Consider the following 65,120-nt stretch of genomic DNA (forward strand, 5'->3'; position numbering starts at 1 on the left):
CGGAAGGAAGGAAGGAAGGAAGGAAGGAAGGAAGGAAGGAAGGAAGGAAGTGGCGGAAGGAAGGAAGTGGCGGAAGGAAGGAAGGAAGTGGCGGAAGGAAGGAAGTGGCGGAAGGAAGTGGCGGAAGGAAGTGGCGGAAGGAAGTGGCGGAAGGAAGTGGTGGAAGGAAGTGGCGGAAGTGGCGGAAGTGGCGGAAGGAAGGAAGGAAGGAAGGAAGGAAGGAAGTGGCAGAAGGAAGGAAGTGGCGGAAGGAAGTGGCGGAAGGAAGTGGCGGAAGGAAGTGGCGGAAGGAAGGAAGTGGCGGAAGGAAGGAAGGAAGTGGCGGAAGGAAGGAAGGAGGTGGCGGAAGGAAGGAAGGAAGTGGCGGAAGGAAGGAAGTGGCGGAAGGAAGGAAGTGGCGGAAGGAAGGAAGGAAGGAAGGAAGGAAGGAAGGAAGGAAGGAAGGAAGGAAGGAAGGAAGGAAGGAAGGAAGGAAGGAAGGAAGGAAGTGGCGGAAGGAAGTGGCGGAAGGAAGGAAGGAAGGAAGGAAGGAAGGAAGGAAGGAAGGAAGGAAGGAATGAAGGAAGGAAGGAAGGAAGGAAGGAAGGAAGTGGCCGAAGGAAGGAAGGAAGGATGTGGCGGAAGGAAGGAAGGAAGGAAGGAAGGAAGGAAGGAAGGAAGGAAGGAAGGAAGGAAGGAAGGAAGGAAGTGGCGAAAGGAAGTGGCGGAAGGAAGTGGCGGAAGGAAGGAAGGAAGGAAGTGGCGGAAGGAAGGAAGGAAGGAAGGAAGGAAGGAAGGAAGGAAGGAAGGAAGGAAGGAAGGAAGTGGCGGAACAAAGGAAGGAAGGAAGTGGCGGAAGGAAGGAAGTGGCGGAAGGAAGTGGCGGAAGGAAGTGGCGGAAGGAAGTGGCGGAAGGAAGGAAGGAAGTGGCGGAAGGAAGGAAGGAATGAAGGAAGGAAGGAAGGAAGTGGTGGAAGGAAGGAAGTGGCGGAAGGAAGGAAGTGGCGGAAGGAAGGAAGTGGCGGAAGGAAGTGGCGGAAGGAAGTGGCGGAAGGAAGTGGCGGAAGGAAGGAAGGAAGGAAGGAAGGAAGGAATGAAGGAAGGAAGGAAGGAAGGAAGGAAGGAAGGAAGGAAGGAAGGAAGGAAGGAAGGAAGGAAGGAAGTGGCGGAAGGAAGGAAGTGGCGGAAGGAAGGAAGTGGCGGAAGGAAGGAAGTGGCGGAAGGAAGTGGCGGAAGGAAGTGGCGGAAGGAAGTGGCGGAAGGAAGTGGCGGAAGGAAGTGGCGGAAGGAAGGAAGTGGCGGAAGGAAGGAAGGAAGGAAGGAAGGAAGGAAGGAAGGAAGGAAGGAAGGAAGGAAGGAAGGAAGGAAGGAAGTGGCGGAAGGAAGGAAGTGGCGGAAGTGGCGGAAGTGGCGGAAGTGGCGGAAGTGGCGGAAGGAAGGAAGGAAGGAAGGAAGGAAGGAAGGAAGTGGCGGAAGGAAGGAAGTGGCGGAAGGAAGGAAGTGGCGGAAGGAAGGAAGTGGCGGAAGGAAGGAAGTGGCGGAAGGAAGGAAGTGGCGGAAGGAAGGAAGTGGCGGAAGGAAGGAAGGAAGGAAGGAAGGAAGGAAGGAAGGAAGGAAGGAAGTGGTGGAAGGAAGTGGCGGAAGGAAGTGGCGGAAGGAAGGAAGTGGCGGAAGGAAGTGGCGGAAGGAAGTGGCGGAAGGAAGTGGCGGAAGGAAGTGGCGGAAGGAAGGAAGGAAGGAAGGAAGGAAGGAAGGAAGTAAGTGGCGGAAGGAAGGAAGTGGCGGAAGGAAGGAAGGAAGTGGCGGAAGGAAGGAAGGAAGTGGCGGAAGGAAGGAAGTGGCGGAAGGAAGGAAGGAAGTGGCGGAAGGAAGTGGCGGAAGGAAGTGGCGGAAGGAAGGAAGTGGCGGAAGGAAGGAAGTGGCGGAAGGAAGTGGCGGAAGGAAGGATGGAAGTGGCGGAAGGAAGGAAGTGGCGGAAGGAAGGAAGGAAGGAAGGAAGGAAGGAAGGAAGGAAGTGGCGGAAGGAAGGAAGGAAGTGGCGGAAGGAAGTGGCGGAAGGAAGTGGCGGAAGGAAGGAAGTGGCGGAAGGAAGGAAGGAAGGAAGGAAGGAAGGAAGGAAGGAAGGAAGGAAGGAAGGAAGTGGCGGAAGGAAGGAAGTGGCGGAAGGAAGGAAGGAAGTGGCGGAAGGAAGTGGCGGAAGGAAGTGGCGGAAGGAAGTGGCGGAAGGAAGTGGCGGAAGTGGCGGAAGTGGCGGAAGTGGCGGAAGGAAGGAAGGAAGGAAGTGGCAGAAGGAAGGAAGTGGCGGAAGGAAGTGGCGGAAGGAAGTGGCGGAAGGAAGTGGCGGAAGGAAGGAAGTGGCGGAAGGAAGGAAGGAAGTGGCGGAAGGAAGGAAGGAAGGAAGGAAGGAAGGAAGGAAGGAAGGAAGGAAGTGGCGGAAGGAAGTGGCGGAAGGAAGTGGCGGAAGGAAGGAAGGAAGGAAGGAAGGAAGGAAGGAAGGAAGGAAGTGGCCGAAGGAAGGAAGGAAGTATGTGGCGGAAGGAAGGAAGGAAGGAAGGAAGGAAGGAAGGAAGGAAGGAAGGAAGGAAGGAAGGAAGGAAGGAAGGAAGGAAGGAAGGAAGGAAGGAAGTGGTGAAAGGAAGTGGCGGAAGGAAGTGGCGGAAGGAAGGAAGGAAGGAAGTGGCGGAAGGAAGTGGCGGAAGGAAGTGGCGGAAGGAAGGAAGGAAGGAAGGAAGGAAGGAAGGAAGGAAGGAAGGAAGGAAGGAAGGAAGGAAGGAAGTGGCGGAAGGAAGGAAGGAAGGAAGTGGCGGAAGGAAGGAAGTGGCGGAAGGAAGTGGCGGAAGGAAGTGGCGGAAGGAAGTGGCGGAAGGAAGGAAGGAAGGAAGGAAGTGGCGGAAGGAAGGAAGGAATGAAGGAAGGAAGGAAGGAAGTGGTGGAAGGAAGGAAGTGGCGGAAGGAAGGAAGTGGCGGAAGGAAGGAAGTGGCGGAAGGAAGTGGCGGAAGGAAGTGGCGGAAGGAAGTGGCGGAAGGAAGGAAGGAAGGAAGGAAGGAAGGAAGGAAGGAAGGAAGGAAGGAAGGAAGGAAGTGGCGGAAGGAAGGAAGGAAGGAAGGAAGGAAGGAAGGAAGGAAGGAAGGAAGGAAGTGGCGGAAGGAAGGAAGTGGCGGAAGGAAGGAAGTGGCGGAAGTGGCGGAAGTGGCGGAAGTGGCGGAAGTGGCGGAAGGAAGGAAGGAAGGAAGGAAGGAAGGAAGGAAGGAAGGAAGGAAGTGGCGGAAGGAAGGAAGTGGCGGAAGGAAGGAAGTGGCGGAAGGAAGTGGCGGAAGGAAGGAAGGAAGGAAGGAAGGAAGGAAGGAAGGAAGTGGCGGAAGGAAGGAAGTGGCGGAAGGAAGGAAGTGGCGGAAGGAAGGAAGGAAGGAAGGAAGGAAGGAAGGAAGGAAGGAAGGAAGGAAGGAAGGAAGGAAGGAAGTGGTGGAAGGAAGTGGCGGAAGGAAGTGGCGGAAGGAAGGAAGTGGCGGAAGGAAGTGGCGGAAGGAAGTGGTGGAAGGAAGGAAGGAAGGAAGGAAGGAAGGAAGGAAGGAAGGAAGGAAGGATGGAAGGAAGGAAGGAAGGAAGGAAGGAAGGAAGGAAGGAAGGAAGGAAGGAAGGAAGGAAGGAAGGAAGGAAGGAAGGAAGGAAGGAAGGAAGGAAGGAAGGAAGTGGCGGAAGGAAGGAAGGAAGTGGCGGAAGGAAGGAAGTGGCGGAAGGAAGGAAGGAAGTGGCGGAAGGAAGTGGCGGAAGGAAGTGGCGGAAGGAAGGAAGTGGCGGAAGGAAGGAAGTGGCGGAAGGAAGTGGCGGAAGGAAGGATGGAAGTGGCGGAAGGAAGGAAGTGGCGGAAGGAAGGAAGGAAGGAAGGAAGGAAGGAAGGAAGGAAGTGGCGGAAGGAAGGAAGGAAGTGGCGGAAGGAAGTGGCGGAAGGAAGTGGCGGAAGGAAGTGGCGGAAGGAAGTGGCGGAAGGAAGGAAGGAAGGAAGGAAGGAAGGAAGGAAGGAAGGAAGGAAGGAAGGAAGGAAGGAAGGAAGGAAGGAAGTGGCGGAAGGAAGTGGCGGAAGGAATGAAGTGGCGGAAGGAAGGAAGGAAGGAAGGAAGGAAGGAAGGAAGGAAGGAAGGAAGGAAGGAAGGAAGGAAGTGGCGGAAGGAAGGAAGTGGCGGAAGGAAGGAAGGAAGGAAGGAAGGAAGGAAGGAAGGAAGGAAGGAAGGAAGGAAGGAAGGAAGGAAGGAAGGAAGGAAGTGGCGGAAGGAAGTGGCGGAAGGAAGGAAGTGGCGGAAGGAAGGAAGTGGCGGAAGGAAGTGGCGGAAGGAAGTGGCGGAAGGAAGTGGCGGAAGGAAGTGGCGGAAGGAAGGAAGGAAGGAAGGAAGGAAGGAAGGAAGGAAGGAAGGAAGGAAGTGGCGGAAGGAAGTGGCGGAAGGAAGTGGCGGAAGGAAGTGGCGGAAGGAAGTGGCGGAAGGAAGTGGCGGAAGGAATTGGCGGAAGGAAGTGGCGGAAGGAAGTGGCGGAAGGAAGTGGCGGAAGGAAGGAAGGAAGGAAGGAAGGAAGGAAGGAAGGAAGTAAGTGGCGGAAGGAAGGAAGGAAGTGGCGGAAGGAAGGAAGTGGCGGAAGGAAGTGGCGGAAGGAAGGAAGGAAGGAAGGAAGGAAGGAAGGAAGGAAGGAAGGAAGGAAGGAAGGAAGGAAGGAAGTGGCGGAAGGAAGGAAGTGGCGGAAGGAAGGAAGGAAGGAAGGAAGGAAGGAAGGAAGGAAGGAAGTGGCGGAAGGAAGTGGCGGAAGGAAGGAAGTGGCGGAAGGAAGGAAGTGGCGGAAGGAAGTGGCGGAAGGAAGTGGCGGAAGGAAGTGGCGGAAGGAAGTGGCGGAAGGAAGGAAGGAAGGAAGGAAGGAAGGAAGGAAGGAAGGAAGGAAGGAAGGAAGTGGCGGAAGGAAGTGGCGGAAGGAAGTGGCGGAAGGAAGTGGCGGAAGGAAGGAAGGAAGTGGCGGAAGGAAGTGGCGGAAGGAAGTGGCGGAAGGAAGTGGCGGAAGGAAGTGGCGGAAGGAAGGAAGGAAGTGGCGGAAGGAAGGAAGGAAGGAAGGAAGGAAGGAAGGAAGGAAGGAAGGAAGGAAGGAAGGAAGGAAGGAAGGAAGTGGCGGAAGGAAGGAAGGAAGTGGCGGAAGGAAGGAAGTGGCGGAAGGAAGGAAGGAAGTGGCGGAAGGAAGTGGCGGAAGGAAGTGGCGGAAGGAAGGAAGTGGCGGAAGGAAGGAAGTGGCGGAAGGAAGTGGCGGAAGGAAGGATGGAAGTGGCGGAAGGAAGGAAGTGGCGGGCGGAAGGAAGGAAGGAAGGAAGGAAGGAAGGAAGGAAGTGGCGGAAGGAAGGAAGGAAGTGGCGGAAGGAAGTGGCGGAAGGAAGTGGCGGAAGGAAGTGGCGGAAGGAAGTGGCGGAAGGAAGGAAGGAAGGAAGGAAGGAAGGAAGGAAGGAAGGAAGGAAGGAAGTGGCGGAAGGAAGTGGCGGAAGGAAGGAAGTGGCGGAAGGAAGGAAGGAAGGAAGGAAGGAAGGAAGGAAGGAAGGAAGGAAGGAAGTGGCGGAAGGAAGGAAGTGGCGGAAGGAAGGAAGGAAGGAAGGAAGGAAGGAAGGAAGGAAGGAAGTGGCGGAAGGAAGTGGCGGAAGGAAGGAAGTGGCGGAAGGAAGGAAGTGGCGGAAGGAAGTGGCGGAAGGAAGTGGCGGAAGGAAGTGGCGGAAGGAAGTGGCGGAAGGAAGGAAGGAAGGAAGGAAGGAAGGAAGGAAGGAAGGAAGTGGCGGAAGGAAGTGGCGGAAGGAAGTGGCGGAAGGAAGTGGCGGAAGGAAGTGGCGGAAGGAAGTGGCGGAAGGAATTGGCGGAAGGAAGTGGCGGAAGGAAGTGGCGGAAGGAAGTGGCGGAAGGAAGGAAGGAAGGAAGGAAGGAAGGAAGGAAGGAAGGAAGTAAGTGGCGGAAGGAAGGAAGGAAGTGGCGGAAGGAAGGAAGTGGCGGAAGGAAGTGGCGGAAGGAAGGAAGGAAGGAAGGAAGGAAGGAAGGAAGGAAGTGGCGGAAGGAAGGAAGTGGCGGAAGGAAGGAAGTGGCGGAAGGAAGGAAGGAAGGAAGGAAGGAAGGAAGGAAGGAAGTGGCGGAAGGAAGGAAGGAAGTGGCGGAAGGAAGGAAGGAAGTGGCGGAAGGAAGTGGCGGAAGGAAGTGGCGGAAGGAAGTGGCGGAAGGAAGTGGCGGAAGGAAGGAAGGAAGGAAGGAAGGAAGGAAGGAAGGAAGGAAGTGGCGGAAGGAAGTGGCGGAAGGAAGTGGCGGAAGGAAGTGGCGGAAGGAAGGAAGGAAGTGGCGGAAGGAAGTGGCGGAAGGAAGTGGCGGAAGGAAGTGGCGGAAGGAAGTGGCGGAAGGAAGGAAGGAAGTGGCGGAAGGAAGGAAGGAAGGAAGGAAGGAAGGAAGGAAGGAAGGAAGGAAGGAAGGAAGGAAGGAAGGAAGGAAGTGGCGGAAGGAAGGAAGGAAGTGGCGGAAGGAAGGAAGTGGCGGAAGGAAGTGGCGGAAGGAAGTGGCGGAAGGAAGGAAGGAAGGAAGGAAGGAAGGAAGGAAGGAAGGAAGGAAGGAAGGAAGGAAGGAAGGAAGTGGCGGAAGGAAGTGGCGGAAGGAAGGAAGGAAGTGGCGGAAGGAAGGAAGGAAGTGGCGGAAGGAAGGAAGGAAGTGGCGGAAGGAAGTGGCGGAAGGAAGTGGCGGAAGGAAGTGGCGGAAGGAAGTGGCGGAAGGAAGGAAGGAAGGAAGGAAGGAAGGAAGGAAGGAAGGAAGGAAGGAAGGAAGGAAGGAAGGAAGGAAGGAAGGAAGGAAGGAAGGAAGGAAGGAGCAAAGCATCAGTCAGCAGGTTCTGTATGTATAGCAGCGACAGGCTGTTGAAAAGCAGAGGACTTAGGACTTAAACAAAGCCATCTGTCTGCAGTTGTAGTTAGAATTTCTGAGCTGTGAGGATTGCCTTCAAATTAACCCCTTTTGCAATCTCTGTATGAACTGTTCAGATTTGTTTTATTCCCTTTGTTCCCTTTGTATTCTTTTTCTGGGGCTGAGATTTCTCCATCTGCTTTTGCTTTTCTAGATTCTGTTCTTTGTGCTCTCTCTCTCTTTCAACATATATCAAATATGTTCTTTCCCCACACACATCCTTGATTTTCTTATTTTATAAGCAGAACATGCTGAGCTTGATGGTTTGCTGACTTAAAGCCGCTTTTCCTTTCAAACAGGAAATGTGAACATAAATTGGTTTGCAATTTATTTACCGTATTTATTCTGTGGTACTGTCTTGAAACTGGAAAACTAAGGTGACATGTGGAACTGAGCATGTCTCCTCTCTTACAGATATTTCTATGAACTCCCCAGGGTGTTTATTAGAAGTTGCCTCATTCATATTGCCCTGGGACCTTTTATCTGTAAATTGCATGTCTGCATGTCCTTTGCATTGTGTCGTAAATTATTTCCCTACTCCCATGTTTCAGAAAGAAGTGATCTATTTTCAAATTATGGGATCCATATCCTACTTAGCCTGTCAGGTAAACAAAGAGTTACAGTGATGGTAACTTTTCCTGCCCACCTTCTATGATTGCAAATCAGCTGGCTCCCAATTGAAGCAGTACAGCAAAGGTGAAAAAAGAGAAGCTCGGGATGTGCAGTGGGGAGAGCAGCTATTCTGTTTAAGAAATGGGGTTCATTTATGGGGTTGCTGCTAGCTTTGTCAAAAGGCATTTGTCATGGCATCATGCTGCAGGCTTTTCCCTCCAGCCAGATTTCTGTGTACAGCATTCCAGTACCAGGTGCTGAACAGGTCGCAGGGCAGGTAAGAGCCACCAGCTAAGCTTTGCAGTAGGAACACAGTTAAAAAATTATCTCTGTCTACTCCTGTGTCCACTGACCCCCATTCTTCATAAATTGTAGCTGATAACATGAAAGATCTTATCTCAATTTGCAATATTTTTATCTCTTTAAAACTATGGGACTAAATACACGAAAATATGTTACAATAGCTCTTCTTTTTTAACACTAATGCCATCCATGGTCTTTCTCTAGGAAAGTCTGCATGTTTGCTACTGCCCATCTTACCAAGAAGGTTTGGTGGAAATTTGATATATTCAGCTGTGTTTTCCTGTTTTTCTTTAATGCATCTTAAATTTGCTATCTAGAAGAAAATGCACATCTCTGTAAGAGAATTAAAAATGCAGAAAGGCATTTAAGTATATGATTTAAGCTTATAGTGTGACTTCTGTCCTGCCTTGTAAAATTTGTGAGAAATGAAGTCTGATTAATCGTTCCTGAGTCTATGGGTTGTTTTTCTTTCTGTTAATCTACTTTTAATTTTTGAAATAATAATTCAGCTCTTGCAAGATCTTATTTTATCCATTCAAATAAAGTTATCTTTCAACCTCTGAAAACAAATCCTTAGATGTGTAATTTGGGGTAAAACACTATTTGAGCTCCTGGTAAGAAATGTAAATCCACTGAGCAGCAGGTTATTACAATCCTGGTAGTTTCTGAAAATCCTGAATGGTCAGTGCACAGGTGATTTCAAAGGATTGTGGTGGAATCACTGAAGCAATAACTTGTATGTGTATGCTCAAGGATTCTTTATTTCAACAAAAATTGTGTGAGCAAAGAAATTGCGAGCATAAAATCATATCTTCCATTAAAAATTTAGAAGTGTAAAATTATACAGCAGGGATGGTAACATCCAATTTCATAAAAACTATTGAAGGATTTCAAGGTGTGGTTTTCTGTCTCAGTGTGTAGCTGTTTAATCTGTATATGTCAAAACTGTATAAAAATGCAACAAAACTAATTGTTTAGCAAAAGAGCCTTTTGTCACCATGTTTAGCAGCAACTATTGGGCACAGAAGTTCAGCTGGCTATGAAACTGTGCCAGCCAAAAATGCAGACCAGTGAAAACCATGTCCAAAATAGTAATTAGACTGTATTTATAGTGAATTTCTTTTCCTTTCACAGTGAAGGAGAATCTGGGGTTCAAGCTCACTTCTGGAATACATTCTGGGCACCACAAGATACGGTTACTTTTCTTGAAAAATTAACCCCAGTGGAACAAAAAGAAATCTGTAGTAAACAAACAGTTCCCTTGTTCAGTTCTGGGGAGGAAGATTTTGGTCTTGTTACAATGGAGCTTTTTGGTATCAATGTACCTGTCATTTAATACCTATTCTGTCTATTTTTCTTTCTCCACTTTGTGTCTTTGGCTTGTGTAGCTCATAATTATTACATTTCAGTTTCCAATTCCACAGAATATGATGTGATGATAAGATCAGGAAATTATGCTTCAATCCCAAGTGATGCCACTTTGAGGGGGAGTGGAAACCTGTGATAGAAAAATGGCATTTTTTCATAGGGCTTATGAACTAAACTAGGTTATGGAATCTTCATGTCTTGTGTTTCAAATGAAGGCTGGATGGAAATACCTTACAGCTTTTATTCTGATGTTCCAACTAGAATGGCTAAAATTTAATAGCTCCCTCTATTGCAGTGAGCTGTGGCTCTGATTTTTGCCATTTCTAAAAAAATCCCCAAAAACAAAACAAACAAGCAAACAAAAAAACACCCAACAAAACCTCTAAGAAATTGTACATAATTTGGCTTGTGACTAGACAATTTTGGTTTTATATTGTTAGTGATCAATTAGGCAGATATTGTAGCAATTGCAGCTGAATCAGTTCCTGCTTATGATGGTGAGGCTTTGTACTCCCTTGGCCAGAGCTGGAGAAGGTGATGCAGTCTGATAGGAAAAGGGCAACAGAATTGTAAACGTAAGAGCAAAAAAGGAATAGAGGAGTCAAGAAATATGAGTACGTGATTTTTTTCTACCTTGTCAGAAATCTTACCCAAGAACCTATCTTTCAGTCTAACAGTTTCTCCATACTCATCTACACTCTACTTTGTAGCAGTATCCTTTGACCTGTATTCCAAGCCAGGTAACAACAGGACTCTAACTCTGATGAATCCCAAAAAGTCTTTTTATCAATGGAGACTGTAAGTTCCTCCTAATTACATGGTAGTTATCGCTCTGCATGGTGTCACTCCAGAGAGCTGTGCATCATACCACTTGTCAGCATATGATTTCCTTCTTCCACTGCAGAACAAGATCATTACGAGGTAAGATACAGAGCAAAAATGCTTTACTGAGCTGTACAGAAGCTCTCTGAAACTGTACTAGATGGATAAAATTTGAATTTGAGATTTGAAATACAACTTAATTAAAATCTTGGATAGCGTAATGAAAAGATCTCCTAATAAAGTTGAAAGGCACTGATAAGGGTTTCCAAGTCCAACTCCCTTCTCCTCAGAGGACTACCTAAAACCAAACCATCTGATTAAGAGCATTGTCCAGACGTTCCTTAAACTTTAACAAGCTTGGTGCCATCACCCCTTCTTCCCTGGGGAACCCATTACAAATTTCTGTGGGGTTTATTCTACACTATGTCTAATTCTAAAGGGTTCCTTTCCATAAAATTACATTTACAACTCAAAAACATACAGAATTTATTTTAGAGTATTATATTCTATTACTTTCAGAAAATGTATGTTTTATGGCAGTCCAGTCACAGCTGAATTCCTCCTCATAATAGGGGGCTGGAAGGCTACATCCTCAGAGTCACTGTAGTGTATTTGCATAAGTGGGTTCAGATGATATTTAAATTTGAGAGGCTACGCTTCTACTTTTCAGAGTTAAATTTCATGTATGAGCACAAGGAATCTGTCTTCCTCAACCAAATGAATAAACAAATTGTAGGATCTGAGGATGGATGGTTTCAAGAGGAGAACTTTACTTAAATTCTTGGAACTTTCAGGAAGAGGTTAGCTGGGCATGAAGATTCAGCTAGGAATCTGAAATGCACTTGTTTAGGAGTGGTTTAACTCAATTGAGTAGTCCTCTTCAGCTCTATTAATGTACTAAAATTAACTGCTCTCTATGCTACAAGACATAACAGATTGCCATTGTTGGCATGGAATGGACAGAAGGTTTTTGTAAGGAGTTACTCTCAAACTTCAAAGGGGAATCCTGTTCCTGATGTAGGCCTGCATTTGTTCTGCTACTTATTATGGATTATTGCTGCTACTGTTACTCCATTGTGTATTATTAACACTGGCTTAGCTTTTTAGGAGCCACAAATGTAGAGCTGGCCATGAGCATGAAAATACCTGGAAGACAGCAAGACCAACACAGGTGTCTGATATAAGACATTCAGAGAACATTGATGCAGTAAGCTGTAAGATAAAATTCAAGAATGTGCATATCAATAGATGTCTGTCTATTAAAAAACCAAAACAGAATTTGGTGACTGAAATGATGTTATAAGCCTGAAGGTACTTCAGAAAAATTTAGTTTTTTCATTGCTTTTACTGCCACCCTAAAAAATGCATTGTTTTGCATATGTCTATTAGTTTTGCTCTTGGATCAAAAGCAGCCTAGTGACATATTTATTACACATGCAGTAGAACTAATAATAACAGGATGTCCATCCGTGACAGCCAGTAACTATGATAGTCATTATTCCCCAATGTTGAGGTCCAGGGTCACACATGGTGGCTGAACTGATTCTCTCCAGTTTCTGTAAACTGCAGTAATAAATCTGTTCAGTGACAAATCCTAAAGCATGCTCAAGCTGAGATGGGGAGGTGTGCTGTGAGAGTAAGTATCTCATGTGGACAACTCTTCTCATAGCTTGCCTTGCTTTCCTGATGATACTGTGACAGAAGGTACAGATAGAAGATAAACCAGGCTGTCGACTGGGTTGATGAAGATGCTGAAATATTTCCATATGGCAATGTGGAGGTACTTAAATTTTTATTTTATAAATGTTTTGTCAGCTATTATGATAGAAAGGATTTAATAATGTCTGCAGGAGAGGCAAAGCAGAGATTCATTCACTAGTGCCTCACTTCAAACGCATGAAAGGAATAGCCTGCTAAAGCAGAAGAAAAGTACTTTCAATTTAAGGTTAAAAAATTTTATTTTAATGCTGCCAATCTGGGCCTCAGTTACATCAAAGAACTTGATGCAGGGCTGTGATGGAAATAATCTGTTACTGTGAGGTCTAATCTTAATTGCTTTCATTTGCTGCGCACAGAAAAAGAGAAACCTGTTAGAAATTTTTAATGTATATATTCACTCACAAAATATTCTGAGTTGGAAGTGACCCGCAAGGATCATAGAGTTATAAATAAATGAAAAATTTCAAAATATGATGCAGGTTGCAAAATGGAATAAGCATAAGAGTGAATTACAGATGCAAGAAATAGCATGTCACATTACAAGTAAAAGAACAGCAGATAGTAATAGTTGCTAAGCATAGGGCTTCACATTTTGTGTAATAGTTTTTGTGGCACAAAACCAGGCTGAACATGGATAGATTGAAAATGCTTTGGGTTCATTTGTTGCACAGATTCTGCTTAACACTGCTACACGGGCACTTGTTGCCTTTTCATTCCTAACCTCTGCTTCTCAGTGCCACTATCACCACTGAAGTAACATAATCTGGCATTGCCTTTCTGATGCTTCTATAGGTACAGAAACTCCAGGACACTTGTTAAGCAATAAAATGGTGACGTACACGCAGAGTGACTAGTCATCAATGCTGGAATGCCCAAGCATCCTGTGTACTATCAGCTGGATGGAAGAATGAAAGGGAAGTGGTAGCCAGGGAAATATTCTTGAACACAGATGACCAGATCAGTGTTACTTCTGCCCAGTTTCCCAGCAAAGACAACAGGAATATGGGAAATGTTTTGGGATTAATTTTTTTTAATGCTTTTTTTTTTGGTAACCTTCCAGATGGGCCTGGGGCCTGGACTCCTTTGGTTGTGTGTTTAACTTCATCAAGTAATGTGATGTTGCTTACCTTCTCACTGGACCAAAGAGGAGAAAGCAACATATTAAAAGCTCACTTTCAAGCTGTTCCTAAAATCAGTAAGTAATTAATAGAAACAAGCATCTGATGAAAGCACACTAATTACTGATTTTGCCTCTAAAAAGTTGATATTGCCTTGACCATATCTGGGAGACGGAATGTTGGCATATAAAGTAGAGAATTATCATTGAGATCTACTTTACAAAAGACTGAGAATTGAACAAAGAGAGAACATCCTTTGGTCTGGGAGACTTTGTCTTCCTGATAACTACTCAAGACTTACTTGCCAGTCATTGCATGAGTAACACCGAGCAGCGGCAGGGAAGCAGACAGACAGACAGCTACAGGCACTATCTGGGCAAAGCTAGATAGCCCCAGTGACAGAGCAGCTACTTTTGTCAGTTTTGGCAATGTATCCACAGATCATAGAATGTGTATTTAAAGAAAATGGAAAAGAGCAAACACTTCTAGTTTCTCTTTGTTCTTTTTCTGAATGCATTGTTCAGTGTAGTTAACTGAATAAGAAAAATGTGTTCCAAACCTAAGACCTATATTCCAAATCTATGAGGTACTGTGGATTTTACATGAGTCCTGTGGGGTGAAATATTTTAAGTAATGCCGAACTGTAGTACTAATTTTAGAAGAGATAAAGGGGCTCCACAGGATCAAGTTTAGCCACAGTTTTTTGGTAAGGTATAAGTGAAAGAGTTTTGACAATGAAGCAAGTGACTTTCCTTTTAATGTGTGGAACAAGTCACTGAGGACAAACTCCTCCAAAACTGCCACATTTCAGCTTATGTCTCTCTGCACGCTGCTTATCCAAATATTTATCCCATGCACATTACTAACTAAAATGGCTTTATTGTTCTGAGGATGGGCATTTCAAATTACATTTAGCCCAGGTTTTGCTACAATATTTTTTTAATTTCAGAATTATTTTCTGTTATGTTCATATTTGCATTCACAATATTACCTAAAGGGAACCAAAAGCACTAAGGACTGGATATCTAATAGAGTCCTTGGTAGAAAATAAAACCTCAATATGGCATATGATACACAAGCTTCCTTGTTTACATGAAATTAATCAGTTATCCCTTCACTGGGCTAATTGCTTTTTAATTTTGAAAATACCTACAGAAAAGTCAGAAGTAGATTGGAAGGGGGAGGTGTGTTGCATCCACATCTGGCTGCTTCTTCCACTTACCATGAAAGAATGCCTTTTTAAAAAAGAAAAACTTCAGTCAGAGGTTTTTTTGTACTTACCCTTAGTTGTAATTTGATCCAAAAAAAGAGAAATTCAGTTTTATGTGGAGGTGGAAGTTAAGTGATTTTCAGTTAATACAGGAAAAATGTGAGTTGAATACTGCCACAATGCATTCCTTGAACTCTGTATGTAGAGCAGACTCTGCACTTTCATACAGCTGAGATAACTATGCTCCTTGATGATGCATTTCTCTCCTAGTACGTGGTGGTCAATATATTTCCTGGAATGGGACACTGACTTCTCCTTATTATCCAAGTTACTACCCACCAAACATTGACTGCACCTGGATCATCAAGGTAAGTGCTGGGAACTCTTCTAAGTATTGATGACTTTTCTTTATCTTATGTAGACACAAAATTGGGAGAAATGGCTTTTGATGTAGATGAAACAGAGAAAACCTAGTGAAACCACTGAACCTGACTTCTTCTCAGGCATGCATTTGTTTCCTGTCCTATGTACAGGCGCCAGCTATGGGATGGAAATATTGCCAACTTCCAGAAATTTGAGAATTTTTTTGACTGCAACAAATTAATGTGTAAGATGACAAATCCCAGCAGCCAGAGAAAATTAATAATAATCAGAGCTTTTCTTCTATGTCAAAAAGAAAAAATGGTCATGTAAATCATGCCTCACATGATGGATACCACAGTGTATTTCCCTGAATTCTGAATTCTGCAGAGCCAGGACATTCTCTGGTTCAGAAATTCACCTCTGAATTTCAAGCAAGTCCTTTGGCGAGACTTAAAATCTACTCATGATTTCTACGAACTACCTAATTGTTGCAGAGTTTTGTTCAGACATGGCTTGTAGGAAGAGGCCATGATTACATACAGCTGGTTAAAAAGTAAAAGGCAGCTGTAAGCAGCAGGTTCTCAGGCTTTTTCCTTAAAAACAGTAAACACCATGTCCTTGAGTAAAGTGATGAGAAAAACATGGTGGAAAACATGGAGGCCTTGAGAATGGTCAATAACAAGTCAACAACAGGATGAGGAAAACAAGTATTAGCCTCAACAAGAAACCACAGGTATTGACAACAAAGGAGGGGTTGGTGTGTAATCTGTAACAAATGATGAGCTCAGGTTTTGCAATATGTATGAGCTTAATTAACACTACTATAAAGGGGTGTAAGCTGGATCAATAAATCGGAGTTTGATGCTCATCAATCAGATGGTCGTCTCCCTTCACTTTTCTCAAATGGTGACCCCAACGTGATAAGGCAACGCACCACAGAGGAGTGAAGACACGGATCGGGTCCTGAAGCAGCCAGGACAGCAGAGAAAAAAAAAAAAAAAAAGCGGATAAAAAAGAAGCTGAGACGTACCGTGCTCTGGGTGTCGTATAGACGAGCCTGGCCGATATTGCTGCCGGACCTTGAAGAGCTGCAATCAGCGCTGACGATTTAGGTAGGGAAAGGCAAGCAGCATATGATTTATTTACTGCCTTTTTACAGAAAAGACAGGTTAAGGGGATAGATTTGCAAAAGAATTTACCAGGGCTTTTGACTTATGGCTATGCTAGGGGAGTTTTTATTAACCCCCATACGGTTCATGAGTTAATGGAGTAGCGTAAATTTGGTGATTTATTATGGGAGGCTACTTTAGAGGACAATAAAACTGCCAAGAAGTTAGGTAAATTATGGAGGGTCGTTCACAATGAATTACTGCAGTTTCAGGCCGAGAAAAAGGCTGCCCAGCAGCCTTTGGTTAGAAATTAATATTTCTCACTTTTGCCTTGCTAGATACTGTAAAACTCTTTCAGAAAACAACAGAAACAGAGAATATGGTTATTCTGTTGCAATCAACTTCCATTCTGATGAGCTGGTCACCCACAGAGCATTTTATATTGAATACAAAGCTTTCAGTCCCACAGAACATAAGTTAATAAGCACACAATTTAATTTTTAAGGAGAAACCTTTCAGAAACCCTGCTTGACAGATCAGTTGCATACAACTCAACCTGCCTATTTTCTTAACCCTACTGCAGGAGACAAATGTGTAAAATGTTATGTCTTTGGTTGACTGAATAGAGCTACAAATTTAGATATAAGATGCATTTATAAGCTAGTACTTATTTTCTAACTTTTATCAACTATTCTGTAAAATGGGGAGTAAAATTTCTCAGTTTCTGTAGATCTACTATATGGCACTTCACTGACACTTTAAAATAGCCAAGCTGCAATATGAAAATAGAATGGCAGAGGGCCTCTAAGCATGACTCTTCTCCCAGCCAAAGTTAACCATGAATACTGAATCTTTTCTTGTCTTGGTTTCGACAGACAGGTGTCTGCTAAGGAAGGCAGGAGCCTCCCCTGAAATGGAAAGCAAAAACCCCCTCCCTCCAAATTGCTATAAATTTTAAATTAAGAGGCTCTCAGGCAAAAATATGGGAGCAGGGATAACAGTTCTTTATTAGGGAAGAAAATAAAAAGATAAAATAAACAATGCAGAAAATCAGAACAACGCTGACAGAGTCAGAGCACAACCTGACACCCTGTTGGTCAGGGTATTGGTAGCAGTCCAATTGGAGATGTGGCTGCAGTCCTCCTGGAGTGTGAGGTATGGTTCTGTTGGAGCAGGGATCCTGTAGAAAGGGTGTAGTCTTCCTCTGAAGCTCAAGTGGAAGAGGCAGCTGTTCCTCTGGAAAATCCAGTGGAGAAGCCATGCTGGTGTTCCAGAAACTCAAGATGATATCCAGGTAGAAATGCTTGGCTCCTGCCTCTGGGCGGAGCATCTCACAATAGGATGCTATAGTTCTTATCAGTCATGCAATGATGCTCAATAGGCTTATTATTGGCAGATATCTCCCCTGAGAGAGGATTGGTTGTGGAAGAGATAAGGAAAACTGCCCACTTAACAGAAGACAACTGCCATACAGATGGCAAATAGAGTACAATTTGCTTGGCAATCCAGAACATGATCCACCCCTTATTCTATTTTCCATCTGCATCGCAAAGAAACCTTACACAGTTCTCACCTATGACTAGGTTTCCCTGTGGTACACAACGGCTTTCTCCATCTTTCTGCATTACCCACCAAGTGTAACCAGGTCCTTGAGCAAAAACAATTTCACGGATGGGTTTATCTTTGCCTGAGGTGGAATTAATCCAAACAATATTTCCCAAAATATCTTTCATATGTACCACAGGGACTTTATCTCCATCCATTGTGTGCAAGGGTTCAGACTGGGCAAGACCAGCTTGATTGATGGACCCTCGGGTGTCGACCATCCAGGTAGCTTTTGTTAAGTTCATTTCCCAATTTATAAAAGTTCGCTTACCAAGTGCTTTCAGGGTAGTCTTAAGTAGTCCATTGCACTGTTCAACTTTCCCGGCAGCTGGTGCATGATAAGGAATATGATATATCCATTCAATACCATGTTCTCTGGCCCAGATGTTGATAAGGCAATTCTTGAAATGGGTCTTGTTGTCTGACTCAATTCTTTCAGGGAACCCTGGGAAGGCACCGAGCCAGGGACACACGGGTGCAGCAAGGCCTCCATCCCTGCTGTGCCCCAGGAGCCTCCCCCAGCTCAGTCTGTCCCTGCCATGTGTCCACAGGACTTGCTTTTCCAGGCCCAGGATGGTGTTCCAGGTAGTAGCGTGAGACACAGGGTAGGTTTTCAACCATCCTGTGGTGGCTTCCACCATTGTGAGCACCTAGTGCTTGCCTTGGTGTGTCTGGGGCAGTGTGATGTAGTCAATCTGCCAGGCCTCCCCAACTTGTACTTGGACCACCGCCCACCATACCACAGGGGCTTCACTTGCTTGGCCTGCTTGATGCCAGCACATATCTCACACTCATTTCAACCTGTGAAATACTGTCCATGGTTAGATCCACCCCTTGGTCTCGTGCTCACTTATAGGTGGTATCTCAACCCTGATGGCCTGAGGCATCATGGGCCCATTGAGCTAAGGGGGAACAACTCCCCCGTATGTTGCCAATCTAAGTCTGTCTTCGACACCTCTATTTTTGCTGCCTGATCTACCTGCTCATTGTTTCAATGTTCCTCATTAGCCCGACTCTTGGGGACACAGGCATCTACACGAGGGACTTTCACAGGTAGCTTCCCCACCCAAGTAGCAATGTCTTTCCATTCATCAGCGGCACAGACTGGCTTTCCTCTACGCTGCCAGTTGGCCTTTATCCACCTTTCCAGCCAGCCCCACAGAGCATTGGCTACCATCGAAGAATCAATATAAAGGTAGAGCTTTGGCCACTTCTCTCTCTCAGCAATGTCCAGGGCCAGCTGAACAGCTTTGAGTTCAGCAAGTTGACTTGATCCACCTTTTCCTTTGGTAGCTTGTGCAACCTGTCATGTGGGGCTCCATACAGCTGCTTTCTACTTCCGGTTCATCCCTATGATGTGACAGGAACCATCAGTGAAAAAAGCGTAGCGTTTTTTCTCTGATCGTAGATGGTTGTATGGTGGAACTTCTTCAGCACATGTCACTTGCTCTTGTTCCTCTTCATCAGTGAGACCAAAGTTTTCACTTCCTGGCCAGTTTATAATTTTCTCCAAAATCCCAGGGCAATTCAGGTTTCCAATACAGGCACGCTGCGTGATGAGAGCAATCCACTTGCTCCATATAGTGTCAGTGGCGTGGCGGGTAGAGGGAACCTTTCCTCTAAACATCTACCCCAGCACCAGTAGTCGGGATGCCAGGAGAAGTTCTGCTTCCATGCCAGTCTCCTCTGAGGTGCCTTGAACTCCTTCACAGGCAGCAAAGATTTCCTTCTCTGTGGGAGTGTAGTTGGCTTCGGACCCTCTGTAGCATCGACTCCAAAATCCTAGTGGTTGGCCTCAAGTCTCCCTAGGCACCTTCTGCTAAAGGCTCCAGGACAAGCCATTGTTCCTGGCTGCAGAGTAGAGCACATTCTTCACCTCTGGTCCTGTCCTGACTGGGCCAAGGGCTACCGCATGAGCGATCTCCTGCTTAATCTGGGCAAAAGCCTGTTGCTGCTTGGGGCCCCAGTGGAAAGTGTTCTTCTTGAGGGTCACTAGGTAAAGAGGGCTCACCATCTGATTGTATTTGGGAATGTATATTCTCCAAAAACCTATGGTGCCTAGGAAAGCTTGTTTTCCTTCTTGCTGGTTGGTGGAGATATTGTGGGTGATCTTGTTGATGACCTCAGTTGGAATCTGACACTGTCCGTCTTGCCACTTTACTCCCAGGAACTGGATCTCTCAGGCAGGTCCCTTGACTTCACTCTTCTTGGTGGGGAAGCTGGCTTCTAGCAGAATCTGGATGATCCTCTCTCCTTTCTCAAATACTTCCATTGCCATGTTCCCCCATACAATGATGTCATTGATGTACTGCAGGTGTTCTGGAGCTTCTGCACCCTTTTCCAGTGTGCTCTGGATCAGTCCATGGCAGAAGGTAGGACTGTGTTTCTACCCCTAGGGCAGTCGGTTCCAGGTGTACTGCACTCCCCTCCAGGTGAAAGCCAACTGAGGCCTGCATTCTGTTGTCAGAGGAATGGAGAAAAACGTGTCAGCAATGTCTATAGTGGCGTACCACTTCGCTGCCTTGGACTCCAGCTCATACTGGAGTACCAGCATGCACAGCAGCACTCAGCGGTGGAGGCACTTCATTAAAGCCACGATAGTCCACAGTCAATCTCCATTCTCTGTCAGACTTGTGCACAGGCCAAGTGGGGCTGTTGAAGGGTGAGTGGGTTTTGCTGACCACCCTTTGGCTCTCCAGCTCACGGATCATTTTGTGGATGGAATCACAGCATCTCGATTTGTTCGGTACTGTCGGCGGTGCACTGTTGAAGTGGCAATTGGCACTCGTTGCTCTTCCACCTTCAGAAGTCCTACCGCAGATGGGTTTTCTGATAGTCCAGGCAAAGTGTTCAACTTCTTAATGTTCTCTGCCTCTACAGCAGCTATGCCAAAAGCCCATCTGAGTCCCTTTGGGTCTCTGTAATAGCCATTCTGGAGGAAGTCTATGCCCAGAATACACAGGGCCTCTGGGCCAGTCACAATAGGATGTTTCTTCCACTCTTTCCCAGTCAGGTTCACCTTGGCTTCCAACAGGATCAATTGCTGTGATCCCCCCGTCACCCCGGCAATGGAAACAGGTTCTGCCCCCACATGTCCCGATGGTATCAGGGTACACTGCAGTACCTGATCAGTATCAGTATCAACTAAGGCATTGTATTTTGTAGTTGTAATGTGCCAGACCATCAGATCCACACCATCCAGAAGATCCAGTTTTCTGGTGCTGCTCCCTGGATAGAGGCAGGGCCCCTTTAACCTGGTTATTATTGCTTTCCTGCACATTCATGATAGAGATACCTTCAAGAAGGTCTGACAGATCATACTCAGCAGCTTCATCATGGGAGTTTGAGGGTACCTTCACTTTACTGGAATTCCCTTAGTTAGGGTTTCCCTCCTTGAGTTGACACACCCCTGCTGCCAGGGCAGAAGTGGGTTTCCCATCCCACCTTCCCATGTCTTCCCCATGGTCACGCAGAAAGAACCACAGGTCAGCCCGCGGGGTGTACCCTCTCTCTCTAGCTGGGGAACGTTGGGCTCTGACTTTGGGGCCTGTGACTTGCACTGCTGTAATGTGGGAATGTTCCTCCTCACCTCCTCCCTCATCTCCTCTTTGAGTTCCTTGTCCACAGCTGAGACATGATCCTGCATTGGGCCATTGATCATACTTTCATCATTTCTAAGCTTGCTGGCAACAGAACCCACTGTCTCTCGGTTGTTATCAGCATCAATCGTTGCAATGAAGGTGGTGTATTGAGATGGCCCTCAATTTGCCAGACTCCACAACATTTGCCCTATGCACCTGACCTTGTTTGGGTCATTATCATGATGTCCATCCCTCCCAAAGACTACCTCCCATACTGCCATTTCTCTCAGCTGTTGGATCCCTTCCTCAAGGGTCTTCCAGCGCATTCTACGGTGGTGGTCCTGCATTCTCTCCCTGTCAACAAACCGCTCTCTGACACTTATTAAAAACCACTCCCAGAGGAAAAGGGACCCTGGCTCCCTTACAAAAATCTGATTCATACCTGAGTCCTGGGTCAAGGGTCCCAGATTCCTTGCCTCACCACCATCCAGCTGGACACCTATACCCATAAGGTCCCAGACCCAAAGTATAAGCCTCATATCCCCGTCATACAATGTCTTTGTGCAGATTACGGAGACTTTCATACATCAGGGACTCGGTGATGATTGCAACCTCTGGCTCCCCTGTGGGTTGTGAGGGCCCTCCCCTATCTGGGTGCTCTGATTTCATCTTAGATCTCCTTGTTTCTATGGGGCAACTGTTGCTAGCTATGTCTTGCCTTTGCAGTTCAGATGGAACCTGGACAGTTGTAACATCTGTAGGTTCCACTGCTGCACTGTTAGACTCCTCCTATTTGAGGCAGGGGGAGGGCTTCTCACCAGCTGGGGAAATGTACTCCTTCAGCATCTGGCCCATCTCACGTATCTCCTTCACCAGACCCCCCACCCAATCTGGGTAGTTCATATCTGGGGTAGGCTGTGGGGCACAGTCAGGCTCTGGGGCATCAGCATCCCTAGTCTCTGGTGCCATGTCAGGTTCTGGAGTAGGTGTCAGGGTGGTTATCCAGGTTAACCTTTCCTTATCTCTAAATGCTAAACAGAACAGGCCTATCAGCAACACCAGCCACTGTATGATATTATTAGTATTTAGAGTGGATCTAAACACTTCAAAAAATGGTGGGGCAGACCCAAAGAGATGGTTAAACGGTTGGGAGAAAATTTTCCCCAGTGTCATTTCGTTATGGTAGGTGCCATTATTAAAGTAACCCCAAAAACATACAGTTAGTGTGTGATAGCTCTGAATCCATGTGCCTGCTTTCCAGAGGAAATTAAAAATCCATAAATTCCTCACCTTATTCACCCATAAAACAAAGTGGATAATAGCCACAGTAGCCTTGGTTATAGGAGCCATGTTTAGATAAGGGTCTGCAAATGGGAGAAATATAGCTACGATCACATGCCACGCAAACTAGGGTAAGCTGGACCACATGGCGTCACTTAACGAGGTTTCTCTAGCAGCACACAAAAATTAGATTACTCAAGAACTGTTATTCCCTTTTTGTTTCTATGCCCTTAAGCCTCATGTTGGGCACCAAAATCTGTCTTGGTTTTGACAGACAGGTGTCTGCTAAGGAAGGCAGGACCCTCCCCTGAAACAGAAAATGTTCTGGATCAATATTAAATTTTGGGGGTCTTCCAGATGGTGGAACATGAATTTTCAGGAGATACGAGTATATTTATTTGTGACATTTCTTAGAAAAGATGCAATTTCAGATTTTTTAAATGCCAGGGGTTTTTTACCCAATTAATGTCTAGGTAGCTAAAGTTCTCTGTGATTTCATGAGATCAGTTCATTTTGAGAAGCCTCTTCAAATCCTCAGCTTGCTTGTCAGAATGTAGTTCTGTTCATTGTTGACATAGAAGCATTTAAATTTTAAGGTTTCTGGTAAAGATTCTTGTTTCATGGCCTTTCACTCTAAAGAAATGGCACGTTTTGTGGTCAGTCATTGTGGGATTCACATTCTCTGAACCTGAGAGAAGCAGAGAAAAGTATGATCAAAACAATTCTTATCTCATTTGCTGTGCCTGTGTTGTTGACAAGTGGAATGCATTGTGGAATGTTGTTTACTTGAAGGGAACTGTTAATTGGATTCTGGTGTGAGTGTTTTGATTCACTGGCCAATTGAATCCATGTGTGTGTCGGGACTGTCAGTGGGCAGTCACGAGTCAGTGCAGTTGAGTGCTTGGCAGATTCAGCTTAGATGTAATGTAACATAGTGTAATATAGTATAATAAAGTAATTAATTAGCCTTGTGATAAGATGGAGTCCTCCTCATCATTCTTTCCTTCATCAGGGGTGCCCTGAATCCAATAAGTCATTCTATAAGACACAAATTTTCAGGGATTTCTTCTTCCAACAATGTGGGTCCTCTTTCTACCAGAAAAAGTTACTAACTATTCTTAGTTCTGTGGTTACTCTGGTTTTTGCCTCAAAAATGGTTAAGATTCCAAGCCTAGGAATACCTTTTTTAACAAAATCCACTGCCTTTATTGTGTGTATCTGTGTGCTCTGCTCCTAGCACTGAGGCAGGAAGCAGATGGCTCAAAGTTATTTAATCAGTTCTTAGTCACAGTCAGGAGGCTCTGTTTAAAGACTCAGGAGGAGTGGAATGGCTGTCATGTGTCAGTATCAAGTAGATGCAGTAGTTTGGGGAATGCTATCTCAGACACCAGCATGGATGGAGAGCGCTGGCCTATATCAGCCTTCCCTGCAGCAGTAGTAACAGGAGAAGGAAAAAAATAAAGTCATGTTTTCCCATATCTTAAGTACCTGCAATCACCCACCTGAGGTTAGTTTTTTCCCCATTGTTGGGTGCCTATCAAAGCACAGTTACTAAAAATTGCACGTTCTGCTCTGAGCTGACCTGGAAAGCAAATGCCAGCCATCAGCTGCATAACTTCAGGGAGAAGTGACAAGAAAATGCAGACACTCCTGCTTTGAGCTTGTGCTGGCTGGATGGTGTATGCTTTCCTCCCACTGACATCACATGCAAGGCAGTGAAGAAGACTAATTTAATCCAGATTGGAACTGATTAGACTACTGTGGGACAAGTGGATTTGGTCCTTCAATCTGATGTAGCTCTTAATTTGCCTATGGTGCTAAATGGGAGAAAATTTCATTTTACTTCACTTGGGCAGAAAGAGGAGTTGTTTGAGCTACTTAGTCTTTCAGAGACTTTTTTTTTTCTTGCACATCTGAAAGAGTCAAAGAGAACAAACATTTTTACATATTGTAAAGAAACAATTTACCATCTAAACTAACTAGTAGTTAGTTAATGTGAATGTGAAAGAAATTCTTGGTCAAGGGCTGTTGCATACAAGACTGTGAGTTTTGGGAATTGTTTGATAAAGCACTTATTCACATCAGACACTGAGTGTAGTAACATAGAGATTAATTTGTACAGAATTTTAATAGGAGGAAATATGTATTTGTAATACTAAAGAGAAGCCTAACTTTGATTTTATTTTCCTTTTCCTTAGGAAAATTATTTTTGATTTTATTTTCTTTTTCCTGTATTAAATACATTCCTTAACAAATTAAAGAAATGCTTCCTATCAGTAGTTATGTATCTGTGGTGAATGACTTTCAACCCTTAGAGGCAATTAATGTAAATTCAATTTGCTAACTATATTTAGGTGACTCATTTAATTCAGACTGCTTGATAAAAATCTTTGACAGATTCTGCCAAGTGAGATTTTTTAAAATATTCATTTTATTTTACAAATTACACAAACTTCAATTTTTAATAATAATTTTACTATTTCTTCATGGTAGAGTCCTGCATTACTGCATTTAGACTGTATCAATATTTCCAGTGTCATTGATTTCTTATTTTTCTAGATTGTCCTTAGATATGCAGACAGAATGTGTATTCCTTCAAGAAATTAGTTTGAATGTTGGAAAGGCTGCCCAGATGGTACTGCTGAATTGGATTGGGGTAGAGAAATCATTTCTTGTTTGTTGTTTTCTGTAAAGAGTTTTTTCCACGAAGTTGAGACATGAGTTGAAATTATCTCTAAACTACTGCTGGCAATCTTAAGGATCACATGAAGCACGTGGGTGAAGATGTAAAAGTGTGGAAAAGAGGCTGTGTAATGTGTCTCTTTAAAGAGTGGGAGAACAGAAAAATCAAGAGGGAATTTCACACCAATCTTTATAAGTTAACTTTCCAAAGAGGAAAAATGCACAAGAAATAGCCAAAGTAAGCTATTTGTAAATAGTGAAAATAATATTAAAGCCAGCATGGAGATTTAAAATTTTGTTTTAGTTCCCTGCTGTGAGAGGATAAATAGATAAACTGTATTTTGACACTGTTTTATGTGACAAGCTTATCAATAAGTAAAGAAAATGTGGGGAGAAAAAAATACAGGAAACTGTTTCCACAGAATGATTGGTCAAGACTGATTGCCAAAGAGGAAGAATATTTTTAATATCATTCTGCCAATATTGTTATGGATTGTCACATAATTTTTGTTTGTGATCTAAATTATGGATTAGAGTAGGTCCTTCTGAAATAGAAAAGTGTTACGCAATAGAAATATCGATGTATTTAAGAGGGATGCATTTGTAAGGGGTCCTGAAAGGCTGTAGAATATGTATGGAGAAAAATAAAAACAAGAATATGAGTCAGCAGTGCCCTGGCAGCCAGGAGGGACATCCTTGTCCTGAGGTGCATCAGGCACAGCATTGCCAGCCAGGTGAGGGAGGGGATTGTCCGGCTCTGCTGTGCACTGGGGCAGCCTCACCTCGAGTGATGGGGGTAGTTTTGGGCACCACAATATAAAAAATAATAATCTTTAAGAGAATGTCCACGAGGGGGTGACAAAGATGGTGAAGGGCCTTGAGGGAAAACTGTATGAGGAACAGCTGAGGTTACTTGGTCTGTTCAGCCTGGAGGAGACTGAGGGGAGACCTCATTGCAGTTACAGCTTCCTTGTGAGGGGAACAGGAGGGGCAGCTGTCTGATTTCTGCTCTCTGGTGACCAGTGACACTTCCGAGGGAATTGTCTGATGTGGTATCAGGGGAAGACTAGGTTCAATATTAGGAAAAGGTTCTTCACCCAGAGGGTGATTGGTCACTGGAACAGGCTCCCCAGGGCAGTGGTCACAGCCCCAAGGCTTCCAGGGCTCAAGAAGCATTTGGACAATGCTCTCAGGCACAGGGTGTAACTCTTGTGGGTGATGCTGTGCAGAGCCACGAGTTGAACTGTAAAGTTGATCCTTGTGGGTCCCTTTCAACTCAGAATATTCTGTGATTCTGTGAAGATCTGAATGGAGATAATTAAACTGACATGTGGATCGCCTAAGTTGCTTTTTGATGAAAAAATGGCAGAGGGGATGATTGTTGCTCAAAAGCTGACTTGTTAGTCAGAGTCACAAAATACTCTGTGAGTTTTGTTTGTATTTAGTGGTTGGTTGTCTTTGTTCTGGGGTTTTTAAGTGTCACACTAGGATATAAAATAGGAAATTGAAAATACCTTCCTGATCACCAGTGGGAAGGCTTCAGCTAGTGTACTGTACCTAAACTAGGCATTGCATGTCAAAGAACATAGAGAACATTCAAAAGATACCAGAAACAGTGACCAGAAGGTAACCCAAGGTCAGATAGTACAGCACAAGTCTCTCTGTCACTGCGTACTACCAAAACCAAGGTAGATAAATGTCTGGCAGAAATGGCAGAGAAACATCCAGATGACCTCTAGTAGGGAGTGTAGCATGTGGCTGTTGGTCCTCTATGGTTGTGGACATTGCTGATACTACCAGTGGCTCCCTAGTGACTTGCTTAATTTTGCTTATGTACTTTTTGTCGTGCTTTCAGTCTTGGGGTAACCAGGAGTAAATCCTTTTTCAAAAAAAACCTACCTCCCACTGTTTAGAGGTCCTTGTAAACAACTGGTAATAAAAATAATAGTTATGGAAGCCAATTGATGAGATCTATCAGGCTTCTCACATAGTAAACTGTGATAGTCCTTAGTCAGAAATTTATTGGAGGGAGGTATAAAGCTCTTCTGCAGTTTTCTCAATTTCACTTGAAAATTAAAAGATGCTGTGAATTTTTTATTATTTGTAATGCCTGTGGTTCTGGTGAAGGCAAAAGAACAAGTCTGAGAAGCCTCACTTACTCAGGTTAGAGTTATGTAAATTGGGAGTGTGGACAGTTGAAGGGTCTTCTTTTTTGTCAGGGACAGTAGAGACTGAAATTAGTGTGATCATTAATTAGGGTGGGTCATTCCCCTGTTCGCTCTCCACAGTGGGACCAGTTTACACTAGTATAGGACTACTACTTTAAGCAGACTAGAATGTGTAGCTTTGAACAACTTGCTGCATGTGCAAGATGTTGTTAATAATTTGAAAGCATGACTCCAAACATGTGACACTATCTTCTCTCTCTTATTTCAGCACACCAAATTGCTCCCCTTATGCATACAAATGCCTCAATGGAACATGCTTGCTGAAACCAAATCCTGAGTGTGATGGGAAAAGAGACTGTGCAGATGGATCACATTTTGGTGTGGTAACATTCATTTTAAAATTTGTTAGTTACTTGGAAAACTAAATCATCAATTTGTGTTATTCTTAAGCATTATTGGATTAAGAATTTGTTAATCAAATATGAATTAAAAAAAAATTAATTTCCTGGTAACACTGTATGCAAATGTCTGTCTTGAATTTTGCACTGTTTCTTTTAAATCAGCTCATCCATTCTGTCTATGATGACTAATTTCAAGCAATGCACTTCCTGGATAAGCTGGTAGGTCTTGCTGCTTTTTTAAGCTGAATGAAATGTAGTCAAGCTGTGTTTGTAAGGAGGGAATAGAGACAAGAATTATTCAAATGAACTTTTAAATTGTGCTTAACCTTTTTTTGAGTTATTCAACTCTTTAGAAAGCTACACAGGAAGACAGATAATGCTTTATATCTGACCTACCCATTGAGTGAAAATGGGCAAGTACTCACCTTTTTACCAATTGCACAGTAAGGTCTAAGGGTAAAAGTTTGTGTCAAGCATGGCAAAGTGAATTAACTGGTGGGCTTTTTACTAATTTATTAAATTATTTCTGTTAGCTTGTGGAAGACACCAGCTTAGAAAAAACAGAATCGTTGAAGGTGAAGATGCGAGATCTGAGAAGTGGCCTTGGCAAGCAAGTTTACAGATGGGGGCACATGGCCACGTGTGTGGTGCATCTGTGATCTCCAACAGGTGGCTCATATCTGTTACCCATTGCTTCCTGGATCCTGATTCTGCAAGGCGTGAGGAAATTATACTGTTCTAGAGTATTTGCACTTTAATAACCTTACAAAGGTGCTTTCAATAATTTGTAGAAGCTATTCCTTGTCTAGATAAGTTGATCCAGGTAATAACTTGGTGACATGACATCCCTACATGAACACTTGGTGTTGTCTGCTGGCTTCAAAAGTCTTCAATTTTTGAAGTTATTCTTTTGCTTCCATTACCAGTAAAACCTGGATGACAGAACACTGTCCTGTTAGATGTAGGGCAAACACCATTGTTTTTTTCCCCCTTCTTTCAAAAGGCAGGAATTTTCTGAGTAGAACTATGGCCTTTTATCCCAATACATGTCCTATATATTGATCAATGAGTGAAAACCTCATTGATGTTCAGTTTAGGTAGTGGAAATTGAAAATGCACCATGGTTTTGATGAATGTCCTCAAATACTGAAAAGTAGTTAAAACAGAGTGAACTAACATTGTGTTGCTTTCCAATGGGATGTTCTAAAAATACTTTTTTTTACAGATACTCTGTTCCAATGGGATAGAGAGTGTATATGGGTTCACATACTATAAATGAAAAGAGCAATCATGTAGCTATGAGATCAATCATAAGGATTATTGTCTACCCACAGCATGACAAAGCTATCTCAGACTATGACATTGCTCTGTTGGAAATGGAGACACCTGTACTCTTCAGTGAGCTGGTAGAGCCCATTTGTTTACCTAGCACCTCTAGAGTGTTTCTTTATGGAACTGGCTATGTAACTGGCTGGGGAGCCATAAAAGAAAATAGTATGTTCCTTTCCTGGATACGCTTTTTGCAAGTTTGGCTTAGTTTTAAACTCTAACAATGGAATATTTATACTTGTAAGCACAAAAAAAAATAACCAAAACAAAAAAAAAAAAAAAAAAAAAACCCCAAACCCATGACATTTACTTACTGTGTCTATAAAAAGCCAGAAAAGATCTCCTTAGCTACAGTCTGTGAATTCTGAAAGGTTGCTTGGATAGCAAGTGATAAGTGACAAAATGCATACTCAGGTGTCACAGATCATTGAAAAGCAAATGATCATAGATTTATAAAAATGTGCCTATTTTCATGTTCATGACTCATTTAATCAGATGAATAGAACCTTGCAAGTAAAGAGATCCGTAATTTGCAACTATTGCAGAGAAAGAATTTGTTTCTGATTGACAACATAGAGCCATAAGCAGCAATAATTGCAATTGCAAAAAAATGTGGAGGATCTTTCATTTTCTCTGTCTTAATCAAAGGCCTCATGAAGTTCTGCCTCTGTGTAGCTTGGAGCAGCCAGCTGCAGTGGGGAGGCAGAAAAAAGCACACTGAGGTAGAGAGGGGTAGCAAGGGAGCCTGTGGGATCCTTGCCCTGTGTCAGCATTAAACAGCTTGAAACCTAGGCTTGGGCAGCATCTCAGCACATCAGAAGGATCAGGATATTTAGCTCACAAGGGCACCTCATGTCAATACCATAGTTCAGAATTAAAGTCTTAGCATAATTTGTGAGTTACAGACTGTTCTTTGGTGTTTCTTTAAAATTATTTGTTTTTCCATGCTCAGCTTTATTCCTCAGTTTCTTCCCTAGAACTGAGAGAATGGAAAACTATATAGAAATTGCATTTTGTAGGACTGGGATGTTGTTTGGAGCATGGCCATGTTTTAAATAATAACAAAAAGCTTCAGGCATAATTTGAAACAGCATTCAAATTTAGTCACCCCGTGTGCAGTCTTATCTTACAATTTGCATGGCACTTTTACTACTTTCTGATAGACTAAGGTCATAAGGATAAAGGCTAGGGAAATGGAAAGATGGTGCATGGTGCATTGGAACGTCTATGGCTATTGGGTAGTGTGAACAACCCAGCTTTCAAAAATAAGGGCAGGCACCATTTGAACGTGAGGGAATTACTCTGCTGTCATTAGCTGGGTAGATTTTGAGTTAGAAGCAATTCTCTTTGGTTTTGATAATTGGTATCTCTGTAAGAAATTTGTGCCATCGTAACCTCTGCAATACCCTTTGTATTTTTTTCTAGGTCATCTTGCCAAAACACTGCAGGAAGCTCGAGTGAGAATGATTAACCAAAGTGTTTGCAACAAGCTCTATGATGATCTTACTACTTCACGTATGCTGTGTGTTGGGAACCTTAATGGTGGTGTTCATGCATGCCAGTAATATGGAACTGGTAGGAAAACTACAAAGGAATGTTTGCTTTCTTTGGAAAACTCTTCAGTTTTAGGTTGTTTGTGTGGTGAGGGTTTTTTTGGGTTTTTGTTGTTGTTGTTTGGGTTTTGGTTTTTGGTTTTTCTTTTTTATTGAGTGCAAATTTATGGTTAATTTAACATGGCAACTAAAAGACCTCCAAAATAAGGAAGAAAATTCATAATGGATAATCTCTGACTCTCTTGAGAAATATCATTTTGCAAATGCAAGGAGTAAAATGTATCGAGAAGAGTTCTTTTTCTTCTTCAACAGTTATATTTCATACCAGACAACAAAAATATAAAGATAAAAGGAATCGTCTGCACTAAAAGGTCCACCTGTGAATTGCGCTATTTGTATTAATTTATTTTTATCTTTTTTAATATCTGGATGTGGAATTGCTAAAAAACTGTAAAAGTATGATGAGTAATTTATTGTTACAGTTAAAAAGAAATACAAAAGGAAAAGCTAAGCTAAGTTTTGGAACTGCAGCTGCAATGGTGCTTTTTAATTTCAAACATTCATTTATGTGTATAATTACAAGTTGTGACTACATCACAGTAGTGTAAGTTATAAACCCCAGCTTGTTTACACACACAACCAGAAACTGCTTTTTGGTTATACTTCCCTGTCCTGACTCTGCCTTCTATCTCCTAGTACACTAGTTGTGTACTTCATTGGTGTTTAAATTTCTGATGATGAGTATCAGCTTTACAAACATTTTTTTATACCAGTTAGCATGCAAAAGGGATAGAAATTTGTTACTGAATATTAGGCTGAGGCAATTTGGTACAAATTTTGTGTAATATATAAATTTTATTATTTTAATGCAATAGGATAACTTTTGCAAGATTGTAGCTCATGATGGGTGAAACTTATTTAACATGATAGACTATTTGTAGATTTTTTTTATAGTGTCAAAGACTTAATTAAATTAATTATTATTTTTATTAACATTACGTAGAGTTTATCTGCAAACTTTGACCTTGGAATTATTTTGCTAAAATATGTCAGAGGGGTGGTATTCCTCCAAAAAATGTGTTGCTTAAGAAATGCCCTTGAATTTTCAGATGGGCATTTTTAACCTATTCAGCTGTATATCATACTAGACATTTTCCAGCATGATATGCTATGTCTGAGTTTTAGCATGTTGGTCTGAGTTCTGGCATGTTGGACCTCTGGGTTTTTAAGTTCTTAGTCTGGGTAGCATCTTTACTTTTTTGGGGGTTGGTTTTTTCTTTTTTTCCCTTTTTTTCTGTCACTAGTATATATATTATATATACTTTCTGTCACAGTATATTATATCACTGTAATATATAGTAAGTGTTTCCTGTACAGTGCTAGAGAGGAATGACACTGGGAACTCAGGAAAGTCCCATAACACCCTAAACCTGCTTTACTATGCTTTCAGACTTGTGAGGGCCTTGTTCTGTTTTACTCCTTCCTGGACATGTAAGCTGTGCATATGTTGCACAAGTTATATGAAGCTTCCAAATACCTTTCATCTTTAGAGGACCTGATACACAAGAAATAAAAAAATCACCCTTTCATTCTGTTTTCTTATCACTCTAGAATGTTCTTTGATCTTGATTCTTCTGCTTAGGATCCTTCCTTTCCCTAGAGATATACAACCTCTTTGGTCTTTCAGAACCGGCTGAGTAATTGGCTGAGCCTCCTTTCTCAAGTCACTTTGACATCAGTCTCTTGGATTAGCAACATTTCTAGTATGACAGCAGCCTGAGAGAAAGGAAGAACTCTGACTTCTTTTCTTATCTCTAGATAATTTTCTACCATCATAATAGATAATTTTGGTTGGTTGGGTGATGAAAGCTTTGTGTTATTACTCTTTTCTCAGCACGTGGCTTTCTCCTGACCTCTTACATGTTTTGGTTCCACCTGGGGGCTCAAACAAGCCCCAGGGTGAATTTGGAGGCTGCTGACAGCCCTGTGTGCATTAGGAACAGCTGCAGAGAGGAGCTGCACTGTAGTTGCCCAGAGTTCTGTCAACAGACTAGGTCAGAGAAGGTTAAAATAATGGAAGGCAAAAAAAAACATTGATTAGCCCAAATGCACTTTGATCCTGGGAAATGAATTAAATAGAACTTTTTATTTTTCTATACTGCTATGCAAACCTGCATGTTCCATTTGAGAAGCCTGTTCTTATTTGCACATTCCTTAGTCTTTGTTCCTTCTTCTGTCTCTACAAAGTAGTCTACTGTAGAGTCAGTCTTGATTATAAAACTACTGATAATACTCAATTGTGCCTGGTTTGTTTGTCGGGTTTGGGTTTGTTTTGGTTAGTTGGCTTTTTTGATTTGGGTGTGTGGTATCTTTCTGTTCCTATTTAACACACAGTATAAGAGATCTGCCTTCAACCTGTGAACAATTTATAGTAGATTTCAAATTGCAGTAGAATTCCCTATTTCAAGTTGTAGTAGAATTCCCTATTTCCATCCCTGTCTTCTTCTCTCCCTATTTGAGCTGTGGTGAGTTATTCAATGAATCCTGTAATGAGACATTATCAAGGAGTAATTTTATAAACTGCTTCTCGCCGTTGCTTTATATTGGTAAGTGTGCTGCATCCATAATTTAAAACAATTGAATAAATATGGCATCTGGCTGAGTACATTATATCTAGAAGTAAGTTTTAATTAATATTTGAGACAAAGAGGGGCAGGTATTTACTGTTCCTAAATAACCTAATTTTTGTTACACTGCTCTCTGTGCATGTACTAATGGCTGGATTCCTTCATTTTGGGGAGATTCTGGAGGTCCCTTGGCCTGGACAGGGAAGGGCAATAGATGGTACCTTGCTGGCATCGTGAGCTGGGGTGAAGGGTGTGCTCGGCGCAATTGTCCTGGTGTGTACACCAAGATGACAGGAGTTTATGACTGGATCTGTTGGAATACAAACTGGTGAGCCAAGGACAAAATGCAGATCACCTCTGTGTGAAAGCTGCTTCCTGCTGTAGTCAATTTGATGATACAACATGAAAATGCCATTGACCGTTCCTTGGTGAAAGAATACATTTTTTAAATGAAGAAACTATCATTTGTGGTTCATCTAGAAATAACTATTCAGCCTCAGAGGAACTCCGGGCTCCTTATGAATTCATCTTCCTTATGGCTATTTGCAGAAACAGCACTGCCTTAGAAACAAAATAAAATTAATTATAACCTGTAACAAAAATCCAGCCATACCTCATTCATAACCCTTCTCTCCTTCCTTGTCCCTTGTTATCTATATTTATTTCCACATTTTATCTGGATAAAAATGGCCATATGCCATATATATTCAAGTCTTTAGGTATGTTACAGGATCCTAAACATAAATAATTATTTCATCGTTCTCAAAAATATAAATAGTGTATTGTGTATAAAGCTGAGATTAATTCTTTCCAGTTATGAGCAACGGCATGATTTTTACTTTCTGGGCTGTAACTTTTGGGGTCTCTACTGTGTTTTCCTAAAAATACCAGATATATAGCTCAAAAATGCTAGGATGCAAGAAATTTTCATTAAGTAACTGGAAGAGTATTGTTTAGGTTCTTTGGGATGATGTCTAAATAAAAGTAAGGAATGAATGAGTTGTAATTCATTGAACAAAAAGAAACTATAATGCCTTCTTAAATTCTCTTCAGAATTTGAACTAACTGTAGGGGTTTAATATTTGCAATATGTTACATGTGTAGTTCTCCAGCTCTGGCATCCATTGTGAATTTTTAGCATGCTCCTGGTAGGTTAGGATTGTTTTTTGTCCTGTCCTTGGTCCACAGAAAGCAGAGTTGCAGGCTCAGGAAATTTGTTTTTTGGTGTATCTTTCTGGGCTGTGCCCACAAGGCCACACTAAATTGAAATGGACATAGAAGGAGAATGGATGTATGTGGTTGGATTCATCCTTGGGCTCAAAGAAAGTAACATAACAAATGATAGCAACATTCCTTTAACCCTGGTAGTAGATCTAAGTTTTTAAATTTTATTCTCCTGATGAGCTTATCACTCCAAATCTAGCCAATTTAAGGTTTCCAAAGCTGTTTATGGGACTTCAGAATACCAGTACTTAGCTTAATAAAAGAATTGTCTACATGGCCTTAAGACCATTTAGATGGTCTTTAAGATGTGCTCAATATTTGGAAGTGTTTAGCTTTCACCTTTAATATATATATTTAAAAGATGAAACTGGCAGTTTGAACACCTTTTATTGCAGTCCACACAGCACACTCATTCTGCAGTACATAAGTATGTGATCTTTGTTTAGTGTCAGACGTCCCTTGGCAGCATGTGGGGTAAATGTTGAAAAGGGCTAGCACTGTAATCTGCATGCAGTGAGACTGCTCTTTTTAACACTGTTATTGCTTTTCCTTCCTTTCTCCTGTTGGGCATCTTGCCCCAGCTTGTGTCAAACTTACAGCATAAGCTATATTCAAAGCCTGCATATTAGGAGGGTTGTTTCTTTAGCGGATACTCAATTATTCACATCTTCCTTTTTAATAAACATGTGCTAAAACTGCAAGGGACTATGTATTGTTTGTTTGGATGTGCCTCTGAAACTATAAACCCCATGTGTAATCAGAACTACATTGGTGCCTTGGACTTTCCTGTTTTTGCAAAGCTGAAGGGTCAGAATTTCACATGGAAGAAATGCACAAAGTGTGGAATTTAGATCCCCCAGATGCAAGAAAGACTTCAAGCAGTTTCTTCATAAATACATAAAATAAAATAAGGACTTTGGCCTTTGCATGGTGAGATCTGTATAATCATTAACTCTTTGTCTCAGAGGAGCAGTTTTGATTTCAGACAATCCAGTAGGAAGGTCTACTGTGAGCAGAAATTAAATAATTGAGCCCAATATCCAGCAGGAGTAGTGAGAACCAGATAAACGGTTTTCTAGTGTCAGATGTCCCAAGTAAGATTTTGTAGATCCAGATACATGTTATGATCTTGATGACTGCTCAGTTTCACCTTCAGTCCTCCAGAGCTTTAAAGATTCTCAGAACCAAAATGTGTGGGGTATGCAATTTTTATTTCTTTTTACTTGTGGAATAAACCTAAGACATGCTCACTTTCATGGAGTGCCTTTGCCTGGATGAGTGTGACATGACATCAGGAATGCAAACCCTGGGTGTGCTTCAGGCAGCAGAACCAAGGTGAGTTGCACAAAGAGAAAATTGGAGTGGTGGGACAAGGGGAGAACACCCTGAGCTTTTGGCAGGAAAAAGGACTGGTGCTGTGAGTGGAAAGGGCATTGGGGAGAGAGGCTGTGTTTGGTTCTCAATGCATGATACTCCCTGTGCTGGGACAAAAGAGTAAGGAAGGGTGTGGGTACCAGCTGTCTGCCCAGGCCTTTTGAGTCAGAGGGGAGAGAGATGCTCTGTGGAAAGGAAGGAGAAACATGGGGATGGCGTGTGAACAGGAGAAATAAGATGAGGTAGGATCAAGGATATTTAGGAGGCTGAGTTCGTAATCAGCCCCTGGCTACAATAAGCTGTTATGAGAGACTCCTAGTGCACATGAGAGGGCATGTGGGAAGCTAGTGCAGACCAAATCACCACAGTTGTTTCATAAAAGCATGTCCTGTAGAGCACAGAATGAAATTGAAGCCCATCTTTCTCTTCTCTTTATCTATGTCCTCTGGGCTTTTTTACCAGAAAGCAGCTTCTCAGGTTTAGGTTGGATAGTATGTTAAAGGACATAAATGGTTCTTTAACACTAGATATGATTTTAGGCAGTATAATAGCTAGAGGAAGAACAATTTATAGCACAAAGGTCGTTAGTGTTCATTTCTTTATTGACTATAAAGGGAGACTAGAATCACAAGTGTTGACAGAGTCCCACCCTAAGCAAACAACATGCTCTATGAACTTTTACTCTGTTCATGCTGTTCAGCACCGCATCTGTTTAGCTGCATGGATAACAGTAATAACATTTTATTGTTTTGGCTGACAGCAGCAGAGAAAACACTGGTTCCTTTCAAAATCATCCCCGCATTGCTGAAGGTTTAGTCACTTGCTTGTCAAGGGCTGGTACAGGCAGGTAGGCAAACTGGAAAACCTAGTATTGCACAACTGAGAGTCAGAGCTCTCATAGCTATGCAAATACTTCCTCTGCCTTCCCTTTCTCTGCAGCTAGAGCAGCTGACTTTATTTGTTCTTCCAAGGAATTCCCCTAATTTAACAGTATTTTGAGACCTCTCCTGTGAACACTATCCCCACTCTTCCTGTTTCCAGCCTCGTGTCTGAGCTACCACTGACCATAATAGCAGCTGAAACAAGAAGGAAATGAGCTGGCTCCATGCTCACTTCAGAGACAGAGGTTCTCGCAGAGGACCCTCTTCTGAGACAGAAGCAATGAAAAGGCAGAGTTCTGCTCAGGAGCAAGAGATTATTGAATTACGGGAACATAATGTGGAGGAAAGTGAGACTGATCGTGACAAGCCTCTAAATGCTCAAACGAGAAAGGTAGGAATTTCATTTGGTCATTTAATCCTTCCTGTGGTGGAAATAGTACACAGCAAGAGAAATGATACTTGAAGGAACATTTTGTAGAAATTATTTAATTTCCTGTTTGAAGTAGAGGGAAAGAGGCTAAAAAAATGTTAAAGGTAATTATTTTTCCTTATCAATGAAATGTTCTGAGAGTGGGATTTTAAGCATTAATTTAGGAAGTGAAACTGTAATTGGTTCTCCTTTTGCTTTCTCTTCTAATGTGCTATCCGTGGGACTGGGCTCAAAACCAGAAAAGAGAAAAGTTGAAATAAGTTTTAAAGCCAGGCTTTCTTTCAGTAGAAGTCAACCAGGAAACAGTGCTACCAAACAAAAATAAGATGTCCTCGAACAGAGCATGCTGGATTATCTCTGAGTAATTTTCAGTTGCTAACCATTATGAATTTGTATTAACAGAATGCTCCAGACCCTCAGCTAAGATCAGCACATGAATCCTAAGGGACGTAGCTCCTAGTCCCTATTTTAAAGCTACAGAACAGACTAATTCTGGCAGAAGAATAACATATTCACACGTGACTGCTGTAGTATGTAGTGAATTACACTACATACTGCAGGAGTATTTGTGGTGGTGGGAAGATGTTTCCTGCTTTTCTGTGGGCACGGCTGACTGCCGGGAGCTGTCTGCCTGAGGCACCGCCCGTCCCTTCCCGCTCCTGTGACTTCACTGCTGCCTTGGGAGAGCCCCGCTATTCACACCTCTGGGGCTCATTTATTCCGCTGACTAGGCAAAACCCCGCTCTGTTCTCTTGTGTCAGGGGTCAAGTTACTTCTCCCGTGGTCTGGAAAGCTGAATCAGCTCGCTGCAGGGCTAGACACATTCCAGGAGGTGCAAAGAGGAGCAGCAGAGGGGGGAGGAGAGCCGGGGATCAGCTAAGTCTGCTGGACTATCTCGAGAAACCTTACCCTTGGGCTTATCCTTTCCAAAGCTGAGTTTTCATTTGAGCTCTCTTTATGCTGATTATAGCCAGTGGCTTCCCGCCCTATACAGATTACTGGAAGTTACAATGCTCTGCTTTCTGCTTAGCTGGCAGGTTAATCAGAGCTCTCCTGCCCACCAGGGAGAGAATTTCTCGGCTGTTGTTGCTTCCCCCTGGCCTATTGGCAAAGTTCGGAAGATGTTGGACTAGTTGTGGAACTGAATGCTTTCTTGGGATCAAGCCAGTTTGCTATGTATGATTAAGAGTTGTGTTTTGTGATAGCCTAAACATGTGGTGGTGTGGTATTAACATGCCCTCTGAACAGAGAGAGACATAATTCTCTCTCTCAGGTGTTTTCCTGGAGAAGCACAGAGGGAAAACAGTTTTTATCTCTGCTTGCTGCTCCTGGTGTTTTGCACATGTGAAATGTGTTGGGAAGGTTGTTTACTTGAAGGAATTTGGTAACTGGATTCTGGCGGAGATTGTTTATGTTAATTAGCTTATCGGATCCAAGCTGTGTGGACTGTCAGTCTGCAGACAGTCATGAGTTGTTAGTTAGTGGTAAGTATTCTTTAGTATTCTTTGTAGTATAGTTATAATATAATATAATATAATATAATATAATATAATATAATATAATATAATATAATATAATATAATTTTAATAAAGCAAGTGTTCAGCATTCCGAAGTTTTGGAATGCTTTGGAAAGCAGATGCAAATAATTTCTCTTTGTCAGGGGTCCTGATTTTACTATATGGTGGCTCAGTCAAAACTTGGACTTGACAGCTGCCTGTCTCAACTGATGAGGCTATGGCTGATTTCATAGTTGCACTCTAGGCAGTAGTTACTGGCTTTTAAAATTTTTTAAAATACAAAACTATATGCTAATGTTAAGTATTAAATTGAAATTCATACCTCTATAAAATATATATATATGTTTCTATAAAATATTTTAAAAATCAAATAACAAAAAAAGTAAATGAGATGACAGTTGAAAGCGTGCTGTCAACAAAACCATACTCAATGTTTGCCTTTCATGCTCCAGCAGAGCAAAGTTCTGTGTGCAGAGGTGTCTACAGAGAGTGTTTTCCTTTTTCTGCCTCTGTTCCTGAAGGAATCTCTCTTGTAAGTGTTTTCTCTGTGTGTCTGTTTTCTCTCCCTGTTCCCCTGCCACCACATAGAAGCTTTTAGCCAGCTGCTCAATTCAGTTAAATTCAGTGAAAGCCTCCCTGTTATTCTGTGTTCTTAGAAAGTTCAAAAAGTAAAGGAAGGAAACCTGGATTATTGCCTCCAGCAGCAGCTGGTTTCTGCCAGTCTGCATGTGTGTGTCCCAGACAACTTACAGCACGTGCTTTTCCTTACCTGGTAGTGATGACAGAAAAGACATAGAGTTTATTACTACCATTATGGTGGATGGAGAGGAAGAGAGAGGAGTAATTAAAAAGACAGCATGGTCTGCTTATGAATTCAAGCCTTGCTTCAGTCCTCTGATTCTTCTGGCTGTGGAACAAAACAGATGAAGTTATCTGTTTTGCCATCCATCACCTAAGCTTACTCCTTCCCCCCCCGCCTTTTTTTTTTTTTTTTAATACTTATCCTGTGAATTAACTCATTAAAAGACTAATTTCTGTCGTGGTTTTCAGTCTTATAAAAATTAAATAACAGGCAAGGTATTGTCCTTTCTCTCCCATATGAATGTACATACCTGCACAATTGCTTTGAGTGAAGTTTTCTTTTGACCTCATAGAGCAGGTGAGATTTGCATTAAACTCTCTGTTAAATACACTCAATAGCCTTCAAGTTTCCAATCTTCTGAAAAAAAATAAGTCAACTATAAAATTCTCAATTATTTTACAGAGGGTTTAACGCAATAGTATCTATTGAATAGCACTGCCTTTGCATTGGATGCTGGCATCCAGAAGTTATGCAGGTTGACATCATCAATGCTGCAGAGGTGAATGATTTTGGAAGTACCTCCAGAGACACTTTTTAGTTGGGAGAGATGAAAAACATTAAAAAGAGAGCTTGTGGAATATGCAAATTTAATTCACGTAGTTAAAAAAACCAAATGTGGAGCCAAGAAATCACCTTTGCAGTACTTTAACTTTATGGGCCATTCAGGAGTTGGAACTTCTGTGCAAAGGGGAATGATCTCTCTCAAGTGAATGTCCTTTACCTTCTCTAGGTCTGCATTTTCTCCTGCAGCAGTAGTCAAGGCTTGGCACCCCTGATGCAGGGCATTGCTTACCAATGAGGTTCTCCCATCTATGTGGGGGTTTTGTTTCTAAGTGTGACAGCCAAGACATTTTTCAATATTTTTTTCCTGCCTTATTTGATTAATCAATATGCCCTTCTCTTTTATACCTAGGAGAGAGATGGCTGGAAATCATGCAGGAATGTAGTTTTCTGGAAGTGTAAACTATGGATGGTTATATTTACAATATTTCTAGTCATCTTCCTGGTCATTCTCATCAGCCTAATTCTTTATTCTAGTAAGTATCTCACTCTTGGCTACAGTAATACAAACATGCAATATGTACACTCTAATAGAACACAAATGCAACAATAACATCCTTTAATGTCCTTTAGTAAACTGCTGAAGGAACTGGGATACTGACTGCAGAGGGTGGTATTGTAGTTCAGTAGTTCTTGTGAATGCTTTTATCTTAGCAGGCAGCAAGCAAATGGTATCCTGATCTGGTGGAAATTCAAGTTTGTAGCTAAGTGAGGAAATATCACAGCCAGAGATTTGGATATGAGGATAGAAATTGTGTTTGTAATGTTGGAACAAGTGCCATGGATGACTTAGGTCCCATGGAGTCATTGCCTGTCAGACTCCCAGAGCAGATGACTTTTGCTAATGGAGGTTGGTGGTTGACTTCCAGGTGCTGTCACTTTTTTCAGGTGACTGCACTTTCTTTCTGTCTTTCCCAGTCAGTCCTTACCTAAGAAATCTATGAGAAAGCCAAGAGGGTTGTTTCTCAATACTTCAGCTATCTGAAACTTTTTTCTCCCCTTTCTATCTCCTTTTAATTATTAGATGTTTACACAGATGAGGATGACTACTGGGATCCTGATGAATTACTAAGCAATGGAAATTTTCACAATTTTTCAGGAACACTGGAGTTAATGTGTGGTCTCCCACACTTCTCCTCCGAGGACATTACTAAGAGGGTAAGTGTTTATGTAATTCTTGGCAAAGTTGATTCTGCTTCAGTGTTTTGCCTTTTAAGTTTCTGTTTCCCTGCGTAGCAACTCAGTCATTTGCAAGTCCACAAATAAAATTGTGTTGTACTTTTTAAAGTCACAATCTAGAAAAAAAATTAATTGTCTGCTTTTAAGCACAATAAAGGATGGACTTTTTCCCCATAAATTTGACCATTTGTAAAGACATTGTCTTCACCTTTTTCATAGAATCATTGAATAATTTAGGAGAGGCCTGGGAAAGTCATCTAAGCATAATATGGGCTAAACATCCTACGTGCTGCATTCTCTTATGAGTACATGATTACAGTCTGAGTTTATAGCTGTGATTTCTGCTGAGCCAGCACAGCTCTGAGTTACAGCTGAAATATGCTCAGCATACATGGCAGTTATCATTTGGACATGGTGGGAAGGCAGTCTCAAGACAGAGACCCTCTCCCCCACAAAGTAAGAGTTAGAAGGGCCTTTTGGTACTAATTAGACCCCAAACCTAACAGCATTAGTTGCACAGAGCAACATGAGCACACGCTCTTAGTTCACCTTGAATGCCCCCATTGTGTTAAGGTGACATAGCAATCACTCAAATGTACAATTAATTTGTCTGTCAAATTTACATAACTCTCTACCTTTTTCCAGGGCAGATATTTGCTGCTATTTGACCTTCAGCACCTGTTTTTATGCTCCTTAAAGCACTTTGTAAGAATGATTTGCTGTGCTTTTTTTTTTCTTTGTGAGGGCAAAAAAGAGATTGAATAGAAGAAACATTTTTTTTCTCTCTCTCTGTCAGCTAACAAAGGTGTACAGCTCATCTCCAGCTTTAGGACGTTACTTTAGGTCAGCTCAGGTGATTTCTTTCAGGTAAGCAATTTCTGTCCCCAAAGTTATCTGAAAATTACAGGCTTCTGATGAGACTTTACATATGCTAATGTACAATATTTAAATCTCTGAAAAATAGGGTTGTTTGGGGAAAATTATGTGTATAGGCAGTGAAAACTTGTCAAAGGATCATCTGGTGTAAGTGGTAAATGCTGCTAAAATTACATAACAACAGGAACATATTGTTGCTGTGTAGTATCATCTCTTGTTGAAAGTGAAGGGAGACGACCCATCTTTGTTGATCAGCATCGACTCAGATTTATTGATCAAATCAGTCATCTTTTATAATAGTGTTAATTAACTTCATGCATATTGCAAAATCTGAGCTCACGATAGGTTACAGAGAAAACTCTAACCCCTCCTTTTGTTTACAATACCTGTGGTTGTTTATTGAAACCAAAATTAGTGTTCTCACTGTGATATGAAAAGTTCTCAAAACCTTCATATCTGTTCCCAGAGCAGCCAAGGACTGTTATGAGAAGACTGTCTGAGAATCCTGCTGTTTATAAAAAAGGTGCCTGAGAACCTAGTTATTTACAAAATCAAGCCTGGAAACTGCTGCTTTACAGCTGCCTTTTACTTTCCCATCAGCTGTATACCTTCATGGCCTCTTTCTTTAAGCCATGCTTGAACCAGGCTCTCCACAATCTCTGTTATCTTTGGTTCCATTTGCAGCCCTTAATAAACATGTTTAAAGATATTTATTAAAAGAAAAATTAATTGCTGGAAACGCTTCAGATTGATGTAGTTTAAATAATCTTAAATATATAAAATAGGGTTCATAGAAAGGAGAGAATAATTTTGTTCCCAAAAGATGTAAAGGCAAGAGGAATATACATGTCTCCTGTCATGGTGAGATAGCAGGAAGGCAAGGGAAGACAGAGAGCTTTCCCAAGGACTTCTGAAAAAGAACTCTTACAAAAGAAATCAGAAAGATGGGACAAAATCAAGGGAAGTAGTTTTGCAAAGTCACAGTTCTTTTGAGATAGCAATGACAAAGGAATAGCCATGTTGCAATGTGGCAAGTGGCAGTCGCAAAGGCACTTTGCTCCCTTGAGGAATATGCTCCCTTGCCCTGCCAGCCTTGGGCATGCCAGCTTTGTTCAACTGTGAACTGTAGCTCCTTAGCCTTATGGGTACTAACTATGATTTAGACCATCAAGTACAAAGCTGTAGTTCTACACATATATTGATTAGATAATAACTCTCTCTGCCTCTTTGATGCCTCTCTCTTGCTCTCTCCCTCTCTTTCTTTCCTTTTATTTTCCCCCATTCAAGTACTTTTTGAAAATGTTTTGAATTCTGTAAGTATAGAAGATAGCTGTTGAATTGTAGTCAGTTTTGGTAGACCACAAAAAATGAAATCTCCACAGATGGTCTCCAGTTCACTGGTTTGTGTAATACACTCCAGAGCTGAGTTGGGAGCACAGCTGCGTGGTCCCAGATACTGCTAGCACGAAAATAAACATTCCTACAGGTTTCTAGTGAAACTATGCACAGGATATTGCAACACTTCTTATAAGTAGCTTCTTGTGAAGCACCAGTACTGAAAACTGCATCCCATCAGAACACGTGTCCATTTGCCCCTCATGGTTTTGAAAACGTCTCTGGCTGGCTTCGAGTACATACCCAGTTTCAAGAGCTGTTCTGAGAAGGGAGGCAGAAACTGGCATCTTTGGCAGTTTTCTTTCTTGGGAAAATGTTTTTTAATAAAAATCCATCCCAACATTGATACAAAAAGTCAGTCTTTCAAAAAAAAGAAAAGATGCTGTTGACACTTGAAGACATTCATCCTTGGCTTTGTTTTTCAGTAATGAAAGCTCCACCATAATTTATCAGCTAGTGTTTTCTGTACCACCATCAACAGAGGGATTTATGGAAAACCGTATGAACCCAGATTTTATAAGGAATATTTTACATCAGTATATTTATGATGAAGATACTCTTAATCCTGGGACATCTGAATGTGACAGGTTAAAGCTCAACCTGACTTCTCTCACATGTAAGTGCTGTACCTTAGAGAAACTGTTTCTTTACAGAGAGCAGAAGTATTAATGTGAAAGGAGGGAAATATTTCTAGAAAGATATTGAGATTCATTAGTATATATGATTTGCATAACAGTATTAAGGATATTTTAAAATAGCTTTCAATAGAAAGTCTTGATATGCTTAACTTAAAACCTGGGACTCACTGTTTGGTCCTCTGATGAGAAAGGGAATAGTGATGAGACTTGTTAGCTGTGGACTCCAACCAAACTTTTCTGATCTAATATTGCATTTTATCTGTACAGAAAAATTCTCCTTGTATGTATGTGTATACCATAATGGGGAGACAAACAATTAAGAATATTTCTCCTTATTGTACATTTGGTTTTGAATGCTAACAAAACAAATTTAATCCAAGGGATGAAAAAGAATCCTGATTTTTGTCTTTGTGTAGTTTTTTTGAAAATTTATTATGTACAGAAATACCTTTAAAGGAAACAAATGTTCATTCTTCCAGGTTTTCTAGATGATGACTACCAGCGACTAGGTAGGGATCCCAATGCATTTATATTTGTCCTGATAGAAATGCCCATATAAAAGTCCCATGAGCTTTGAAGCTATGCTAAATGCATGGAACTGCCTCCCCCAGTGCCAATTTACTGAGTCACACCTGTGTGCTTTTAGAATATTCCTAGGCTAACAATTCGGCATTGCAGTGTAGGTAAGTAAGGTTTGCAATTAACTCATATTGGTTTTTCTTGGGATTGTTACCAAGGGACAAGAGATCAACAGATCATCAGTTCCAATTTTAGAAGAATTTTATTCCTTATATATTGACAGGATTCTTAGGAAAAGAGTGTAAAAGAGGACAGGAAAGAATATGTTGAAATAACTGTTTAAAGTTTCGTTTAAATGAAAGTATTTCTCTTTAACTTTCAGAGAAATTATGGAAAGATTCTTCATCTTCATCACTACCTAGAGGAGATGCGATTCCCTATCTACAAGTAATCCCAGGGCAGGGAACTATTCATTAGGTAGAAATGCTTCTAAAATTGTTGTCCTGTAAATACTGCCTGTGGTGCAATACTGTAAATGGAAAATGTGGTATATATATGACAGTGTTGTATTGCTATAGAACCACTACCTCCTTCTTCTATGTCTCAGTAATCCATTTCACCCTTGAGAAAATCATGTATTTGATGCATGCTCTGTTGACTTTGAAAGCTCTGCTTTCTCTTGCCTTATGATTAAATCTGAATGTTCTGCATGAGCTTTGAAAGCAGTCTTGCACATGGCTCCTTTCTTTTTCTCTTGGCTTATGGAAAATTATCTGTACAGCTTCATCTTCAATGCTCACTTCCACTCAAATTCATATATGTTATTTTTTTCTCTCCGAACTTCATATGGCACATTTATTTGTTGGTCTTTCCTTGTAAAAACCTATATATATATATATATATATATATATGTGTGTGTGTGTATGTATGTATTTGTATTCTTTAATTACCTGCAATTACCTGCTAGGCCTTTGCACTAGCTTCTTAAGAATGCTTTAGCTCTCATAATTTTCTTATTCTTCCTACAGCCTCCTTGGATAAGGTGCTCTTTGCTCTATTTTTCTCTTCTTCAATGTGAAATACAAAAGAAGAAAGCAACAGCATGAAGAGACATGTCTTGTTCACTAATGCAGCTGAATGTCACAGGAATATTTTAAGGGTTGAATTAGCAGTGTGCTTTTACAGTTAGTTATTGCTACTAGTGAATAGACAGATATTTGACCTGTTTTTGTAAATCTGAAGACTAGTCTATATCCTTAATTATAGTTCCTGCCTAGCACTGGGATAAAAATGCACAGATGTAAGGTATTTGCCTTAATAAGGCAGTAAATAGTAGTTCTTGTTGATGAGAGACCAGAGGAGATGAATCAGTGCCAAGAAGATGGTGCTGGAGCAGAAGACATAGGCCAGAGTGGCACAAAAGCTACAGGCGGTGACTGGCTATAACATAAAAATTAAGCATTACCTTTATGCAGAATGGAACATATTCACTACCATGTGAGTGAACTACATCTTGTCATTTATTTATAGTCTTATAAATGTTAGTACTGTTGGATAGAACTTTTATTTTAAAAGCATTTTGTACTGTTAGAAATGTAATGAAAAATTTTTCTTCTCTTTCTAATATTACTAGTTTATTTAGGAGTAATCTGATTATATTATTGTGCATTAAATTATTTATTTTTTACTCTCAAAGTGACTGTTTTCATTCTGCAGCAGCTCTAGTCTTTCAACTGTGTGAGTTGGAAAATAGTCGTCAGAATTCTAAATGCTGTGCTCTATGAACCATGTCTGGCAGAAGTATATGCTCAAACTCATAGTTGTTGTTGTTGCATGCATTTAAATTGAGCTTGGGAAACATTCTGGATCAAATTAGTAGTTTGCACGACTCTTATATTTGCAGCTCATTCTGATTCTCTCTTGCTTTGTAAAAGATAGGAACTATAATTTCTCTTGCTGTAATAATCTGTGCAGCATACATGTAGAAGAGAGATGCCTTTTGATTCTTATGCTGGGGAAGGATAAACATCATGGTTTATATGGCTTGTCCCAAAAGCAGCAGGCTATGAAAGTACCAGCAGCAAAGAAATAAATTACTGTTGAGATGCTGCTCAATCTTATTGCTCTCACCAAGACACCTGATCCTTTCCTTGAACACTTCCGTATCTTGATTCTAGGAACTGAGAAATAATGTAATGATTAAACTTCTTTATGGTCATACCTAAATAGGCATTAAGAGTTGACAAAGGAGTCAAGCATTCATTTTTTTTCCCAGCCATCCTCTTCTATGTTGGTACTTTTACCCCAGAACCTCACAAGAAAGAAGAAGGTGGAGCTGTAGTAAGATATGATATTCAACAGAAAATGTCTGACTTTACAGACTGCATCCAGTCAGGTTTTGAACTCTCATTGAAGGAAGTGTCAAAAAAAAAGTAGTTTCTGGTTATATATCTCTCATTAGAGACACAGCAGTGTGAAAACACATTATTACATCAAGTAAAAATTAAAAAATAATTTAAAAGCACATTATTACACCACAATATATTGTATGAATGATCAATATTAATTTTAATAGAAGGAATGAGGATAACACTTTAATGACTTGGACAACTGAGATATTGTTAAAAAGCAGCTTGTGTAGTGTACAATCAGCCCTTTAAAATCCTATGTCAGGTGTTATTTTTGTGCCTACAGCAGCCAGTATGAGTTTTGGGCAGACTCAGCTGCCTGCCACAGCAGTGATACCTGCACATGCTGTAGTGTGTCCATCCAGTGCTCCGTGTGCTTGCCCATGGGACTATCCCCAGCATGGCAGGTGGAAATGTAATAATGTAATGTATGGCAGGTGGAAGTCACAAAGGCACTGCACCATAAAGCCAGGGCTGCAGCCAGCAATCACATACAAAGGAAGATTTAAAACTGTTCAACATTTTCTTCCATACTGTTTTGTTACAAAAATGGAGGGAGCGGAAAAACATGCTTAAGCAAGAATACAGGGACATAATCACTTTGTGAGCTCTGGTAAACGGCTGAATACCTGGCTTTAGTCCTTTGCATATGTCCAGACTGCTTGCAGAGGGGGGGCTGGGCTGTGAGGAGGTGGTACTCTAGCATTGCAGAAGGCCAAACTGGAGACTCCAGCAGGAGCGAGCTGTGGAAGCATTGTGTCACGGAAGCAGCACCTGGACTTCTGCCACTGAGAGGTAATTATCAGCATCAGTATCAACAGTTTTCTCGTGGGTGTAATATTTGTTTTGCATGGATTTTATTATTTTCACGCTTTTTATTTAATTCCAACTTTAATACTTCATGCTAAGTAGTACTACATTATAAGGGAAGGGGGGAATTTGAGAAATAAGTTCTTTTAAAATAAAAATTATGCATTGTATAATGGTACAAATCAAGCATGTCAGAGAAATTTTGGACAAGAGTAAGTGCATCTAACACAAGGTTTATGCTTTCATTTAAAACATGAAACATTCTCCAAACAGAAAGACCCTGTTATTATTGCATTTTTGAGATTTATAGCAGTAGTTCTTTAAAGCCCCTTTAAAAAAATAAGTATTCTAAAAGTCCAGAAAAATGTACAGCCTTGGTTGCTTAAAATATTGTAGCTCCTAATTTTCTATGGAGGAACATTGTCCTATGATGGCAGTTGCTGTCAATGCCACGCTTATAGAGGAACTCACTTGCCACTGGCAACTATATACAACTACGGACAGGACGGGACATCTGGACTAGTGACATGAGCTTTTTTTTTTTTTTATTTCAGCACATCAGTCTCAGCACACTGTTAGACAATGGAGACAGGATGTTAACAGCTCGCTGATCTACAGGGAATGCTAAGGAGGTGTAGCATTACAGCATAGCATAAAATTGTCTCAGCCTAGATTTCAGCCAATCATACATAGAGCAACACATATTGACAAGCATTCTATCTAATCATATAAAACACATGTAATGGTGCTTAAAACAAAGACTGGTTTATAAGAGACAAAGAACAGAGCTCTATTCATGCTAAACTTCTAAAGATATACATTAAATAACCTTGTTGCAATCCATAAGCCAGTCCTACACAGGCCTATTGTTATTTGTCACGTATGCTCTACTCCTTAGAAAACTTTTTTGCTGTATCTGCAATGCTAACACAACTTCTGTCTGAAGCCTATTCTTTTTTAACCATTTCCTAAAAACCCTCTAACTTTATGAATTCTAGCAGTTGCTACTGATTCCTCCTGGTTTAATTGTCAAGTCCTGTACCCAGTCCACGTTTCTTTCTCTGATCAGCTGTTCATGGACAGGTTTGTCTCATAGTTAATGACTGGTAGATGTAGCCTAATGAGTAAGCTTGGTAACAAGAGAGGTATTTGTTTGAAGACCCAACAGCAGAGGGATGGTCATTATGTCTGCACACACTCAGGCAAAAGAATACCTTTTAAGTTACCAGGACATCATCATATTCACTATGCTCTTCAGGGTTGGTGACATTTGCCTTCCCCTCGGGCACACTGGTAAGTGCATATTCTGTCTGGTAATTGCTGTCAATCACAGAGATTTTGTGTTTTATATCATGGCTGACAGTCGAGTACCACAGTTCACTGAAATTTGTAGAATCTTTTTTGGCAATGTGCTCCTGAGGGGGAAAAGAGGTAAGATAGAGAGAGCAAGGCTTCAGTATGGTTATAACCTGAAGAAGTTTGTTGACGTAAGCAAGTCTAGTATAGCCTGTTGACTAATACACTCCGTGTTAGGTTTGTAAATCTACAGTCATTTCCCAGCTGTCCGGGCTGTGGCTGCATACCTGGAGAGCTCAACAACCCACGGCCCTGGTGCTGACACAGTGGAAGCTCATCACCACATGAGGGAGCAGAGCAGCACCAATGGAGCCAGGTAGCCTGCATCAGCCTGAGCTCTGGATCCCCCCAGGGCTGTCCCGGGAGAAATCATCCCTGTGGTATATCATCTCTGTGACATCTACCCAAGCAGGGAATGGGAGCTGATGGGCAAGAAGGGAGAGTTTCATGGAACATTTTATTAATGCATGTGAAGGGAGAGCATTTGGGATTCGAAAAAGACTTAATATGGGGTGTTTAGGGAAGGAACTGAAGGAAGGTAAGTTAGGGTGACTTGCAGAATAAAAAGCATAAGAAAACAGAGGAAGAAAGGGAGGGACAGGAGTTACAGCAAGCTGCCAGAGAGACTGTAGGGTTTGGGAGGCAATTAAGACCCCAAGTGCATGTGTGTGTGTGGCTATCCAGGAGAAGCACTGTCCTGGAAGGGGCCCTGGCCTCTCCAGAGATGAAGTGAGGACTAATCCCTTCCCCAGCAGCCCTCACCTGATGTTGTCCTTGAGAACAGAGGGAAGAGAAAGAAAAGCCATTAGTGAAGGAGGAGGTAAGATTGTGTGGGCAAATGCCTTCCCAACTCTGTTTAGACTTGTCCCTCCTTTTGCCTGCTGAAGGTGTTTGCTAATGGGTTGTGGGTGATTGAGCATTAAATAGTTAGCAGGATGAATCATTAAATCTAAAGGGCCAATGTGCACTGATTAGGTACTTGGAGCCAGAAGTTAAAAATTTGTTTGCCCTTATTTTCTTGATTTGAGTGCACTAGGTACTGAAGCCAGTGATTAATTACTGGCTTTATAGTGCTATCCTCTGTTGTCTGCAGTATTTTGAGTGAGTGTTGCTAGGTTTGTGGTGACATTTGTAGTTACCTTCCACACTCTGTAAGTGAAACAAAGGTCTCTGTTTCATGGGTTAAAAACTCCAAAGGGTCAGCTTTTCTTTTTCAAGCCTAGAAGAAGGACAATGTTAAAACAAAATTCCTGCAGAATTTTCCTTGAATTTTCCAAGTTTATGCAAATCGTATTGTCTCTTTAGATTCTGCTTTGCGTGGAAGATCTCCTGACCATGAGAACACTTCAGTGAAAATAAATTCTGATTTGAGGCTTTATAAAGTTTCGAGATGTAAAAATTCCAGAAATTTTAAGGAGCAGAACCATCAGCATATACTTGCTTATCATTGAGTGCATGGCTGTCTCCTCCCCAGGTCATGATTGCAAAGATGGAAAGACAGCAGTATTTCTCTTAATCTACCTGTGAAAAGAGAACAGGTAGGCTCTTAATTTTCATGAGTGAGCAGCTCTCAATCCATTGAGTAAAGTCTGGAGCATTTCTTGTCCCTGCAAACACATAGGCCTAACCAAGACTTGCTCTGAGTCACATTTTCCAGAGTCCTTCCAGTCATCATGTTTTGAAAGGCTGTTATCAGCAGCCTTCTCTTATCAGTAGGGAGGCTGAAGTGCAGAGGTGGAGTGATTTATCCCACCCACCAATGGAGCAAATGTGAAAACTTTCATTATTCACAGGCCAAGTTTAACACTCAGAAGGGGCATCTTTCATATTGCACTAACATCCCTGCAAGCACTGTTTTCAAACCACACTCTGTGGTTTTCCTTGGGACACCAAAAACTCTCAAAATGAGACAGTTACTTGGCAGTTTTCCCATTAAAGTTCCACCCCCTCCTCTTCCCCCGCAGTCAATCCCACACTCACCGGTACAAATGATGAGTACACTTCATCACACCCTTTTCTGTCATCTTGCCCACTATCTTCAAAATTTTCTGCTAAACACCCACTTATCTGCTGGGCACCAACTTTTGCTTTACTGATGTCATCTTTGTTAGAAAAAAAAACCCAAAAAACCCCAAAAAACAAAAACGAAACAAAACCAAACCAACTCAGGCTGCTAAATGCCAGCATTTCATTCTGCAGTACATAGGGTTTCTGGTGATTGATTGTCATCAGGGACTCACGAGGCAACTTCATTTACCCTCTGCTAAAATGCACTGTTTATAAAGCAGAGGCAGCAAACCACAGATACTCAGCTCCTGCCTCTCTGAGCTCAGCATATTAATACACACAAATAGCCACAAACAACAGACTGGACTGTGAAGTGCAACAGATGAGAAATAGCTGTTCCCCAACCCTGCCTTCCAGGATGATTAATTTGGGTAGAGAAGCAGAGCAGACACCAAGTTATAGAGTTACCTCTTCAATTACTCTGAGGTGCATGCCAGAACTCTTAAATCTAACCCCAAAACAGGGAGGTAAAATGAACAGTCAGCATGTTTATATTACCAGTCTTTCCTGCATTGCAATGCAACCATTTGCTCCATTGTTATTTTTCAGAAACTAAATGTGCAGCCTGAAAGGGCATGTTTGGCTTTGTGGAGTTGTTTTTTTGGTTTTTTTTCTTCCTTCTAGACGCAGTGAGACACTGGAAGGGGAAACCTTATTCTTTTCCAACAGAGGCTTAGCCATTTGTTGATACCTCTGCCATTTTTTATAGTGCAAATATTAACCAAAATCTTTTAAGCCTCAAAGTATTAATTCTCCCTTTGTTTTTCAGCCGAAGATTTCTTTATTACTGAACCTGGTTGGCAATAGTTCATTTAAATGACTTTTAGAAAATGTCATGACGAAACTGAAACTGTTTTGGGAAACATGCCAGTAGTTAAGAGACTGGCTACCAAAAAGTTGAGTAGAGAAGGGAAGGAGAAGGAGAGAGAAGCACCCCTACAGCCGTAAGTTGTGCAGTGGCTTAGGATATTCACTGAGACAACATCACAAGGTTCAGGCTCCTGAATTGTCTGATTTGGGCCAGACAACATTACACTCAGCCTCAGAAATTATGAGTGTGTACTGCAGTCTGTTTGGCCACTGGCTGCCCAAGAGTGGGGCTGCATCTCAGTTTTTTGTGCATACACTTATTTTGTACCTAGGCTTAAACTGGTGTTTTTCTGCATCCTAAGCAAACTGTCTGATTATGGGCTTTTCTTTCTTCTGCAGGAACATGATGGACACTTTGTATTTCTAATATGTGGATGTTTTGGACTCAGTTGCCCCAGAGAGTGAGGGTGGAGGGAGGGAAAATCAGTTTTATTCTTTACCTTGATGGTCTCCAGTGGATAGCTGCAGGTCTGTGCTGAGGAAAGAGGAAGAAAACACATGTGATTGTCCTTCTCTGGTGTAGCAACACTAGACAAGGATTTTCAATAGCACAGAATTTACTCAGTCACAGACTAAACACAGGCTGTGCAAAAGCCTGTGTGACTGCAAAAGACTTGTGTGACTGTAGTAGGCAAAAGGGTTGAACCTCTGAGAGCTAAATAAATCTGATGGCTTTTTGAGATTTATCTTGTTCCTAGTTTATACACAGTCGTGTCACACAACACTGCTCACTGGCTGAATTAAACCTAGATGTACAATCTTCTTGGGTTTTTCTTTTTGTTTTGTTTTTGTTTCATTTGATTAACTGAAATCAGTTTTACGTGTCTGTCTTAGAAATGAAAGCTTGCTTTCTGACTGTGTTTTAGCTTTATGATCCATGCAGCCTTAATTCTGCCTGGGATCACTGGGTGGGTACTGAGGCACAGAGGCACAGTGGCACTGTCTGATGTGCCACATGCACTGTGTCTGTGTGCACAGGTTTGGAAGTCTGCAGCTTTTTTGGAAATTTGTCTCTCTGTCCCATAAAAATCTAAGTGGCAGAGGTCTATCATTTTACATCCTGCTTTCTCCTAGCCTTGTCTTTGTCAGTCTGGCTGATTCATAATATGAGGCAGATTGAACATGTTACTCCTGTAAAATTCCAGAGCTGAACTTTCACTTTTGCTTAAGATAACAGGGCTTTTTAAGCCTACTTTTTTGCAACCTGAAAGGAAAGACGTCAGACTCTTAACATTACATTAAAGCTGCCATCTTAGAGAATTTATGTGTTTTCAAACATTATTGTGCTGCCTTAACTACTACTACTACTTAACTGCTACTACTATGAAATTGCCAATGTGGATGATTAACAAGAAGAGGACTTTTGCTAATACGGCAACTTGTGAAACTGGTAAAAGTATTATACCTTTACTACATGAATGGCTTTACCCACAAGAGGGAAAAGGCAGCAGCCTGAATCTAAACCAAGACTTCCTGCTTCACACGAGCACGTGATCCTGGCTATCATAGAGTCTTTCCTATTTGTATATTCAATATGAAGAAACTATTTTGTTAGGAGAACACCTCATACTGACTTCTGTTCAGAGAAAGTCCTAGGTGGTGCTTGTGTATGGGGAATGGGCTCTGGTGTGTGAGCAGATGTAGGCTATGCTGTGCTGTACTGGCAGCCCACTAGCTTCAGCAGCCTCCACCTCCTTTGCAGGGGAAGAAGCAGGGGCACAGCAGAAGTTCTCCCACTGCGCTTGCAGGCCTGTGGGTCTGGCAGTGACTGACAAGGGCCTACAATGCAGGAGGCAGCTGCAAGGCAGTGGCTGAGGCACCTGGGGCTCAGTAGCTGGTGGGGATGGCTGCCCACTCCTGCTGCCTTCTCTGGAAACAAAAAAGACCAAAGAGCCCCTGAGTAATCCAGCACAGCAGGACATTAGAGGGCAGGTATATTCCTCACTGGATGTAAGGAGGTTTCCCTCAATTGGGATGCAAAATGTCTTGCTATGGCTGCCGCCCAAGGCTCTGCCTGCCAGCTGCCTCTTTGGTGATACAGAGAGCTCCCTCATGTCCCATTCATGCCACGCCACACCACCCCTGAGGGGCTCAAGCAGGTTCTTTACTTACTTTGCTTGTGAGAGTATCTTTTTCTCTGGATGGAGACAGGCACTTTCCCCCTATGGCATGGAAATAAAGGTGAGCAGGCAGATCTGGGGCTTCATGGTCCTCACTTCCCATTGCCAGCCAGGAGAACACATAAACCTGTAGGTAGATTCCCTCTCCAGCTGTTTGGACAAGGCACTTTATGCAGCTTCTGTACTGCTTTTCTCCCCAGGAGGCAGCCCCTGGCAAGCACCCAGCCCTGCTCTGGGGGTTGCAGAAGCTGGGGCTCCCACAGGGTACAAGAGGCACAAATAATAGGTCCAGGGATGGAGGGTGGTAGCTGGTGGCAGGTGTTACAGCATTTAGCTGTTCCTGGGTAGGACAGCCTTTGTTCCCTGGGAACCCTTTGGTGCAGTACAGCACCAAAGTTTGTGGATTGGAGGAGCAACCAGCCTTTCTGGGTGTGGTCGTTTTGTATCAGAGGCATTTATAGAAGTTTTATCATGTAAAAACTTCTGTGTAATTGATAGTCTGTAGAACTACTGGGAAGCTGCATACAATTCTGTGAAAAACATATGTTAAAGATGAAAAATTCCAGGAATACTTTCTTTTCTTTCTGGTCTGGGAATAGGTAATAAGGTAATAAGCTAAAATCCTCTTGTACAGCCGTAGAGAAAAGATTCTGTTTCCTTGTAACACATGAAAACCATGAGGAGATAAAGGGCTCAATTTGTTATCAAGGAAAGGCCTCCATGCTAAAGTAAGCAGATGTTAGATTAGCTATAATCCTGTGAGAAATTTGAACAGAGAAGGAGATAAGAGCGGTCCTGTGCCCCCAGGAGAAGAAAAAGAAGAAAATCTCTGTTCCCAGAAATAAAGATGATTTTAGAGATAGATAATGAGAACTTTTGCCTTTGAATAGCTCATCTTTAAAACAGTACCCCATAAACTGACATGGCCCATAAACACAGCTGTGGGAAAAGCTTGTAGAAAATAGGAAGGACTTCACAATTGCAGACTTCCCTGGGTGGCTGCTATTTGTGAGGAAATTGAGAGCCACAAGAGAACTGTTTTTTTTTCTTGTGGAGAAGTCTCCTCAACATTAACAAGAAGGATTTCTCTCCCTAAGTGAACTGAAGAAAGACTATTCTAGAAGTACTAATCTGCTAAAATTTTAGGTTTTGTTTCTTTACATCGTCATTTGTTTCATTTACATTGTGGGAAAGAAAAGGTTGTGGGAGGAAGAGAAGCATTCTGAAAGTTTTGTTCTGATTCCTATTACTCTTTCTTTAGTTATGTTAATAAATCTTTCTTTATACCCTTTTAAAGTTTTGAGCCTACTTTGCCTTTCTCCTAATCCTACCTCACAACAGTAAGTGAGTGCACTGGTGATTAGCCAGCGCTGAACCCACCACACTCCTTAGTGCATTAAGTGAGAAAACTCAAATTAACTAACCAAAACCACTACACTGGGCTTGTACATATTAAATAGCTCTAGGTGGGTGAATCAGCAGCAAATACTGTGAAGAGATAAGAAAGAACCAGTCTCATGCTCCCACAAATTATCTACATCAATCTGACCTCTAGCATGTCTTGGGAAAAAGCAAAAGGAAGAAAAACACAATGATGGCATGACAGAAATGGCAAACACATGGGGTAAGTGCAAGGCTAGCAGAACTGATCTCTAGCAGTTGAAATAATCCTTGCTGCTTCAAGCAAAAGACTTTACTTGCAAGTTTAAGTATTGAAATTATTTGGCAAAGTTAGGAGCCTCTACACTATGTTCAGGTTGCTGTTAGCAAGTTTCTTGGTAATAAGAGCTAGCCTTTCTGAGGGGTGCATTGTTGCTTATAGTTGACAATTTTGCCCTTGTAAAAGGCCAGTAATTAACAAACGTTTTGCAATGCAGAGTTAATATTTATATGTTAGATTTATATATATAATAAGAATGTGCTAAGGGATGCAAAGCTGCCAAGTCGTATGAATTTAGGGATTACAAACAGCATGCTGTTGGAGGTACATTATGAATCAGTCTCTAATTGCTTATTTGCATTTTTTTTCTTTCCCAGGACTGAAGAAAACATGCAATGCCACTATCCTTTTTTGCTATTGTTACTTTCCTTGCTCAATGTATGGTTTTAAGTCTCATTTCTTTTATAAATTACCTAAGTTCCGCAACTCGCCTGGAATAATATTTCTGCAGATGTCCCTGGAGGTCTTACAAGAGCAGCAAAAAGTTTTTCAAATATTAGCGAACTTCCCAATTTTCTGTTTAGTTGGAGAACTTAGATAGCTTTCGTTACATTTCATTACATTCAAAACAAAGCTGTAATACTACCTCATTCCAGGTTACTTGCCTGGTTTTCTTTGAATTATAGTTTTGCCTATACTATATAAGTTGGAGGTGCCACTGTGACTATTTCATACAATTCAATAGAAGTCCTATGAGCTCCATTTAAAATAAAATATGTATGTGTGTATTTATAATATACATAACTCACATTAGGAGCCTTTTGTAGCAGTCAGATATTGTGAGTTTGATATAAGTATTTTTGTTTCTGCTGTTTATTTATTTGACTTATTCTTGTTTATATTCAGTTGGATTCTGATTTTTTAGTCCCTTGCTCACATGAAAAAGCTGTTGGGTTTGGCTAGCTCTTCCCTTGGCTTGTCAAAAGATAAATACCATATATTCCTATAGTAAATTAGATCTGTAAATTGATGTATAATTCTTAGATAAATTCTTATTTAGTCAGTCATGGGTAATCCTGCAGGGAATATACATTGTATGGTCTGAGAATTGAAAACCTTTCTCAGCATCTGCATTCATGCTACAGACATGCTGACTCTTTGAGGCAGGTCCCCAGCAGTTAGAGAAAGGGAGCCCAGCTTGTTTGTGGGTGGAGAGGGGTTCTGAAGGGTTGGGTCTTATTTGCCTGAGGTTTTTTTTGGCAATTATAAGTATAGCTTCATTAGTAAAAATGCTGGGAAATAGTTCTCACCAGCAGTCATGAGAGAGGACAAATGTGACTGTCATTAAAATGAGAACAAAGGCAGATTTCCATTTCCTTCCTTCCTTCCTTCCTTCCTTCCTTCCTTCCTTCCTTCCTTCCTTCCTTCCTTCCTTCCTTCCTTCCGCCACTTCCTTCCTTCCGCCACTTCCTTCCTTCCGCCACTTCCTTCCTTCCGCCACTTCCTTCCTTCCGCCACTTCCTTCCTTCCGCCACTTCCTTCCGCCACTTCCTTCCGCCACTTCCTTCCGCCACTTCCTTCCGCCACTTCCTTCCTTCCGCCACTTCCTTCCTTCCGCCACTTCCTTCCTTCCGCCACTTCCTTCCGCCACTTCCTTCCGCCACTTCCTTCCTTCCTTCCGCCACTTCCTTCCGCCACTTCCTTCCGCCACTTCCTTCCGCCACTTCCTTCCTTCCGCCACTTCCTTCCTCCCTCCCTCCCTCCCTCCCTCTTTCCATAATTTCACTTAGCTCTTTGCAGAGAAGCTGCATGAACTATGTTACAGGGGTGTCATGCTTGGGAAATGGTCAAACTAAATACAGAAATGCCTCTAAAAAGCAAACACCTCAAACAGAAGGGATGAAATGGCAGACATGGGGATTTATAGGAAGAAGGAAAGAGCCAAGAAATTAATTACAGAGGAATCAGCAGAGTCACAGATAAATGGTAGGGTCTGCAATATTTTCTCCCAGCAGCTGCTGTTAAGAGCTCAAGTTTGTGTTGCCTGGTTTGCACACCTGAAACTAAGATTGCCTTTAGTCTGAATTTACTTCAAAACAAAGGGCTGAGAGATGGGACAGTGGATACTTGTTTCTGTCCCTGAAGGGGCACATCTTGGGCAGAGGTAGTGGGATGCTGCTGGTAACGTCATACAGACACCCACAGAACCACTTTAATAAGGGCTTATGCTGATTCCAGAAATATGAAGCTCCTCCTGCTGTAGGGCAGGACATCATCAGCCTTCAGAAGGCAGGGCTTCAGGGGGGACCTGCTGCAGCTGTTGTCTCTGTCTAATTTGGTGTCCCACAACAAGAAGTTGCTGGTCCAGAAAGAGGACCTTCCTCCACAAATATCCAATTCTTACCTAATTCCTTAAACTCACCACCTCTAACACAAAACTGCCAAACACTCAAAACTCACTGTATGCAACCAAATAAAAAGCTCCATCCGTGCTCTGTGGCTGGCTGCTTGGCAAAGAAAGTCCAATGCCCTATGTCTTCAGTGCATTTTAATTCCTGCCACCCCTGTAACTGACTCTGGAGCCTCCTCCCTTGTACCCCACAAGCCACGGCTGGTCCTTGCCTACATATGGACTAATTAATCTGATGAACTTCGCCTGCCTGTCTCACTGGAGTGATAGTTTTGGGATATTTCTTCAAACTGGCTGCCAATTTTCCCAAGATTTATAGACACTCCCTCACCTGTAGGTGCCGATCTACTTTGATTTTTTTCCCGCATCTCGTTAAAGTTATTCAGGAGATGTGCTGACAGCTGGATGATGTAAATGCATGACCCTCATTCCTTAGAAATTTTATGTGGATGGGCTGCCTGCTACAAGATACATAAAAACTTTGTGTACATAAAAACCTGAGCTTTCCCTTTCACCTGACTCTGAGTTGTCCCTGTCTGTCAAGCAGAGGAGTCTTTCCTAGCTGATCCTCAGTCTCTGCCTCTCACACTGCCTGGAGAGCAGCAGTGTCCAGGACTTGACCTCTGCAGCACCAGGGTTTTGCAAGGATCCTGAGTCACTGCAGAGGAATGACTGTTTCTCTGAAAAAACAAACAAACAAAACCAAAAACCCCACAAAAAAACCCCCACCCAAACAAAAAAAAAAGACCTACCCTCATAATTTCTCCATCCCTCTGAACTTCTGTGAGGTCTATGATTTTTCTGAAAGACCAAAAATTGCAGCTTTGTCAGCAATGGGGCAGCTGTGACTGAGGAGAGATGTGCTACACAGAAATCACCCCAAGCTGGCACGGCTTGTTGGCAGCAGCTGGAGTGAGGTGATTTGCAGTATCTCTTAACCATGCAAGGCAGCTGGTCAATGCTCTCCTTGAATGACTTCTCCTGGCAGAGGTTTGTTGGAAGTTTTGAAAGTGAACAAAACAGGGTGTGGAGCTGCACAGACTGGGGCACAGCACCATGCCAGTGATGTCTTTTACTGCAGTGGCCCCTCCCCTGTGATGAGGGATATAGGTTTCTTGGCCCCATCAAGCTAGCAGAAAAAAAATCTGCCTTAAAAATCCTTGCTTGCAAGGTTCTTATAAAGAATTCTGTTCTTATTCCCACTTCTAAAAAGCACTCAAAAGTGACACAAGTCCCACATGTAAGGGTGACAGGACCACTCAAAGCAGTGGGGTTTCAGCAAACCTGGGAGCTGAGAGCCTGTACCTGGGACCCTTTAGGCATACCAGCTCATCACTGCTCCTTGCTGCCACAGGTTTCAAACAGAATCCAGTTTCACATGGATTTCTTTTGCCTTGACTCAAACTGCTACTGAAGAACAGGGCTTCATGCTTTGGTGACTTCTGCCCTTTTCCTCAAGGCCAGGAAATGTGACAACTTAGACATCTGGCCACAGACCTGCAGAGATGTGAGAGATGCATTCTCTTTGCAAATAAGAGGAACATTGAATTTTGGTAATGGAGTGCTCATGTGAGCTCCTTAAGACCAAGTAAGCAGTCAGGGTGCAGTACTCAGAGGGTCCATGACCTTTTCTTTGATCTATCAAGACTGCAATGGAAAAGAAAGGGAATTTTCCACCTGTCCTAGGTCGTTCCTGTTGAGCATCCTCCTGTCTTTATAATTCCTTAGAAGACAATCTATTCCTGACCACTGTTGCACGTAACTATAGTATACTCACAGAGCTTATGTATAGCATTTAAATATATTGTACAATTTAGTCTATTTCTATATAGTGTATATAAAAGCTTGTCTTTATGAGACATGATACCAACAGGTAAGAGATAGCAAGGATAATCTCCTCTAAGTGTAGTTTTCCTGCCTGGAAACTTGGAGTAGATGACAAGTATTCTCTGTTCCTTTTGTTCCTCACCAGGATGGATTCCCTTCCTGCCTTCAGCAAACTCTCTGTGCTGGGAGCTTACAGATGTCACCTCTGTAAACATGATCCTGAGGCAATAGTCTTTGACATACTAAGAACTATATTGTTTATCCTAATTTGCTTTGTTAATCTAGAAGCTCCTCATGGTACCTTGCAGGACACCTTGAAGCTGATTCAATGCAGGTATCGTTTGTTTTGGAATCACTCTCTTAGTCCCATTGTTTAGTTTAATGTAAAATGGTATTGGGCCTACCTTATTTTTGGTAGACAGTTTCACATCCTTCGCCTGGATCTCTGCACCCTTTGGTAGCCAGTTTTGGTGTGGTGTCCTTGCTAACTGACTTGTTTTCTGTACTGGCTGTTTAACAGAATGAAACTCAGTGACCAAAGCAGTACATTATCTCACTGTAAGTGGATGCAGCAGTCAGATGTTGTGCACCTAAAAAAACCAAAACCCACCCCAAAGCCTCCACTGCAGGCAAACATTAGCAAGTGGGGGTGGGAGAGGAAGAGAGGTGGAATAGATGAGTGATGTAGCTTCCTGGGGTGCTGGGAAGAGCTGGTGGCCTCCATACAGTGACTAAAGTGCTGCAGAATGGACTCCCTCTAGGTTCTGTAGTCTGAAATAGCAATTTATCATGGTTTTGACAAGAGGAAACCACATGCCTAGCCATCTTGAGCTTCTGAGAAATGCTGTGACAAACTGAATGGTAAAACCAAACACTTCAAACCACAGTGAAGTATAGCCTTTGCTACTGAAGCTTCTGAGTGCAGTCTTTTTGTGCTCCTTTTTGTCCTTTAAAAAAAATTATTATAATTTATTCCTTTTTCTTTCTTCCAAGCTACAAGGAAGAAAAAACAGAAGAACCAGAATGTAATTTGCAGGTCTTGTTGGCTGGGGAGGAACAAAGTTTTAGTTGACACGTTGTAATTGTTGTACATTGCCAGGAAAAAAAAATCTCTTTAGGACTTCAGATGTCTGCAGCCATTTCATCAAACCTCAGAGGTAAGAAGTGTCAGGCAGTTAACAAAACATTCTAAGAACAAGTGCTGTCCCCTAGGAACATGGAACGGTTTTGCAGATAGAGGTACACCACTATGGGTCAGGTCTCTGCTAAGTAGCCCCCTCCTTTGTTTCTATTTTCCACTTTGCTAAGCAGTCCAACACCAGATTTCAGCAACAGAAGCTGTAACTTGCAGCTGAGAGCAGGGTATTAGCAGAGGGAGGGAGTCCAGTTTGGGGAGAGATCACATACCTCCAATACAAATATGACAAGGATAAACAGCTATGTCTGTGTATAAACTACCCTTGTGTGCTCTGAACTGGAACATGTGTGCAAACACAACAATTAATCTGTAACCCTGCCCAAATGAGCACCACAGGTCCTGCAGCATCCCTTGGATTTGAACTGCCACAGCCTGCTCTGATGCTAAGCCAGAGGCCTGGAGCAAATATTGGTAGATGCAGCTACTGTCCTTACCTCAGTGTACTGCAGCTCTCCAAACTCAACTGAGATGTAGAGTTATTTGCCATATGGAGGCACTACTGAAATATCTTATAAAGTTCCAGACCTGTTCAATTGCATTCAACAAGCTGCTTCCCAACAGTGCTACCTATAACTAGAGCTGAGAAACCAATCTCCAAAAGTCACTGCAATTCAGAAGTCAATGAAACCCTCTCCACCTGTTTTGTACTCTTTACAGGCAACGTCTTGAGAGGTGGCACTGGATTCTTCTGATAAGGTAGGCAGACATCCAGTTGTTAACCAGGGCTTGGATGGCTGAAAAAACAGTGGTTTAGCCTGGTAGTTGACAAATCAATGTTTTAGACTATAATTGTGCCTGAGTGATTTCCCTTGGCAATATTTTCTGGAAGTTCAGCTATGTGAATTATAAATTACATTAGTCACTTGGTCTGTGGGGAAATGCTGGCATTTCATGACTGTGCAATTCCTGTATGTTCTTTTTTTAATTTACTCAGAACTAAATAGAACATTCTGGTGAAACTGAAAGGAAGAAAGTAATACAAATCATTGTGCTTTTCAAGCAGTAGTTGCAGAACTACTTCTGCCTAATTTATCCCAAGCTTTTGCTGTCTTTGGAATGTAACTGAAGCTCAGGCATGGCATGCAGTTCTCAGAAATGAGGACATTGTGCAACTGGAGCTGTAGACTTACTGCCATCTTACTGGCAAGAAAGGAGAAGGTTGGTAATCAATCAAAAGACTATGCAAAGATGAACAGAGCAGCCATTCATGCATTTAAAATACATTCACAAATTTAAAATAAGTGGTTGGGTTAACGGATCTCACATTATGAGTAAAATGTTGTGTTTAAAGCAATTAATCACCTGCTGATGTTGTCTGGTCCCTGGAGAAACGAGAGTGGTTTGACAGAGATGCTGCAGCAGTTGGATGCGCATGCAAACACTGACTCATGAAGACTGTTAGGGAGGTCCCTGCAGCCTCAGGTTCCCTGTGGCACCAGGAGCTGTCAGAGGAGAAGCAGAGCTTGGAAGGAGCAGCCAGCATACACAGCTCTTTCTCACCAGGGATGCCATAACAAATTAAAGCAAACACTTTTTTCCCACTGGCAAAGCTACCTCTGTCCTTTGCTAAGACTGAAAGTTTGCTCTTCATTGAAAAGTGTTTCCTCTAGCAGCACACAGTTTTGGTTCTGGAAGATCAGAGTGTTTCTAAGAGAAAATAAGTTGGTTAAAGCTGACAAGAATATTTCCTACATACCAGTTAGGCTTGCAATTATTTTTAAAATCAAGTGCAGTTCCTTCTGTGATTGCTAATTAGTGATCTCACATTTTGATCAGGCCAGAATGCCCTTCCAGAAATTTTGAAGAAAAGTGCAACTATGCAAGTAATTCGAGGAAAGGAAAATAAGATATCTCAAAGGAAAAAGACAATAGTATGAAGCAAATGCATTTTTCAGACTTATGGGAATGAATTCTTGAACCTACTCAAAAGAACATCCAAAATGTGTCTTTAGAAGAATACTGATACTTGAGCTGTTTCTGTTTTCAGATTAGTTGCCTCTAAGGAGAAAAGGAATCATAAATGTGAAAGCATGTTTGAGAATTTTTTGTGTCACTTTATGGTTTAGGCCTGCTGGCTTGCAACTGATTTGCATAATTTGAGGCTAATCTGTGTGGCCATTCAACTGAGGGAAAACATTTTATTTGCAATCATAGTCATTTGTAGTAGTAAGAAACTGCAAAAAATGTAAGCCGCCTCATCAGAAATCAGAAACGTGAAACACAATTTACCAGTAGAAGTCTGATAAGCAAATCAGGTCTCATAGTATGCTGCCTCCTGTGCCATAGGAGAGCCACCCATGGGCAAAGGGCTTGGCTGGTTTCAGCAGTGATCACAATGCACACCAGAAAAGGGAACACAGGCATAACAATGACAAAGCTGAGAGCTTTGTCAAAGCAAAAAGGCACAAAAACAATGACTCAGACAAGTTGTGTGACCTATTTTTATAGTCATCTCAGGTGATAGTGGAGGAGGAAGTGTGTGCTTGTGGAAGACAACCCTGTCTTTCCAAGGGACAGGGCTGGGGAAGGATCATGGACCTGTGGAAATGGAGGCAACCTCAATGGAGGAGAGGTGACACCAAGGCCCTGCTCTTTCCCTGAGACAACACATGACTTAGGCCCTGAGTCCACCTCTTGGCTTGCTTTGGTCTCCTTAACCTAGAGAAAGAGTTGTTTTACAGAAGCATCAGCACCTCCTGGGTTTTTCATCACCTCATCATTGAATTACACGATGGGTGCAGACTCCTAACTCTGAGTTACATATGTGTTCTGTGTTACATTTGTGCCACTCGTTGCAGCATGGCCTTTCCTGGAGCTCAGGTCAAGGCCAGGGTGGCCTTTCCTCTTGCAGCCCACAGACAATGGGTGCTGAGCCAGGTAGGTGCTTATGAAAAACAAACCTTATGGACAAAGTGCTTGTGAAAAACCCAGTACCCCTGTCTGCTTATCAGCACAGCTGGGAAAACCTGAGTTTCTGGCTCTGACATTTGTTGTCATGTCCCCTAAAATTCAGTTGCGTCATATAAGCAGGAGGTTTTCACAAGGTGGCATTTGTTGTAGTTTCCTGGTGGGGAATGTCCCTAGAGTAAAAGCGAAGCATTTAAAAAAGGGGAAGTGACACTCAGTGGATCATTCATTCATCTCCCTGAGCACACAGCTAAGATGATGATGGTCACTTGCCTGCTCCTCTCCAGTGTCTGGACCGCTGTTCCAGGTAACTCCCTTATCTGTCTGGGTGGGTGTCTGTGTAATTTTCCTAACAGCATTAGGGACCTCAGTGGCTGTGCCAACCTCCTTCTGTGCTGCTGGGTGCTGCAGTCCCCACTTTGCACCCTCCTGGGGCAAAACTAGTGATTACAGGGCACTTGTACTGTACTACTTACCTTGGGCTCAGGCATGTCACTGCTGTTGCATTGACAGCATCCAGTTCTTAATTTAGCACCAGTGCACCATAAATTCCAGAGAGATGTATAAAGGTATTGCAATGGACAAATTATAAAGCAGGCAGACTGTGTTTTTAGGTATCTGCTCAGGCCATCAAAAGCATGGATGTATTACAGTGGTTTTGTATTTTAAAATCATGTAGAAAAAGCTGAATTAGTTTCAAACTAGCTTCCATGATCATGCTTTGTAGTCTGCCTATGGCACTGCTGAGATCTAGAAAGCAAAGTGACTGGCACAGCTTGACAACTGGCTTCTTGGTCTTTGATGGAAATCTGCCTGGCCATGGTCACAGCCAGAATCTCAGAGCACCTTCTTGAGTAGGTCAGCCTAGTGTACTTCTGGACACTGCAGACAGCCTCACCTTCTCTGCAAAGATATTTCCCTTTCTTGTAAATTGAATTATGTTCTCAGTGCTGCAACTGTTACTGCTGATACCTCCCTTCCCATGCTGACATGCACAAATAAACTTTGAAAACTATTATGCCATAAGAACTGTTGAGCTGAGCTGTCAGCTTCACTTTGTCGGTACCCTTAACAATTTTTGCATGTCTACGAATTGGAAGAGGAGACTGATTGTTTTCTTCTTTTCCCTGGAGACTTTTAATACCATGGCATTTATGCTGTGCAAGTTTTCTCCCTGCAGGCCATCAGTATTTTTGATGCTCTTCTGCAGCTGTTTCTCAGCAGCATGACTTCAATACTGAGATAAGAGGAC

At 42.2% G+C, this 65,120-nt stretch overlaps 1 protein-coding gene and 1 pseudogene across 2 annotated transcripts; both read left to right on the forward strand.

Annotated features, from left to right (window-relative positions):
* Nucleotides 1-7,730: 7,730 nt before the first annotated feature.
* On the forward strand, nucleotides 7,731-33,110 carry LOC131572377 (transmembrane protease serine 11E-like; annotated as a pseudogene).
* Nucleotides 33,111-36,408: 3,298 nt separating this feature from the next.
* On the forward strand, nucleotides 36,409-45,893 carry C2H3orf52 (chromosome 2 C3orf52 homolog). Of its 2 annotated transcripts, none has more exons than XM_058800271.1 (6): nucleotides 36,409-36,648; nucleotides 39,981-40,104; nucleotides 40,653-40,786; nucleotides 41,604-41,674; nucleotides 43,504-43,694; nucleotides 44,618-45,893. In XM_058800271.1, coding segments are annotated over exons 1-6 (702 nt in total). In that variant the 5' UTR covers nucleotides 36,409-36,468; the 3' UTR covers nucleotides 44,620-45,893. The 2 variants fall into 2 exon arrangements, with proteins under 2 accessions (XP_058656254.1, XP_058656255.1); XM_058800272.1 differs by having other exon boundaries at nucleotides 40,728-40,786.
* Nucleotides 45,894-65,120: the final 19,227 nt, after the last annotated feature.

This window comes from Ammospiza caudacuta, chromosome 2 (genome assembly GCF_027887145.1).
Source record: "Ammospiza caudacuta isolate bAmmCau1 chromosome 2, bAmmCau1.pri, whole genome shotgun sequence".
NCBI classification, from domain to species: domain Eukaryota; kingdom Metazoa; phylum Chordata; class Aves; order Passeriformes; family Passerellidae; genus Ammospiza; species Ammospiza caudacuta.

Coding starts and splice junctions, on each gene's coding strand:
- C2H3orf52 (XM_058800271.1), top strand. CDS start 36,469: ATGAGCTGGCTCCATGCTCACTTCAGAGACAGAGGTTCTCGCAGAGGA. Junction 40,105..40,652: donor CAGCCTAATTCTTTATTCTA/GTAAGTATCTCA, acceptor TTTAATTATTAG/ATGTTTACACAGATGAGGAT. Junction 40,787..41,603: donor CCGAGGACATTACTAAGAGG/GTAAGTGTTTAT, acceptor TCTCTCTGTCAG/CTAACAAAGGTGTACAGCTC.